The sequence below is a fragment of the Lepidochelys olivacea genome (assembly GCF_965140295.1).
Source record: "Lepidochelys olivacea isolate rLepOli2 genome assembly, chromosome: 10".
Classification (NCBI taxonomy): Eukaryota; Metazoa; Chordata; order Testudines; family Cheloniidae; genus Lepidochelys; species Lepidochelys olivacea.
Genome location: NC_140420.1, coordinates 62,130,751 through 62,191,698, shown reverse-complemented (window position 1 = coordinate 62,191,698; position 60,948 = coordinate 62,130,751). Strand labels below are relative to the sequence as shown.

At 42.6% G+C, this 60,948-nt stretch overlaps 1 long non-coding RNA gene across 3 annotated transcripts; it reads right to left on the bottom strand.

Moving 5' to 3' along the window:
- Positions 1 to 10,990: 10,990 nt before the first annotated feature.
- Positions 10,991 to 17,733, bottom strand: LOC311527463. Of its 3 annotated transcripts, XR_014713341.1 has the most exons (4): positions 17,419 to 17,733; positions 17,071 to 17,176; positions 14,997 to 15,081; positions 10,991 to 11,666 (listed from the first exon to the last, which is right to left on the bottom strand). It is a non-coding gene; the product is annotated as an uncharacterized lncRNA (long non-coding RNA). The 3 variants fall into 3 exon arrangements; XR_014713342.1 differs by lacking the exon at positions 17,071 to 17,176 and having other exon boundaries at positions 17,419 to 17,724; XR_014713343.1 differs by lacking the exons at positions 17,071 to 17,176; positions 17,419 to 17,733 and adding an exon at positions 15,564 to 15,862.
- Between the last annotated feature and the right edge of the window lie 43,215 nt (positions 17,734 to 60,948).

The following is a 60,948-nucleotide window of genomic DNA, read 5'->3' as shown; positions in this document are numbered from 1 at the left end:
TCAGTTATAAACAGCCAATCTTTGGCTACCAATATCAGTGCAATCAAATCAGTCTCACAAATTTTCTGAGGCCACGTGAAGACAAACATAGGGGTGAACCCAGAACAAAACAAGCCACCCCTCTTTTGAAGTGACCTGAAAAGTAAATGATAGGATAAGTTGGAAATGCCTCCTGCTAGAACTTTATTACAAGGGTTTCCTGGAAATTTCTCCTGCAAACATTTTGTAAACAACTGTGCAAAATGGTGTATTTAGAATTAAATGCTGCTCATATTAATCAAGATGAAAACAAACCCACTTGCTAAACAAATATTAAGCACATTTGATAAAATCTTTCATACGGTATTCCTAGAAAAGAGAACCTTCTACTACACTCATAGTGCATATTTTGTGAACAAGGAGCCACCGTAGGTGTGTTGTGTTTGATCTTTAGACCAAATTCTTGGCCAAAACAAAGGAAAATGATCTGACCTTTCATTTGCTATTCTTAAAGTACTGTCAGAAGCCAGTGGAAGAGAGGAATGCCTTGAAAAGAAAGGGGGGTGATGTTACAATAAGGTAAATCGCACGATGTCTCTGTAGGCACCTCAAAATTTTCAAGCAAGAATAAAGCACAAGATAATAAAACAAAGTAGCTAGAAACAAATATAGGACAATGTTCTGCACTTACATAGAGCTGTTCCTCTGTACAGCTCAGAGGGCTTTACAAAGGTGAGCAAGCTTTCTTATTCCCTTTTTACAAATGAGGGAATTAATGCCCAAAGCACAGGCAGAGCTGAGACTAGAAACCAGGCCTCCGGTCTCCGAGTCTGGGACTCCCACCGCAGGCCCAAGGCTGTCCCCCAAACCTGAGCCCTAATTTAACCGCAATCAAATAAAGCCAGCAATACTGAACTGAGCTAATGGACATAGGCTGCTTATGTTAAACTAATGTTGCTGGCTAAGTGGCTACCCTGCAGAAGTAGAGTGAGGGTGAAGTCTTGGCCCCGGAGGAGTTTTACCACGGACTCCCATGGGGCCAGTGTTTCACCCAAAGGCGTGGAATGGAACAGCTCCCTGCTCTGGGCTGCAGGGCGCAGAAGCTGGTGCTCAGACGTTGGCCGGCCGGTGATTTACCCTCCACACTGGCATGAAGGGGTAAAACTACCCTCCTAGCCGGGACACTACAGAGCCACCCCCAGCCTCAAAGCCCCACAGGACCGCACCTTAACACTGGGGCCCTCCAGGGCACGGGCTTTATTCTCCCGTGAGAGGGTTGCTGGGCTCAGCAGGGCAGGGCATGGGGGATGGAAACACGCTCTGGGGAAGGGAGGAGAGATGAAGGGTGTTTTCTGGCTTGCAGGCTCCTTCCTTCATCTCCCTCTTTTATTCTCTCCTTCTGTGCTAGCTGCCCGGGGTTTGCCCGATGCGGTTTATTTCCCCTCGCCCTTTCCTGGGCGCCATCTCCCCGTTTGCCGGAGTGGAAACAAACCCGTCCCATCCTCACGCTTTGCCCCGCTCCCCGTGACCCCTCGCCATTCGCCCCTGCTCCTGCGGTGCCCCTCGCTCCATTGTCTCCACACCTGGCCTCCTCTAGCTTGCCTGGTCTTGTTCTCTCTCGCTCCTTCCTGCAGCCCCCCGCGCTGCTCGGCCTGCCTCTCTCGCCCCTTGCTACTCCCCGCTCTGGTCTCCTCCCCTCTGCTTCCACAACCCAAGCCGAGTACCACCACCTCTTCTCTCTCCACCCCAGGTCACAGTCACTCCCTCCATCTCACTTGCTCCCTGTTTTACTTTCTTCCCTCCCCTCTTCGTGCTAATCTCGTCCTCACCCTCTGGTTCCCACATCTCTCCTCTCCTCCAGAGGGATTAGCCTCTATTTCTCCTTCCCCTGGACTATTTCTCGGCTCCCTAGCTCAGCACAACACGAGACGCATGCTTCTCTATTCGCCCATCACTGTAGTACCCGGGCGCTTCCTGTGGAGTGTAGGAATAGATGCGCCAGATAAATGATCCACAAGACACCCATCCCAGTGTGAAAGGTGGAGACCATGGTCTGCTGCCTGAGACCCCACGGGGTTTACCACGGTATACCGGGGGCTGGCAGCATGGATTAGGGGGAAGGGTGCAGCATGGTTGCAAACGCTGCTTTGTAACAGGTCTGTGTGTGCTAGGTAGTCATAGTCGAGGTTGAGTCTTCAGTACAAGAAAACTGATCCATCCCTTAGCCAGCTCATTGCCTAGAGGAGCCTCTCTGAACGGGATGAGCATGGGAGCGCTTCGGATAATGCAATCTACACTCCATATACGATGGTCTAAGTCATGTCAAGCACAGGAATGGCGAAGGATCCAATTGGGTGCCTAAGCACTACAATTAGGCCCATTACAGTGGAAAACGCCTCAGTCTATATCTACACAGAGACGAATGCGAGCTAAGCACTGACTATATTTGGCAGAAGTGTATGTCTGATAATACCGGCCATATCCAGATCGGCAGACAGTGATCCATGGAAATCAAAGGGTGGGGCGGGCGACACTGACCTCTGCCTTGATCAAACTCATAGATCTATCGATACATTGAGGTTCCATGCAGGGATGTTCAAAAGGGGAGACACGAGGCCCTCTGCCCTGGACCCCAAACAAACAGAGCTGTTACAACGCAGACTCCTGGAGAGAGAAGAGCATGATTCTGAATACGACTAAGGAGAGGACAAAATGCAGAGTAAGCCTAGAGGAAAACTTTTCCTAATGAAAAGGAGCTGATACACGTTTAGTAGTCATCTCTCAAAGGCAAATATTAGAGCTATTTGAAAAAGTCAACATTTCCGAAGTGATTGGGGCTGCTTTATTAATTCTCTGGAAAACTGATTACAAGATTGTATTTGTCAGAATTCAGTCCTACCTCAACAGATGGCGGAAAGCCATCAGTTACTCTGACAGTTTTATTTTCCCTTCCCGTCTGAAAATCCTTACCCTTATAAATTGTACTAGTACCTACATCTCAGTCCTGCATAATTTTAATATCTTAATCTTTAATATCTTGCTATAATCCCCCCATAAAACAGAGTCTAGGCTAAAACACTGCTAAACCTCTGGTAATACCTGTAATGTTAAGATAAAAGCCATCTCAATTTCTAATGTCGATGGCCAGAGAACAAGACCTATTGAAGCAGCAGGTTGCGCAAACAATGGATCTGAAGTCCACTTAATGATTTCAGAAAGTTTTTAGGTTTAATTAAAAATAAATAGGAAAAATTCAGAGCAGAAATAAATGAAAAATGCAGAATCAGTTTCACAGGAGCGGCACTATAATGATGTTACCAGTCTAACTGAATCCCAACGTTTCTGTTTTATAATTAAACTATAAACTCTGTCCTGCCTGCAGCCAATTCTTGAATCAAATTTGTCTTAAAAAGGAGAGAATGTTTTTATGAGAAGGTTTCAAGAACTTTTTGACATGCTAATACCTTAACATAACTGAAATTTAAGATACGAACTTTTAAATTAATTCATAGTCTATATTTATTCTTTTGCTCGTGGAAAAAAATGCAACGAAATGACCCCGATTTTTTAAAAAGCTATGAAGGGTTGATACTATACGGGTACAGTCATTATTTTTCTCTGAAGATTTCTGTGCCGGAGAAATATAGGACACAGTTTACTCCCCATGTGTCTGTGCTGTTAACATGGGAGAGTGTAAACAGCTCCCAGGATCTAGTGTGTCAATAATCCACAGATCACAGCAACCTCCTCACACGGCCACTCTGGTCTCAGTAATCCACAGGCTCAGAGTTCTCAGTAATACACAGCAGTGTATGGTGTCAACTCTCTATGGATTAGGGTCCGGGTAGCACTGGATGGGGGTCTATTGACGTCCCCTTCTTCATGGAAGAATTATAAAGCGATGTAAATGAATCTCGGAGATCGATTTCTCCACTCCCCCCCCCGCCCCGAAATGAAAAGGAAACTGAACACAAAAATCCATCGACTAGCATACAAACCAACAACAGACCGAGAGAATTTCCTGTGCCTACACCTAACGCAGCTCCTTTGACAAAGGCCTGTTTTACAGAGATCTGCAAAGCCTGGGTATGGGAGATTCTAACCTACAACTCCCTGGCTGACGGGCCGGGGTTTAGAAATTTTAGAATACATTTCCCGGCATTAGGAGGTTTAAATTAAAACCACAGAATCTGGCCCTGAGGGAGTCCTGCTCTGTGGGCTTTCACATGTGAAATGCTTAAAGTTTGTGACGTTTAAGTTTAAGTGAGCCTAAACCCAGATGGATCTTGCCGAAGAGTGAAAGAGAACCCTTGAAACAAATCATTTTGGTGCTCTAATCAATTACACCTCGTGTAGCCAAGTACCATCTATTTAACAGAATAATCGTTACCTCCCTGAAGTCTTTATTTGATCGGCGGAGAGGACTTGAAACCCAACTTTGCTTGTTTGAATTCTGGCGTGAGTTTGTGTGTGGTTTAAATCCAAGAGAACCGATGCAATGAAACATCCATCATTTCTCCCTTTGACATTAACAAATACAGCGCGGGTTGTAATAATTATTTAGCGGGCTGTAAACTGTAGCAATTAAGAAGAAAAAAAAGAGAAAAAGCAGCTAAACGGCCTCCCTGGGCGTGGGGCCGGGCCTACCCGCAGCAGAAAAGGAGGGGCTGTGTGTGCAAATATAGCGCAGCCAAAGAAGGGACAAACAACTTGCAAACAACCCGGGAAGCAGAAGCAGAGCAGAGAGGAGGGGGCGGGGGGAATGCATTAAAACATGTCGGAGCGGATTTGAGAGAGGCCTGTGTTTTGTGAAGGTTTCTGAAACGAGGCCGGCTTTTCTGCTTCTCTCCCTTGTACGCGATGTTTATTCTCTGTCGTGGTCAGACGATAAAAAGGCCCCTTTGCTCCCCTTGTGCCGGTGACAGCTTGCAGTGGTCAGTGGATGGAGATCTCGCCCCGTTCCAAAGGGGAACGTGTCAAAGGTGACGCTTGAAGACTCCAAAAGCCAACAGCTGCCAGGAGGAGATTAACTTTTCTAGACTTTCCCCTGTTGAGCTTTTTGGAAACTTGCCTGGTGAGGAAAACAGATACATCTGTCATAGGCCGCTCAGAGAAAGGGGCGCTTGAAAAGGCTGGGACAACTGATGGTACCGCCATGAACCCCCCCGATGTACCCAGAGGAGCGAGGAGACACAACTTTGTGGGGCTCGTTTGATCGACGCCGCCAAACGGGCGAAGGGGCTGTGTTAAGACGGGGAGCGTAGTTAGAGAGGCGATCATTCAAATCTCCTACCGAGAGCGTTTTCAGGAAGGGGGGGAAGGAAATGGTCAGAGGGGCAACTACAGTCCTAGGCTCAGAGCTTCCGCTCTTCGTGGACACGCACCCAGACACATTCTCTCTCACGTCTACACACCCATGCCCACCCATATACACAAATCTCCCCCCCCCACACACACACCCTGCCTGGGGTGATCAGGCATCCGGGCAGCTTTGCCTGATCAACAACTTTTTGGCGCTCCCCGGCCCTCTCCAACCCCCCACCCCTCCGTTCCCGATGCAGTTGTACATTAAACCATCCCAAACGGGGGGAGGAGGGGAAAGCCATTTTGGCCATTGGCTTTCTCCCATTAATGCACTAGGCTCCCCCCCCCCAGCCCAAACAGTGTCAATATTCTGAAGTGGCATTAATGAACATTTAAAAAGACATCCCGGGAACCCGAATGAAAGCGTGATGGGGCTGGCAGCTCACGCTGCATCTGTTCCCATTCTCAGAGTGGTCGATATTTGTCCTGCACGCTCCTGGCTGTCGGGCTTGCGGGGGAAGGGGGGGGGGAGAGGAAGGACTCTTTTTGTTGGGAGGCACTCAAGCGGCCGTGATGTGGGTTGCAAAGCTCCCCTTTGCCTGTCCGACTTCAGGAGCAAAGGGCCTTTAAGCGCAGTGCGCGTTTAGCGCAAAGAGTGCTCAGTCAAACCCGCAAGTGAAGGAGAAGCTGGGTGGAAAGACATTGTGCTAAAAGTTAATTGCTATCTCCCGCAGTATTCACACCAAGAGACCCGCAGTGCAGCCTTCACCCACCCCACCAGGTCACCGCTGTATTTCACCCAAGAGGAGATTCATTATTCCTTAGGTTATGGGCATGCTGCTCTCAAATCACTTTACCCATTTTGGGTTTAATGTAGGCTCACTCTATTTCCCCCCTCCCGCCCAACAACAGATGAAGCGAGATTTGTATCTCTAGCAATTCGCCCGTTAGGATTTTAGGGGTGTCCCGTCCCACTCCACACCCCATCCTCCCAGCTAAAAAAATATTTTTCTCCTCCATTCTTTTAATTCCAAATCGTTTTACTTAAAAGTAAGAGTTCGTTGAGTTTAGACTCTCTGGTCCAAAGCGGTGGGGAGGGGGAGGGAAGTTGTTAATTATTGTTTAGCTCTTCCCGGAGTTCAGTTTCTCATCCCTGAGCCATTCGGTATACCAAACCGATGTTTATTTTCCGGTGGAGATCACTTTGTAAATGAGTCACAGCCTTGGTAACACGACGACACATATCTTTAAAAAAGTTGTAAGACGCGCTCCTCCCCAGCTGCTCTCTTAACATTCTCTTTGGACGACTTTGCCTGCTTTATCCCCATATATAAATAAATATAATCCGACTTCCAGCTGCTACTTCGGATTTGTCTTTAGATTCGTGCTTCTCTTCCCCCCCCCCCAGCCCCCCCAATGAGCAAACCGCAGTCTTTGATAATGAAGGAACTTATGGAGGCTTGCAAAACACTGTAAATAATTTAGCATTGTATTTCAGGAAAAAAATAGCTTTCTTAAATCATCTCCTCAATATAAATTGCAGACTTACAGTATGGCCCTGGTAAGTCTAAATTTTTAAAGTAGCAATATTCAAAGAGACATAGATGTCTGTATTAATTATTTATCCGCTGGTGCCTTCCTTCGTTTCTAACTTATTATTAATTAGGCGCCTCTAGTCTTTCGCAGAGAGCTCCACAGAGCCAGTTGCAGCTTTAAATATGAATTAAAAGCAAATCTAAGCTGCTGTAATGCGAAAATTATTCCGTGTCTTCTATGGCAGAGATGAATAGCTACGCGGATCAATACTGTGAAGCTATGCTCCAAACGACAGGGTTATTGATAGCTTATATTAATGATGTTAATGATGGAAAAAGGAAAACAAAAACCCAACCAACTTATAAACTTTTTATCTGTTGAAACCCCGCAAGCAAGCGGAAAGGAGCATGAATTAAGGGGGCTGAGTGTAATAAGGCCATTATTTATGAATCCGGATAAATTACTTCTGATAGTTTGATGCATTTGAACTCTACTCCCGCCTCTTCACTGTTAGGGCTTAGATCCACTACTAAAATAATATCACAGCTTTATTGCCATTGCTGGTACTAAGAAAAAGTTTGGGGCTCCTTTGTTCTCAGCCCCACCGAGACAAGAACTAGAAAATCGAAGGTTTCAAACCAAGGGGACTCGGCAATCACTTAGAATATTCCTATCCTCCTGTGATCTGTCAATGGAAGCTAATGATACGGTAAACATCTAGGGTTATCTCTAGGAGTGGAGAATGAAAGCATTAATTCAGCTAGCAAAATCAGTTGAACTTTGTTACTATAGGCCTAAGCACAAGGTGGACGTTTTCTGAATAAAAACTGACCTTACATCTACTCTAATGTTAATTTTAAAAATGTTTTAAAGGGAAGATAGAGGGTTGGGCTGTTTGTTTAATTTCTACAATATGTTTTGATGATCCTCGGTTGCCGATTGACACAGTGAAACAGACCCTGAGTATTCAGAAGTGAAAGTACAAATTCACCGACTGTAGAAATGTCTAAACTGTCTCACACTGAGTGTAGTTTATTGGCAGATTATTCACTCAACAAAAATCGACCCGTATGCAAATCAAACGTTAATTTCATTCCAAATCCTGTCCGGTTGCATTAGGCTTTCATTCGTAAATTCCGGTGTATGCCGCCAGTTCTTTACGAATAATACTTGCGGACAACGTGTCTGATTTTTGTTTCCAAACAACCACGTGGAGTTTTGTATGTGAAAGTAGGCTTCTAAAAGTTATTTTAACCTCACAGAAGCAGCAAGGGGCACCCAATGTGTGCGCCTATGTAACAGAAGACAGAGTGCCCGGGGGTCAGCTCCAACAATTTTATTTGCAGGTTGGAAAGTTCTAAATTACTCATATGATTGGGTCGGAAGCTACTAGCGCGCACGTATTTTCCGGAAAAAAGTTAATCCTCATAGGAGTTTGATTCAGCAAGAAAGAATGTTGCCCAGCGACACAAATAAGGTTTACCTGGTAAACTAGCCTTCTTTAAACAAAGAAAAAAAAGAAAGAAAGGAAAAAAAAAAAAAAACCCCGATAAGAGAGACTGCCTCTGAAACCACAGTTCACCGTCACAAAGTTTCACCTCCATGCTTGTGTGTTCGAAACAAATGATCCCCTTGCCTCTGATCAAAGGAAAGATATCGGAACAACTGTGCGCTCAGTCCTAGGGTGGACAGAGGCATAACATCCAAATACGGTGATGAGTGCTTGTACAGTAAAACAGCAAACTACGTTTTCTATAGTGCTTTTTACATTTCTGGTTAGACTGATTTCTTACTTCTCTTGTGCAGTTTTTTTTTTTTTGGTTCGTTCTTTGTTATTTGTTATCCGTGCTATGAATACTATTAATATTACCCTCACTGTTCATGTTAGATAACAATAGTAGAGTTACTGAAATGAACTTTAATTCGTGACAGATCATTCCAAACGCCTTCACATAAAAGGAAAAGTTTTAACTTGTGGCATTCAGGCAATGAAGGGGTAAAGCCAAGGCTCAAGAACGGAGTCGTTCAAATTAGCTTCCATTAAGCTGCGGCTGTCCGGTTAGGATTCTGCGTGTGTGCTGAAATAGTCCCTTCCCTCCACGGAAGAGAACTAGGTTTGCTAATAACCGAATACCTTTCTCAGGCTACAGTATCCCTCCCACAACCGAAAGTCAGGAAAAGACTGTAAATGAAGCCCACGCAAGGGTGACTTGTGCAAAAGTGCTGCTCACTTTGTACAGATCTTTCATTTCAACTTATTAACCTGTGGGAGCTTTAAGGTCAAAAAGGCAAACATTAATTACCATATTTTTCAGTGCTGGGCCCCATCCTGCGCTCCTTACCGGCTGGTTTCATTGGGAAGTTTGCCTGTGGAGGGGCTGCAAGTTAAGGCCCATGAAATAAAAGACGTATTAGGTCTTTCTTTTGGGGAGGGCTGGTGGGTGGGGACCAAAGCAAACTGTCTGGCACCAGCCTTTTGAACTCTGTACTTGGTTTATTTGCTGTTTGATATGCCAATGACAAGAGCCAGCCGCGTGCAGCGAATAATCTCGTTGGGCAGAAAACACCGCTTGACTTTTTGTTTTGTGAGCATTGCAATGGGAAAGATGTCGGGGCTCCTTGAGCCAAAATAAATACAGACGCCAACCTATTCCCAAGTCTGAATAGGGGAGGGAAAAAACCCACAACCCACTTAGACTAAAGTTTAATTTTGCGGCTTTCGCTTTCCATTGCCAAAGCGAGTGGGTTTAATTCTTCGGAGCAGCCCTGGACCCTAGTAGCTGCGTTGCTAATTGTTTAGTGGACGTGGTCGAATCTGAAGCATTCAAAGATGAAAAGTCGGAGATATTTGGCGGGGGGGGTCAGATCGGTTCGATGAATCCGGCAGCACAATCTGGCCCAGAGTAGCATTCCCACTGAGAAAAATCATATGGGAAAATAGCCCTGAGCACATTCAGATCTTCTGTAGTTAAGCAACATTTCACTATTTTTGATACGCCTCAGACAGGAATTAGGACCAGATCCTCGCATACCTGAACACCTTTTCCCATCGATTTGAATGGCAATTGAGGGAACTCGGCAGCTGGCAGTATCACGGTTTTCTTCAATCACCATCTACAGTACCACGTCTAGGAGGGAAAGTAAATTCACCCATATCTATTTAAACTATTATAATAATGCTCAGGACTTTATTACACACAACCTAATCCGGAAATGTGAGCTAGATCTAACCCTACTTCACTGATTTCTCTCTCACACACACCCGTTTCTATCACATGACATGAAATTTATCTATATTCAATTATTACATTACAGACCATCGCTGAGTGAATATAGATGTATGCAAATATGCATACACTCAAGGACTGTCATACAATAGAGATCAATATCACTTTAGTGAGCACTGTTAATCTGTTTGATTAGTTAGGGAAGGAGGGCGTTAAAAATCCTCTGCTTGTTAAAAGGTGTTGCTCCCTCAGATCCTTAAAGAAATAACAAAACCCTGTCCCCCAAAAAGGAACGAAAGAAAGCTTGGATTGTACAAGAAAGCCAGAGAGAAACACTTGCCGTTTTAGAACCCCCATTAATCAATTCGGGCATAGGTACATTTTAATCAGTTGGAAGCTGCACAGTAGTTGCATTTGATTATAATAAGTTTCTGTGTTGATGAGATCCTTGTTAGTTACATGTATGAGCGAATGTGATCATTCACTTTTTTCCTTTTATATTAGGAGATTGACAACTTCCTAAACTGTTCTGAGAACTAATTATAGGAATAGGAATCATTCACTGAACGTGTTATAGGTTCCATGCCTTTCCTAACGAGGTTCATAAAACTCCATTATAGAGGGTATATTGATGGTATGATATATTTGCCCGGTCAAATATATATATGTATATTCTATGAAAAATAGCTGTCAGATGTAAGCAATATTAATGAAAAATCCTTTGGTAATTAGCAGTTTATAAAAACTACATAATCTAGGAGAAAGCAGGCTTGTTTCCAAAAACAAATCACAAAAGATAATACAGATATCACTTAAATTCCTACAAAAATCAATGTTGAAATTAGATTTATTGGCTACATACACTGTTAAAAATGACAAAGTGCTGCCTTTTATTTTCATAAAAACGCAGAAGATTAAAAATAATTTAATACAGAATCCAACTATTTTAATTTGACTGTCCCATGCATCAAAAAACATCAACTTTTATGAGAAAACACTACATTGTATTTTCGTAATAGGAATACAAACAATGCTTTTAAAGAAAATTAACCTATTAGGGTTTGCTTTAGGAGTCCAAAATCCTTGTTCACTAATGTATGTAAAGAAAAGAGAACCTGATTTTGACTTTTGTAAACATTTGGAAACACCGAGCATTGCACCGCCCATAACAACAACCGGGACTCCTTATATTTCTTCCCCACAGTAAAAGGCTTTTCTTTTAGTTTTAAAGAAATAGTCAAACATATTACATCAAATGAATCGACATTAGATCTTAAATTCTCTCTATTTAAGTACGATGGCAGGAAGGTCTAATATTTTAACTGAGGAGCTGGAGAGCGGTGCCTAGGAAGTGTGTACCGTGTCATTCAAACGTGTGGTTTCATTGTATTTCTTGGTATTGGGTTCAACGGTACGGAATGTATGAGAAACAAACTATTTGCCTCAGAAACGATATCCTCGAGGCCCATCTACAAACACGGTCAATTCATTAGAGTATTGGCACCGAACTTCTGGCAAGCAGGCTTGACAGGAATATTTGTGTTTTCCTAATGGACGTTCGGACGTCTCAGTAAAACAGGCGATGCGTTCCTCACTGATAGCCGCGATTGCGCCAAGGATCTGTATATGCACATGGAGAATGGCTTTAACAACAATGCGGGTAATCAACGCACACTGTTTAGGAAGGTGCGATCATTTTCAATGGAAGATTATAAGACAATATGATTTCAAACCTAGCTACATTTACACCTATACATATATATGTACCAAGACAAACCACAATCAACTCCTCACCGTGTGCAGTAAAATGTGTGTGTTCATACACACATATAGGGTATGCACGTGTGCTCATGATATAAGATGTGTGGTATGGGTAATATAGACAGGTATTTGCAAATAATATGTGTGTAGATGTGCACTGTATACATGCACACATTTACTCATATAATATTTTTATAGACACTCATTATATAATGATAAGAGAAATGTTGGTAGGTTTTGTTTTATTTGTCTCTTCTTTTCTATAAGATACGCTTGAGTTTACATTTAAAAAAAAAAACCAATAGAAACCAGGTTTACACTTTCCATATATTAGCTAATTACACTGAATAATAGTGTCTTTATCCCATTTCGAGGACAATTAAGAAAACACAAATATTGTCATTGCATTAGACATTGTAATTGTAATAAAGCCCAAAATACTATTGGACTATTTCCAATGTGTATGTGTTTTGATGCCTTGCTGTGTGTGTAATATAGCTATACAGCGTGTATGTGTAAAATAGAGCCTGTGTGTGTCTATGTAAGCATACCATTTCTCCCATCAGCTTTCCCATTACATAAAAACGATGGTTAGCAAAATCCAGGCCCCTGAAATCTTTCACTAAACAAGGCAATAACTGTTGGTGAGGTGCCTTTATTAACGAGACGGCAAATATTGGTCAATCAGCTGTCTCTGAGCACAGAGCCCTGTCCTGGGGTCGCGCGGTCTCTGCCGGTGCCCTGCAAAACGCGCTGCTGTTTTCTGGAGGGATTTATAACAAGGGAGCGGGGGTACGAAGAGAGGGGGCTTTTCCCAGCTCACGTGCTGCTCTCTCCCTAGGCAGAAGCAGCATCCGCATCCCTGCCACTCAGCGCTCTACAACTGATCGCATTCCCAGAGCTCATCCTAAATTCTCACCGTGTCCTTCCTGGGAAGCCTGAGCATTATTTGTTTGTACTTGCAAAGCCCATTGCAGGGCACATAGCCGCCCACCGAAGGCTGCTGAGACAAGTTCGTTTGCATAGAAGGCGCTGGGGCGTTATGTACACCAGGGAGCCATCCTGTGGTCTGTACTCAAGAAAGCACCCCTTGACTTTGGGGTCCAGCCTTACAGTCCTTACCCAGGAAAGATATCGTCCAACGTCCTGACTTCAACGAGAGTTTTGCCTGAGTGAGGAATGATGGAGCTGGCCTCAGGTTTAACAGCACAGGCGCAGTATCTGCTCTGCACTGGGCCAGAGCCACTGATTTGCTGGATTTGCAGGTCTTAAATTCAGATCCCTGCCTATGGACACATACACGCCTGCCCCAGACACACAGCCTGCGCACCTTAACCGACTAGCCTGCCAGACATTTCACCCCTGACTCGGCTTGTACGTTTGGGGAAATCTCTTATGAAATACTGTAGGACAAATTATTTCACACGTCATTTCCGCTCTGGGAACCCATCTAAAAGTTTAGCCAAGACGTTAAGAGCAGTTTCCAATAAAATCACCTTTTTCGATAGTGTTTAGCTAGCTCATCCCCAAGGGAAATTTTAAAAATGTGTAATATATGCATGTGTGTGTTTGATATTTTATAGTCAGTAACTTTATTTAATACCTGTATAAGTCTCTCTGTCTAAATAAAACGAGATCAGAAGTAGTAAGACTGTCAATACAATTCTCTGTATCAAATGAGCAATAATTTGTTGTGGTTACATGTTGGGTAATGAAAGATGTTAGCAGGATCAATAAAAATGAAAACACTTTTACTTACATCTTGAGTTACTGTTTTAAGAAGTCAGCTGTGGTGACTCAACAAACCAGAGAAAGATATACAACCATCAAATGTCTTCAAATAAAATCAAAATGAAAGTCTGTCATGCTGGGATCATTTCTTATCGTAACAGTACTTGCCTTTTTCATAGACTCATTTGAGGACTAATTTGATTTCACCCGAATTCTATTAATAAAATAATTCGACAGAAAAATACTGATCTCAAAGGGAATAATTCTGTCAGTTTGGTTTGGTTTTTTTTAAAAGAGGAAAACTATATGTTATTTTAGGTGATGTCTAAAGGTCAAATAGTAAGTGGTGGCCCAAGGCAAAGGAAGATTTTATAAGGACCTAAAACAGGTAAATATCTTCATACCATCTTAAATGTCTTTCCTTAACGGTGGATGAAAAATCAAATATCTACCTCTCCTGGACATTTATTTATGCATATATGTTCACAGCAAACACCTTTTTAGGATTTGCACAGCTAGTTTATATCATTTATTATCTTATTGTGAAACTATTTAAGAATCGATTTGCCTTGGTCTGTATTATTATTGTTGTTATGTTTGTCCAAATAAAATAAAGAAGTGCTCATTATTAGCAGAAAATTATCTGGATTGATTTTAAAAGGTAGCAGAGAACAAAACACAAATATGGATTCTGAACCCTCCAAAAGATTGAACAAACCCGGTGGTGTTTTGTTGTTGTTTTTTGTAAGATCAAGACCGTTTTCTTTCCTAACTGCAAAATGCTGCCTCATTAATAATACTTGACAAGAGGGAATTGTTCATACCTCAAAAAAACAAACAAAAAACACCCCCCACGACCTTTAAAATGACACATGGCTGCATCTGAAAATAGCAAATAAATCTGCCGTTCCTGATTGTCTAGTCAAATCTAACTTCTTTTCTATCTAGATAGGGCTATATAGAGATATATACGAGGACAATTTGAGAAACCCAGGTTTGTAGCCAGCGGATTCATTCGGGGATCCTGAGAAGGGATAGAACTGAACTTCAAGAAACATATGAAAGAATTTTTTCTCCAGACCGGATCTCGCACCCCGTATATATTGCGCGCGCACCCACCCAGCGTTACTGGTCTTCATAGGAGACTGATACACTACAGTATATATGATCTATTCTATATCTCTTGCTAATTTCCACCATCACAAGAGAAATGCGAGTTGCAGAGAAAGGATGCAGGCTGCCTCCGCGCTTCAGTGCGAGAGCTTGCAGGCTCCCTGAGCTCATGACGCTGCTGCTGACCTCTACAGAGCTTTAAACCTTGTTTGCATGTCCACTAAACTCAGCTGGGTGCCAAATGTCACCGGCCCCCTTTCACTAACCCTCCTGATCACCACAGGCTGCAGCTTCCCCCAAAGTCTTTTTCCTCTCCCCTTCCATGCTCTGGTTAGATATGCTTACCCCCGTGATCCGTGGCACATTAGCAGATTTCATGGCAAGTTGCCTTTTTGACATCCGAGGCAGGTTCGCATCCTAGATTTGCCCCCTAGGAGAAAAAAAAAAAAAAACTATCTGCATAATTTCAAATGAGAACGAGAAGAAAAAAAAAACAACCACTGTGGTTGCCAAACCAGTCCCGTTCAAAAACATAAAGCACAAAACCCCCGCAAGAGGTGGTTGAGACCTTTTATTGGACCAGTTTAAAAGCAAAAATTACAGCCAGAGTTACACGTTCTTCATCAGCCCAATATACATGAGAAGCAGAGACACACAGACAGCAATTTGTTTATTTCCTAGGTCTGCAGGAGCTGAGTTGCAAGCAGATTTTTGTTTGTGTATGGGGGGGACAGAGTCCCATTTCCCCCCCTCCCTCAAAATAGCCTCAGTTTGTGGTCTAGGTCAAAAATCTCTCAAGCACCCTTTGCTCCATCTTTGAGTCCAGGCAAGGATCAATTCTCTCCCTTACGTTCCCAGTCATAAACAAGCAGCTTTCAGCTAAATCTTTAAAGGTTAAAAAATAATCATCACCAAAGGCTTTTTCTTCTTCTTTGCTCGTTGGACAGCGCTTTTTGGTCAGTCTAGCCTTGCATTTAGGGAGGCTACTTGCATTTGAATAGCGGGCTGGCTTGTTATGGATCTGGGAGGCTATGAACGGGAATCAGTATGCAAATTGTTTCAGTTACAATCGAAAGGTTCGATCTGAAGTAGCTGCCTAACGGAAGTTGATGTCAGCTCTCGGTGCATTAGGCAGCAGTTGCCTCCTTCATGCGGGCCTGCCCGCTCCCTCGCTCTCTCTTTCTGCTTGTGTACTAGTTTCTCAGGCGGTAATTAAAACACACACACAAATCAGTGTCTCCTGCATATCACACCGCTGCCTTTCGCTGGCTGCGGGGAGGGGGATGCATCGCCATTCTGGTCGGGTGATTATTATGCAGCAGGTGTTCGTGGAGCAGCGAAATAAAAGATTTATGAATGGTTTAGTGCTTACCGTGTAAGGCATTGGGGGTGGGGGTTGCCTAGTGCTGATCATACAACGCAGGCTGCAAATCAAGACCCTTTTCACAGTAATCCCAGTAATTGTAGGACTCCAAGGTTTGATTTTAAAGGGGTGGGAATCTTTAACGTGGTCTGTGAAGGCGAGTTTTGCATAGAGAGCTAGATGGGTGGATGGATATAGATTGCGGATAAAGAAACATTTACTGTATCTCTAATATGCTAGTTACATATTTTTGCATATCGCTCAACTCCTGTGAACGCAACTTTCACCCCCCTTGTAACTATAGCCCACATGGCATATGCATCTTTGTCTGGACCTGAGCCCTTTCACTTCTCTCTGGTACAGCCGGGCCAAGCCTTTCCAATGGACTCTGGGGCAGGCTCTCTGCCAGCGGATGGACATTGCTACAAACTGCCCCTTTGTGAAGGCGAGAACCCTACTGCAGGTAATTGCAATTATTCAACTAAATCCCCTGCTTGCCACCTAACAGGGTTTCATTCTTCATTCCTAAAGCCCAGAGCATGGGCCTGAAATGGATTCCTAATGCTGTTTCCTGCTGCTCCGGGGGACTTGATCCCTGCCAGCTCCCTCTAGCAAAACCAGACCTCAGGTTTCAAGGTTTCAAAGTGCAGCGAGAAGACGCTCACTAGGTGCGGGTGCCAATGGGGAAGGGTGTTTATAGCACATGGATTTCCCTATTCACGAGCTATTAGAAGGTTTCTTGGTATAGAGCAATGGCGTCACCCAAAGTCCAACAAAGCCAGCTCCAAGGGGCTTTTTATGTTCCCGACTTGGCTTACCTACCAGAAACACTACAAACTAAACCCCGCAACATTCTCCCCTTATCCCCCAATGAATCGTATAGCTGATTTCCCAAGAGTCTCTGCTCGCCACCAGGGAAATAGCCGAAATGATGCAAGAGCACAGATAATAAAAAGCCAACGTGGTAGGTAGGGCAACAGCCACGCACCTACTCAATTACCGGGGTGGGGGGAAGAGAGAGAGAGGAAAAAAGCGGGATAAAAGATAACATCTCACAACATTGGCATGGCCAGGCCTTCCGCTCCCGGAGACCGCCAGGCGAGGTTGATCTGCTCTGGGACCAGTGAGTTTTTCAGTGTGGCACCCACACTGGGCTGGTGTGCTGGGAAAGTGGAGAGGGGTTAGTTTAGCAAGAATCAGCACCTCTCCGCTGTTAAACCCCCTCTCTCCCCGATCGTCCAGCTGCAGAGACAGCCTCCTCGCTGCACAGATGAGAGGTTGGCCTGTGGATTCTCCCACGACAAGTCCCCCAGCTTCAGAGGAGTGATGGAGGTTTTGGGGGGTGGGGGAACAGCGGAGGGGGGCAAGGGGATAATAATGAGGGTGGGAGGGCGGCGGGCTCACCATGGGTGCGGGAGGGTGGACAAAGGGACCGCCCGTCACTTTCCCATTTGCAGGTGCCCCCGCTTGGTCCGATTCGCCCCCCTGGGCACGGCCGCTGGGGCGCAGCACAAAGGGGTCTGGCGCAGGGAACTGCCCGAGTCAGGGGCCCCTGGGGAGACGGGCAGCGGCAGCCCCTGAGCCGGGCAGACTGAAGCCGCCGCGCAGAGGGAGGCTGGGGGCGGGAGGGGACACGCGTGGGTGTGCGGGGAGCGGGGCCCACCCCCGACTCCGGCGCTCCCCGCCCTCTCCGGCGCCGCGGCCCCAAGCTGACCATCTGTCATTCAATTAAGGCTCGCAGGCAGCTGACTGGGGCCGGGGGTCAGCGACCCCAGGACAAAAAGCCCTGCTGCCGGGGGAGGGGGAGACGTTCAGCGGGGACAAGCTGTGCGCTGGGGCGGCGCCGGGCGCGGCAGGGCGAAGGGCACCGGTCATTAGCACTCGGGTTTCAGCTCCGGGGCAGGACCCGCCTGCTGCCGGGGGGAGTCCACCCGGAGCGCCCCGGATCCCCCGGGCAGCTGCCCCCGGAGCGCTCGGGATCCCCAGGGGAGACGCCGCCGGAGCCAGCCCCCCGGCTCGCAGAGGGCACGTGGTCGGGGCCGAGCTGGCTGGGAAGCGGCGGCCCCCAGAGCCGGGCACGGAGCCTCCCTGAGAAACGAGCGGGGGATTTGCGCCCCCTGCTCTTCTCCCCACGCAGGGAGCCAGCCTGGCCGTGGAGCGGCCGCCCCGAGCCCCGGCTGAGGACAGCGCCCCTGTGACCGAGACCAGCCAGGACGCCTCAAGCTCTCTGCGCTGGGCCAGGCCAGGCTAACGCGTTGCCATGCCCCAGAGCGGCCTGGCAAATCGCCTGCAGGAGAAAGGAGGATCTTTAAAGAAGATCAAACTAAAAACTTGACCACAGGTTCCTAAGACAGGCAGTCACCCTGCTATTGACCCTGCCCTGTATTTTCTACAGGCACTTCCCGCAATTTGGTGTGTGTGTGTCAGTTACAACCAGACCAGAACAAATTGATGAATTGATTGTTCACTATGCTAATTTAGACATTATAAATATTTAACTAAGGTCCCTAATAGCCGGCCAGAGAGGGCCCCTTTTCCCCTTGGCACTTCTCTTAATCTAAAGTAAATGCTTTCCCCAGAACAGGCTAGGGTGACACTAGCATTTCCTTCCCTAACAGAGCCCTGACTGGTCCAAAGGGTGGGAGCACTGTCCTGTTTGCCAGGACTAAGAGGTCACACAAAGACTCCCCATTCCTGAGATGCTAACAGCCTACCCTAAATTGAGGGCAAAGGATAGTTTAAAGTAACTCTAAAGTCATAATGTCAACAATCAGAGAAAGGCAGGAGATGTAAAAGTTAACCTGGACTTATAAGGTACCAGTGTTGTCAGTCTCATAGACTTAGACACTCTAAGGACAGAATAAACCATCATGATAATCCATTCTGACTTCCTGCACCTGTCAGGTCACTGAACCTCACTCACCCACTCCTGTAATAGGCCTATAACCTCTGGCTCAGTTACTGACGTCCTCAAATCTTGCTTTAAAGCCTTGCACAGTTGTTCACACTCTGTATTGTGCAACCTAACCATTAACATGGTGAGATTTTAGTAAGTTGGGAGCCCAGTTCTCACCAACTTTCAATGGGAGTTAGGTGCATAATGCCCTTAGGGGCTTTTGAAAATCTCACACAGAGGGCCATAGCAGCTGCTAGAGCTTGGAAACTGCAGAAGAGACCCTGGAGCAGCTGCACAGCTGTGCTGTGCGCTGGGTGGTAGGAAAGATTTGGTTCCTCCCAACCACTTACATAAGTTCTCCAGGCAAAGCCTCTTTCCTCAGGCTTTGCAGGGTGGGTGTCTGCCATACACAGGAATTTGGCACTTATCTTTTAAGTGACAGCATGACTGTAAATTGGGAGAACAATAAAACGGCCACCATTTTAGGAGACAAGATGAATGAGGTTTATTGGACCAACTTCTGTTGGTGAGAGAGACAAGCTTTCAAGCTTACACAGAGCTCTAATATCCTGGGACCAACACAGTGACAACAACACTGCATACACTATTTTAGGAGGACAGATTATTATTATTAAGTGGCAGTCATACAAATAAAAAGTTTGGATGCATTTTATCTATTTTTATTTTGTATGGATTAGTTTTTGCCGTTAAAGCTGCAGCATATAATGAATCACATCATTCTTTGCTGTTATGTAGTTTTAGTATTTTAAAGGGCTTGATCTGTTGGCAAGCAGCGTGTTTGGCTGCTACACTCTCATAAGAGACACCTGAGAAGCCTGTTGAAGCAACCTAAAATGTTACTTGCCTTGTGAGTGAATTACCATGGTGCGTTAAGCTACTCAGCTGGTTGATGTGTGTGACCTGTGATTTTTAGAGAATTCACATGGCAGCTCTGCCACTCACACTAAGCAGCTATTCACAGAAAACCGCCATTCAGTTTACTAGCCCTGTTAATTCATTAATGTGAAGATTACAGTATCTACTATTTATTCTTACACTGCTATCTCCAACCAGCTAGGTAAACACCTGATGGTGGCTTATCTATCTCTTTTCGAATTTCCCCTCAAAACAGGATGGCTTCTGAATCTGTCATGTGGACAGGACACAGAGGCATGATATATGGTTCTCAACCAGGGGTACATGTTCCCCTGGGGGTACTCAGCGGTTTTCCATGGGGTACATCAACTCATCTAGATATTTGCCTAGTTTTACAATAGGCTACCTAAAAAGCCCTAGCCAAGTCAGTACAAACTAAAATTTCGTACAGACAATAACTTGTTTATATTGCTCTCTATATATTACACTGAAATGTAAGTCCAATATTTATATTCCAATTGATTTATTTTATAATTATAAGGTAAAAATGAGAAAGTAAGCAATTTCGCAGTCACAGTGTGCTGTGACACTTGTATTTTTATGTCTGATTTTGTAAGCAAGTAGTTTTTAAGTGAGGTGAAACTGTGGGTACACAAGATAAATCAGACACCTGAAAGGGGTACAGTAGGCTGGAAAGGTCAAGAGCCACTGCAATAAAACAGCAACACAGTATTATTTGTTTACCTGGTGCCTCTTCCAACAGCCTTATCCTAAGGGGCCCTAAGGCAAAACCACCATTCAGTTGTTCAGAAGGTCCAAGGACACAAACATATATAGAATCATACTGTGCAAAGTACGTCAGGAAAATATGGAGATAGGAGTGGCCATTATCTGAAGATGCAAACATACACAAATCAAACCCTATGTTTAAAGTAAATTAACAAATAGAATTTAAGCACTGTAATCACAGAGTGAAAATCAATGCATTTTCTCCCAGGGATTTAGAAATGGAAGATATATTACAGATTACTTACTCTTTGGGCCTGATTCTGCTCTCCTTTGCACTGCTGTAAATGAGGAGTAACTCCACTAATGTCAATGGAGTTACACTTATGTGTGTGAGAGAAGAATCAGGTCCTGTATTGCCTTAGAACTCAGAGCACAAAGAGAACAAATATGGCAAAGGAGACATAAAACATTAGCCAGTTAGCAATATGATCAGATATTGGACTATCAGCAAAAGTTAATCCCAGTCACATGATATATCTTAAATTTGTTGTCATAAAATCCATCATTATTCAATAGGCGTGGAAATCAAATTCTACCCACTTCTGTGGACTATGGAGAAGGAATCTTTTAAACAATTTCTGTTTACCACAACAGACAGGATATTGATCATTATTTTTGAGACCCTGCAGATAAATGTTTGTGAACATGAACTGGGTGCTGGCTTTCCTACATCCACCTTTCAAAAGGGAAAAACACGAACAACTTTTCAAGTAGTTTTTTGTTCTTTTTTATTTTAAAGAGTATTTATTGTTTTTCAAAGATAAACAGTGAAAGAAAATACGTGTTATATTTTGTGTATATATATTGTGAGAGAAACATACATATGTACATATATGTATGTCTGGGTATACACTCAGATGCACACATGCTTGAGCATATATATTAAACAGATGATTTGTTGTAAAATATATCAGTTTTTGACACAGCATAAGGGCCTGCTTGTGGAAATACTACTGGACTAGGTTTACCACGGAGAGCAGTTCCATTCATTTCAGTAGCACAACGGGATTGATCTAATGCCATTTTAAGTTAATGGGAGACTTGCTATTGACTTCAGTGGGCATTGACAAGTCTCTATGACTGGTAGAAAATGTTTGCAGGATCAGGTTCCTAATCCATTCCTTATTTCAGATTTTCTAATTAACTAAAAAGCAATTAAGGACTTATTTGTTCTCATTTTATTTTTCATTTGCAAATGCCAAAAATTCCCATACTAGCTTTAAAAAAATAATATTTTCACAATTATTGATAGTCCTTTATCAGTCTTTCAATTTTCATATCTGTAAAATGGGGATAAGATCTATGAATGAAAACTGCTGCATATAAAAGCTAAGCTAAATATTAATATTGACGTGATTCATAAAGTCATACTAATCTTTCTTTTGTTATGTTGACTGTAGGCTTTGATCCTGTATTCCTTGTGCCTTCCAAATTTGCACCAATGATTATTAAACTAAACTTTACCCTTGTGTAAAGGCTTAAATTGTCCATGTGAGTGAAAAGTGGCAGAAAGGTCATTTTAACCAATGAACATGTTAAACTAAACCAGAATAGGGCAACTTTAATTCTGAATAAAAGCATCCACACAGGAGCTTCAGTGGGTTTCATCTTTCTACTTTAAAATTTAATCTGCGTTATCTTTCTCAAGTGTCCACATGTAAATAAGTCTTTAGTGTGTGAGGGACCAACATAATCTATTTAAAGAGAGTTTCCAGAGGCACCTAATTCTTTCAGCTAGTAGTTTGGAGGACAAAAAATAGTTCTGGTGTGCTCCCACAGCTTTCCAGGAACCCCTGGTTTGAAAGTCGGAGCCAGTGAATTTTCCATTATTTTTCGTATTCTTCTGCTTTGCCCAATACAGTTAATCAGGCCAGGACCTTCTTTCATTTGGTTAGAGTGTCAAGGAATTTGTGTTGGGATGTATTTTGCTCGGTTTTCAGTTGCTCCGCCTCTCTGTAATCTTTTGAGGTTGGCCCTGCTCCTGCAAACTAAATATTTTTAAAAAATCACACTCTTTGTTTGTCTGTTACTCACAAAGACTGGGGATTTCAATCTCTGATCCACCATGCATCATCCAGAACTAACCTTGTGTGATGAGGGTCACAGTTCAGGGCAACTGCACCTGTACCCCTCCTCCATAGTCCAGCAAGGACACCCACTCTAGGCTCCTAGCTCTTCATCCATTATATCTGTTGGGCTGAGACCAGATCTCTCTTCCTCCTGAGCAGTGTTTTTCCAGATTGCACAGTTCCTTACCTACACTGAGTTCCTCAGCAAGCCAGACTGCATAAAACTGTGTCTGTACTTTGCTTTCTATTCTGAGGCTGTGAACAGGTTAATTGCTCACAGTGATAAAGTACCACACTGATCTTTCTAAGCAAGCAAATTTATTCTTAAGGTAAAAGCATTACAGAGAAAACATATTAAAAATGATAAGAGCTCCTATGCCATACTAAAATCTTCCCTGTGACCACCCCTCCAGCCAGGGATCTGGTAGGAGTCGGTCCTTCAAACCCCACACAGGGGTTTTTCTGTGGTTACAAGTTCATAACAGCTTTAGCTCAGAACAAGCAGCCACGAATAAGTCAGAATCTCCTTTATGTAGCCTGGGCCTTTGATCTTCATATACACGGAATAAGTAATCAGTAGACAATATTCTCTTCAGAAGACTGGGTCCTGAGGTGGGAGTTTGAATTCACCCACCTCTGGGAATTTCCTAGGAAACCCACTTAACTGTGTGCAAAAAGTTGCTTCTCGTCTGGCACATCATTTAAAATAGTCCTTTGAAGATCATAACACTTCCCCCAAGGCTTACATTGGTCATGTATCGGTCTCTCCCCCCTAGAGAAGTTGCATCCAATACCACAGTAATACTTTGCAGTCAATAAATGGACTTCAACGTTACCTAAATTTAATTCAATAAGGTTTTTTCAGGGCTATTGCAGGAAATTGCCCAATCTGTCACAATAAGATGGCTGGACTCAATGATGTGATGTCCTTCCTCTAAGTTTGTGCTAACTTATTGACACCCCATGTCTAGTCATACTTGACCTGTTTAGCCTTAAGTACCTAAACCTGCATACTTGGAGGGTGGAAGCAATGAGGAAATGGAGATGATGGGCATCATGTGTAATACGAAATTGCCATCTGCAGATGTTTGTGTGAAGGAAAGCCTGTGTGAGACAATGGCACCAAGGGATAAACTCCACAAATGAGTGAATTCATCTACCTGTAGGACACATTGTGCATTTCCCGAAAGATGCAGCTGAACAGCTGCAGGGACACACATCAGTTTTATGAACATGGTTTTTGAGTGTTGCCAATGCCTTCTCAGTAGGACAAAGGAAAGCAAACAAAGGAACAAAACATCTGGGAAAAAATGGGCCCAAATCCTGGAGTCCTTAGGCAAGCAAAACTCCTAATGTAGCTGTTCCTGAGGACTGAGCACTAGATTGGGCCACAATCCCTTTCCAAGCTCCTCAGCAGGGCACACAGTGGTAGTGCAGGCTGGTGCAGGACAGTGGGGACCGGGCCAGCTTCCTCCCCATGCCCTTTAGGGCAAAGTTTTGCCCTGAGATACAACAGAGTAGCAGCTTATAAACGCCTCCAAGTGTAGCACTGAAATTGCTCCTGACCATTGCGCTGAATGAGCAAGGATATACAAAATCCTTGTAATCTCCCCCTGCGCACCTGGCACTGGCAAGGAGCAGGGACAATTTAGCCCTCATAAGGACTTCAGGATTTGGCCTATTATCTGTATCCCAGAAACACCCCTGATCATGTAGGAATAGCTAAAGGTAAGAGAATCCATAATAGACCATCTGTCTTCTAGCCACAGTCAGCTCATGGATGAAAATAGATTGACACAGCTGGATGCAACCATGATGATCAAGCTTGGAATACATGTTAGGAGGGCCCCGGCAGACATAAAGCAGAGGCCCGTGCATTTCCCTTTAAAGTTGATTGGCTGCAGGGGGTTGTCGGTCAGCCCCACCTCTGAATTAACATCATTGTTTCTTCTGAGAATTCTCAGATGAGTTGGTGAGATGCAAGATCAGCACTGGCCATCTATCCTATGGGCATGTGGGGGTTATGTGAACTTTTCTTGATACATTCTTTTCCAAGTGGGTTGCCAATGGCATGACTCTGCTTTCAATATTCACTGGAGCAGCCAGGATAGGAAAATTGCTGGCACTTGAGATAAGTGGGATTTGTGGAAGTCAATCAGGTGTTTTCCATTGCTTGGGCAGCTAATGCACGAAGAAGGGGTATTTTTCTGTGAGAAGCAGCTGGAAGTACACTATGATCCAAGGGTTATGCAGTAGAATAGCATGTAGGCATCTGATTATATGTTATGACCAATTTACATAGTTAGTTTTCTTACTGAAATGCATTCCACATAAGGCAGGATTTAGGAAAGTCTAATTTTCCCATAGGGACAGATTCGGCATGCTCTCTCTCTGTTTTGAAGTCATTGTCTGAAACTGGTGTAAATGAGATGAAGAGTCAGGCCCATGTAGCGGTTTTGCTATGACCTGCCCTGTCTATTATTGACTTACTTTCTGTCAGTTTCATAGCTCTTGCTCAGATGGAGACTATTAACATGTTTGCATATGTAAATATGTTGAAGTGAATATTGGCTGGGGGAATACGTTAAATCCTGTGCTCCTTCCAAGCTGATTTAATTTGACAGCATCTCCATTAAAAAATAAAAAGCATCAGTTTCCCCTTTGTGATTAGATGTACAGGAATTAGCTTGTTAGAACAGGAAACATCTCCTTTCATAATTGATTTTGCACCCCTTTTACTTGTATATCTCTGACAAGCTGTTTCTAGTTCCCCAAGGAAGCCATCAGTACTTCCCCTGTGTTTGGAATTTCTTGGATGTGGCTAGTGAATATGATTTATCCACCCCTCCCCCACACATATAATATATGTAGCAGTTTTGTGAACTGGACCTCACATCAGAAATATTGGTGTCAAAGTATTAATATGCACCGTGGCCAGCTGTGCTTAGGAGTTAGCAACCTTGTATAGGCAATGCTTTTCTATGCATTAGCTAGACAAGAACATATTGCATCATGTATTTGTCCACTGGGGAGAAAAAATGGGGGAAGATTTTCTGAATGATCCTGCTTATCTGAGTTAGCATGCCAAATTGGTTGCTTATTATAGTTGGCACCATGCCTTAGTGGGCTAATGTGTTAATAATGTGTAATGTTTCTCTTAGGCAATGACACCACCCTTCATTAGCACTTCTCAAGCTTTGCTGCCGCAGCTTAGATCTACATTTTGCTTCTGAAGTTCATATGTGGGTATTTGAAATCAGGATTTCTGATCTGCTAATACATCACACACACACTCTTTAAAAATGGATTTGAAGAGGGGCTGGGTAATTTTATGGCCACTAATAGTATTTGTAGCTATGTGAGGTAAGATAATGATAAGGGTAATCAAATTCCATGTTTCACAGCATAAAATGAACAACTATAGGGGTCAGGAAGGTATTCACTCCCTGTCCTCCTCTCCTGGGAACCAGAGTCTTTTCCAGTTGGCTTAGTAGATTATTGGTGTTTTGGTTTTGAAGTAGCAAGTCATACCAGTCAAATGCCGGATATTAGACTAAATGGACCAATGATCTGAGCTGCTAAGCAGGCAAATTCTGTATTTAGTTGGTAAATAGAGTGGAGTACTCAGAAAGATGCCTTGATTTCATATTGATTACTAAAAACTCACTCCAGTGGCCACTGAAGTCAAGTGAAAGATTCTCATAATCTCTGATGGGCATTGGATCAGGCCTGAAAATGTAACAATAAAAGTATCATAGTGAAAGCACTGTAATCACAGCAATATGCCGCTCACATTTTAACTTTGTAACACATGAGGACACCGTTTTCTTTTTTTCTTTACATTTAAATATGGTCATGGATTATAATTGCAACTATGACTGCTATTTCGAGCCTCTCCTGTCAGTCAATGACTGGTAAGTATAAGAGTGTGAGACAACGCCAAATAACCTAGTCAACAGCTGCAGTTGTTCGTTAACTGCCTGGAAATGCTGGCCCTGACAGCCATTACTGCTAGACTACAAATGTGACTGAGGCAGTTGTATTCATTTCATTTTCATAAGTTAGAAATGAGCACAATTCAGCAGTGTGGAGGATGCTGTCACCCATAGGTAGCCGTAGGTTCTGTTAAATCTCTCTGGTGGCAAAAAGAAAAGGAGGACTTGTGGCACCTTAGAGACTAACCAATTTATTTGAGCATAAGCTTTCGTGAGCTACAGCTCACTTCATCGGATGCATTATCTAACATATAGATATGCTACGGTTTATTGACAGCTTATATTCTCACTGGTATAGTTTTATATACTGTAATGTTGAGAGGTACTGGTGACTGCATGGGTCACAAACCTCTATGAAATTGGGTGTGATTCAATTAACATAACTGTCAGGATAAATTAATCATAAGTCCCCCACTTCAGACAAAAGGGGCTGTGAACCTGTCCAGGAGTTTTAGACTGGGTGGGAGGAGGGGCTTTTGCTGAGCATTGTTTTGGGGTACAGTGTGTGTGAGGGAAGGGAGATCAGAGAACTCAGGGGTGTGAAAAATCCATATCCCTGAGCGACGTAATCAAACCAACCTAACCCACAGCTTGAAAGAAGAATTCTTCCGTCGACCTAGCTACAGGCTCTCAGGGAGGTGGATTACCTACGCCAATGGGAGAACCCCTCTTGTTGGCATAGGTCATGTTGACACTGACGTGCTACAGCACTGCAGACATACCGCTTGTAGCATTTCAAGTGTAGATAAGCCCTTAGGCAAAAAGCAAGAAAGTCAAGCAGCAGCCTATGAGTGCAGTGTACGATCCTGGAAAAAGCCAGAGAGAGAGAGTATTCTGGGCCTAGTGTGGGCTCAAGAGGGTTGAGGTGATAAGCCAAGAAACTCTTCTTTTGTGTCTGATTCCTCCTGTGTTCAGAAAAACAGGAACTCGTCCATTCCTTGTAAATAATCAAGATTGTATCAAAGAAAACACCAGACTCCGGTGTCAATTTCTAACCCCCACTGGAAAGTTCCCAAGGCCCTGAACTTTGACTAGCTGCTTAGGTTGAAAAGGGGCAACAATACATACACATATGCCCCTGTATTTTTATCTATTATGGAATCACTGGTTGCAAGTCTATAGTTAAAGCTGAGCTTAGTTACACTTAAGTATAACACTTACACTTAAGTTATATTGATAGAACAAGCTTTCACACAAATGGCAAAGCCAGAAGTGAGAAGGCCAAGATCTGGCAAGTGAACAGTCTCTGTTGTATATTATTTAACTGAAGTCTGTTTTATAAAGACTTTTAGTCTAGTGTTTTAGTATTTCACTGTATAATGTCGAGAGTACTTTAGCTCACATACTTTTAGCATAATGTGGTTTATAAAGCCTTTTAGTACAGCGCACCAGTGGTGTACTGAAGAATCAAAAAGCAACCACTTAACACAATGCTTAACTTTCATTAAACTAGAAAAGAGATTCATTAAGTGAAAGAGAAACAATTGTCTAATAGAGCTGGTCAAAACTTTCCTGTCAAACCTTTTTAGATGGAAAATGGCCTTTTCATTAGTCATTTTTTCAAAAAAAATTGTTTTTGTTAAAGACGGTTAGATTTTCATGAAATCAGGAGTTTTTGGGTGTGTGTGAGCATCAGCAACCAAAATCTGAAACTTGGTTTTAAACTGAAAATGTAGGTGTTCAGTTTCCAGAAACTGAGGTTTTGGGATTTTTTTTTTTGACAAAAACACACACACACAAAAATCAAGAAAAATGTTCATGAACATGAAACATTTTCATCAACATATTTCACGGGGAAAAAGAAATTCCTGACCAGCTTTCACCAACTCCAAAGTCAGCTGAATTTTCTTTTAGCACATGATCAGCACAGCTCTTCGTCAGGCATAGGTACAAGTCAGAACATTAATTGCAAAAGTATATTTTAGATATTGTCTATTCCAGACACTGTTTGCTAGTTACACAGCAGATAGTGTTCTAAGTGAACCAGATGGAAAACACAGAGACAATTAACCACTTATTAGCTAGACTACAATATTGTGCATCACATGTATTTCATAGTACCTTAATATTATATAGTTGATTATTACCGTCAGGTGTACACAAATAATTTGGTTTCAAAGGTAACAGAACCATTTTTGTGGGGAGTGTAAGTAACCTTGTAATGTTATGAACTCTTTAATTAAAATTATATGTATGCCTATGTTATACAAATATTGTAAAAAACACTTGATAATGGCATCAGGATGTTGCACAACATTTATCTGGTGGCTCTCTTTGATTCCATTTCATGATAAACAGCTCTATTTCTTTAGTGCTGAGCTCCATGATTGTTATACCCTAACTAGTTTATACACACACAGACACACCCATTGCCCACAGCTGGGTGGAATGTTTGATCTGCTTAAGTAATTATGTGTACAATCCACAAATGACAAAACCCTAACATATTACACACAAGGAAGAGGCTTCCTTAGCTTAGATGGTGGTTGCGAAGACCTGTGATTTTACAGATGAACGTCACGGGTTCTATTCCGGATGTTGCACAGGTGAAATTTAGCGCTGACTCTATTGTCTGTGGCTTTTGGCTACAGACCCTAGTTTGTTAACATTAGTAAGGAGCAGATGGAGCAAAAATAAAGAAAAGAAAAAAAGAAACGCGCATGCGGCTGGCCTTGGTAGAGAGTCGAATTCAAGCCAGAAAGTGTTCAACTGCGGCACATACCGAGACAAATCAAACATTTTCTATTTTTGGTCATTACAATTCAGTGCGAAATAACACACAGCTATATCACAAAGCACAGGGCTCTAATGCAGAACAGTAAGATTCCTAGTCAAACTCAGAATTCCCCAGAGTCTAATGGCCAGCATGATCGGTCCATACTGGATAAAGCATTCAGAGGGAGGCAGTGTGGTCTAGTGTTTACAGCACTATGCTGGAACCCCTGAGACATCAGTTTTGTTCTTCATTCTGCCACTGCCATTCTCTCTCGCTCTGCCACTGCCATTCTCTGTGACCGTGGTGAATTCACTTAACCCCTCTGAGCCAGATACTTGGCCACCTGTTAGCTTGGCCTGCATCAGCAACAAAGTGTGTGGCCCTCTAGTAATCTTTAAAATGTACAATGCTGATCTTTTTATACACAGACATATGAAGTTTGCTGTTTTTTCATCATTTCTACATGGGGTTTTCTTTGAAAGAAACCTAAAAACTGAGCAAGAAGCGATCTCAGCTGAATAGGCTCCTATTCATGTATAGCCCCCCCACCCAAGAGACAGACACACAAAAATCTCAATTTTTATATGAAAACAAGTGAACTTTTTCACATTAGTGCTTGCATCTTGAAGATGGGCCTCTGAGTCCTGTTTCTTTGCATTACACATGAGTGGATGGCCATATTATACATACATGCCTACACACCTTTTTACTTTTCCACCTGAAAGGAGATAGGAAATACTATTACTCAGCATTAATCACAGAGCCAATCAATAGAGTGCAGGTTCACAGTGTTAGCGTAATATGACTGGCTACCAGGAGACTGCAGCTCACAGGCCAACAGTGCACAGTGAAGGTGGGGTGAATGTCAATGGTAACATACCCATTACTGCTGGTGTGTTGTGTTTATCTTTACACTTTGGCAGCTAGAAGTGAAAGGAGCTAATTCCTGCAGTGGTAAAGGTAAAATGTCATTTAAAGACGTGTCGAAGCTGGTACGGTATGGAGTACAGCAGTACGGTATGGACAACAGCAGTTTTCTGACATTCAGGAATGTGCTGATGATGAGGATGGAGCTTATTGCCACATCAGAGAGACACTGGGAAAGGCCATAATGAAATGGAGTCTCCCAAGTGAAGCCTCAGAAACACAAAGTGTAACACTGCCCCTCTCTGTCTAGGGGATTTTTGTCTATTGTTATTCTCAAGGCTATGCTTGGCTGGTGGATGAACCACTTTTTGATCCAGAGCCTTGCTAGGAATGCGCTGCATGGACCTCCCAGGCTGGCATTTAGCTTGGTTCCTCATTTCTGCTTGTTCATTATACCTCTCACCCCGTGCACAGCTAGTGCGCTCTTATCTCACTGGCATATTAAAACACTTACCCCAGCTCTTGTTGTTGTTGCTTTTTTTTTAATAAGGGCTCAGAGATAAATACAGAAACTGAAAACCTCTTGCTGATAAGTAGAGAATGGGTTCATTACATGGGCAGTGCTATAATGAAATCCTTACAGAAGTCTGGAGCCAGCGTTTCTACCTGGATTTGGGCCTGAGCCTGAGAGCTGATGAGCATCCTCAACTTTCACTGAGGGCAACAGGAGTCCAGATTTTAGCCATCTCACCTTGCAAGGCATAAGTAATTCAAACTGATCTCCTTGGGAGTTATTCAAGTCCTGCAGGGGAGGGAATGAGGTCCTGGCAGCTAAGGAATCGTCAGAGCCTCAGGAGATTGATTGGGCTCTTATATGGTGAGTGAACATATTCACCTGAGCAGATCAGACATTCCATCCCGTTTTGGGCAATGGGGTTTAATTCCTCTCAGAGCTCTCCGGAGCACATGCCCATATACCCTTTCATGACAACGTATGTCCCCACTGTGCCCGTTCTGCTTCCCTGTCTGGTAGAGGAAATGGGCCATGTCCTTACCTCCTCCCCACTCCACTGGGGTGCTTTTTACTCTGAGAGGCTTATGGAGGGGACTGTCCCTGAGCTGTAGATTGCAATTGTACCTGGACCTTACAAACAACTGCACAAAATGGGAGGAGACTCCTTGTGCCCTGCCTTGGTGCACCTGATTATGGGACAGACTCAGTCTGGGTGCAGGTGGTGACAATACAACCACAAGAACCAAACGAGAAATTGTGAACAGCTACTGAATACTTGGACAGTCCACACAGTGGATCAACACAAAGTCAATGCAGTGAACAGGGCACTGGACTGGGACTCAGGAGCCATGATTTCTATTCCCAGCTCTGTCACTGGCCTGCTGATGACCTTGGACAAGTCACTTTGGGCTTGTCTACACAAGGACTCTCAAGAAACTAATCCAAACTAACGAAGGGTGTGAATAAAAAGTGGTTAAACCCCTGGGTGAACACCCTTATTTGAATTAAAGTGGCTTTAATTGAGTGTAGTTTTTAGTAACTTACTTAAAGTCAATTAAACTAACCCAAATTAAGACCACATTATTTCTGAATACAGGTATTCACCTTTAGATTCACCTTCCTGAGTGTCCCCCTATAGACAAGAGCCCTCCCCTCCCTCAAAAAAACCCTACCTATAAAATGGGGATGATGATACTGTTCTTCTGTGTAAAGCACTTAGAGATCTGCTGATGAAAAATGCTATATAAGAGATGGGTATTTTTATTAAGTGCAGCATTTAGTTTGTGTAATCATGACATGCTGTTAGGGCCCAAGCCAGAGTTTATCGAAATAATTGGCACTTTGAGTTAAATTCAGTGGGCTTTGGATCAGGCCCTAAAAGTGGTAAAATTTAATAGCTCTTGTACAGTTGATTTTACTTGTGTGGTGGTGAATCTGTTACTACCGGTGTTTGAGATGGATGCAATACAAAACATCCCTTCTGCCACAAAGTCTCTCTTGCTCACCATTGTCCTTTTCATAAAATAACTCCCCCCCTCCTTATGTGTTGAAACTAAGAATCTTGAAAAGTGTCCTCAGGGCTTTAAAATATTATGTATTAAAAAGATCAGGCCAGATATGTTATATTGCCTTCCTTGCTCTAAACTGTACTTTCTGTTTGAAATTATTATTGCAGTCACTGAAAGGCAGCTGATGAAGTCCATCTGATCATCCATCCCTCCACCCATGCTTTGGAGCATGCACAGGTTTTGTTTTCAAATGGTATAATTCAATGTCAAAGCAGCTTATGTGCTGCTTAAACTCACGTTGCTGAAGGATAGAAAACACATATTAAATAATGTCATTCCAATTAGGGCTGTATTTTTCTTACAGTTCAACTTGACAAAAATCATAACAAAAACACACGGAGACTGATTCAGTGCTGCCCTGTTCTTTAGGTAGCTCACATTCAGAGCTACAGGATTATCCAACACTCATTGGTTTAATTAAAAAAAATACCCAAAACAACCAATAGCTTTAAAAGGCCACATTATAAGCTATCAAATTATGAACAGTCAACTGACTTGGGGAAACTTACATTATTTCAACCAACCAACCAATCAATGAAACAAAAACCAGCTAAATAATCAAAAGTAGTGGACAATAATAAGAATATTAAAAGTCAAATATTAAATAAAACGAACTTTAAAAAGAAAAATGGAATCCCTAGAATCATGAATTGCATACAACACAGTCAAAGGGATCTGACTATGGAACACATTTGCAGAGGAGAGTTGGCAAATCCACTGTCTGACTGACTTTGAGAAACATTGAAAAAACTTCCTCTTCGAAAAGACCTTTCCAAAAAGAGGGCACTCATTCCAGAAACTCCATGAACTCCCTTAGTGACTTCACTATTGCTATGAATTCTGTGTGGAAGGTGCTCAGATACTACTGTGATGAGCAGCAGAATAAAACCCTAAACGAGGTTAGAAGAAAGTTGATGAAGAGTTGCAAAGATTAGGTTTTAAGGACCTGATTCTGGGAGGTGCTGAGCACCTGTAACTTCCATAAAGGCAATGAGAGTTGAAGCCACTTAGCATCTTGCAGGATCAAGCCTTTAAACGTGCAAAGGTCACGTTGTGCTGCAAAAAGCACAGGTGGGATTTGTGGCATTAGCTGTATTGCACACATAAATGGCTACTTTCAGCTTTTCTCTTTTAGGGCCTTTTGGTTGAATAAGCGACTGGTTTTGAGACAACCGTTGAGGAATTCTTTAAGAGAGACTCTCGATTTTATTTTAAGGTAAAATCCTCCTGAGTATGAGGGAATAGTCTAAGGAGGGATGTGAATCTGAACTTGACTGATGTGGACTGGAATTATATTTGGTCTCATTCCTCAAGATGTTCAGTTTCAGCATCAGTTAAGGGAACCCAAATGAAAATTGTGCATAGATATTCTATGGCTCCTGTCAAACTGCATTATATGGGCTTGAATTCTTCCCCTCTTTCCTGAAAGGGTTCTATGTGGGCTCTTGTCTCATGTGTGATGGCAACATCCTCAGATCTTGGACAATGGATAAATGTCATATTGTTAAAATATGTTACTGGAGTTGATGTTAAAGTGGAGACTCAGCAGCTCAGTTTGAGGTTACCAGGGGAAACAAGGGTCATATCCTCAAAAGTCTGTGCAACTAGCGCAGTTTTATTGCTGGGCTTGGTGTTGTGACATCTGTCCTCTAGGACTGGGACCCAAACCACTAATTCATTTCACCTTGGTCACAATCCTTGTTTCTGTCTCTCTCTCGGTATAGGTTATCAGATCCTCAGGTATATGACAGCTTGGCTTGGTGCAGCTGAGGAGAGGACGCATAGGTGACTTTCAGCCACCAGTCTCCCCCTAACCTGTGGGGATGGGTGAAGCCTGTTCAGCAAGCTTGCTCAACCCAAGTAAAAGCAGCCTAAGGGCTGATTTAATTTCAGGCAGAAGTAATGGCCCCCAAAGTAACTATTCTGCTGGCCCAGGATTGCCTAAGTGCAGTATGCTCCAGCCACCCTGCTACTGGACAGCCCACTGCAAGGGGAGGTGAAGGGTGGCACAAAGGCGGTGGAGAATGGCCACGCACAGGAATGATGTTTCAGTGGTTAAGGTGCTAACCTAGAACTTCAGTCAACCAGGTTCAGTTCCTTGCTCTGCCCTGGACTTCCTGTGTGACCTTGGTCTAGTGATTTAGCCTCTCTGTGCCTCAGTTCCCATCTGTAGCATGGGGATAATACTGCCCTGCTTCACAGGCGGGTGGGACACAAATGTATTAGAAGATTGTGACGTGCACAGATACTATGGTCATGGGAGCCATCTGAGTACTAAGGATGTATGAAGTGTCTGGCCCATAATGTGCTGGCATTGGTCCTCTGGTGATGCTGATATAACACATTGCTTTCTGGACCAAATAAGAGATGGTCATCTATTCAGGTAATTTTATTTGTCTCCCACCAAGATTACATGTGTGTGAAGGCGAATGAGGCAAAGATACTTGCAGGGAAGGAGATCAGCGAGATCAGACTGGCAAGTGCAAGCAACCTGGGAAATATATTTTGAACAACTTGAAAAGTTACTGGGGCAAGTTCTGTTTGTCGCTGTTTTTGGTGCATTCCAAGGGGAGTGGGTACAAAGAGCCATGGGCCACACTTAACATCACCTTGCTGGAGACCGACATAATTTGGATGCAGATGATGGTTAGGAAAGTGCAAGGGGAGGAGGCCAACCAGTGCTGCACCCCAGAGTGCAATGCAGGAGTTCAAGCTCTACATTTTATACAGAAATAACAGGGGTTTTTTTGCCTGTCCCCAAACAGTTGCTGAGCTGCCTGACTGCTTCTGGACACTGCTGCTGGGGAGATGGTCAATATGGGCAGGCAGTTCTTGTGGCACAGGAAGTGCAGTGATCCAACAGCCCAATACAGACTGGGGCCCAGTCTGGACCTGGAGAAGAGCAGCTTTGGGAAATGGATTCCTAAAGTGCATGAGAAGATGCTCTCTAAATTTGGACCTAAAGGCTACTTGCAGGCAAAGTCAGATAAGAAGGCTCACTCTTTACCGACTTGTTTAGTAGCTTGTCTGGAACTTGTGTTCATTAGCAGTGCGTAAAGTGACATTAGATGAGCATGCTTTTGGTAGTGCTCTGAATGGATGTCCAGTCTGATGTGAGTGTGCATTGTATGAAAGCACATGGCTGGTAACTAACTTACTGAACTGGATGTGTTGAACTCATCTGGGCGAAGAAATGCAAGTACACGTGTGTTAGGGTTCCCTCCCCACTCTGACTTCTGGGGTACAGATGTGGGGACCTGCATGAAAGCCCTGCTAAGCTTATTTCTACCAGCTTAGGTTAAAAACTTCTCGAAGGCACAAATCCTTCCTTGTCCTTGGATGGGTACTGCTGCCACCACCAAGTGAGATAGACAAAAGATTCAGGAAAAGGATCACTTGGAGTTCCGGTTTCCCTAAAATATCCCCCCAAGCCCCTTCACCCCCTTTCCTGTGGAGGCTTGAGAATAATCTACCAACCAAATAGGTTAACAAGGTGAGCACAGACCAGCCTCTTGGGTTTTTAGGACGCTAAAAACCAATCAGATTCTTAAAAAAACAGAACTTTATTATAAAGAAAAAAAAAGTAAAAGAAACATCCTCTGTAATCAGGATGGAAGGTAATTTTACAGGGTAATAAGATTTAAAACATAGAGGATTCCCTTCTAGGCAAAACTTCAAAGTTACAAAAAACAGGGATAAACCTCCCCCTTAGCACAGGGAAAATTCACAAGCTAAAACAAAAGATACTCTAACACATTTCCTTGCTATTACTTACTATTTCTGTAAGTTTATATGTATCATTCAGTAGGATCTAGATTACTTGCTTGGTCTCTCTCTTTGTCTCCGGAGAGAACACCCAAGCCCAAAACAAAAACCTTTCCCCACAGATTTGAAAGTATCTTCTCCCCTTATTGGTCCTTTTGGTCAGGTGCCAACCAGGTTATCTGAGCTTCTTAACCCTTTACAGGTAAAGGAGGGATTTTATGATACCCTTAGCTGTAGGTTTATGACAACCTGTGTACGCATCATGTGTCCTGTAGTGTGAATGCCTTTAGCAATCTGACATCCTTTGATGTCACAACATTACTGTAGGCTCTGACTGGGTTGTTTGTGGATATTTTTTAGATCAGACTTGTCGTGAGATTGTTTCAACAAACCTGTCCAGCCTTTTTCAGATCCAAAGAGGGCGAGGATGAAGAATTAGATAAAAGTATATGGATTAAGGAACGGGAATGCCCAAAGCCTGAGCCTGTCTTCCCGCTCCAATGGTTTCCTTTTATACTCTTAATTTTCTTCACTGCCAGCCAGCTCCAGGCCTTCTGTAGTTTTTATGGTGGGACAAGTTTGGCTTGGCAATCTGATTCTGTTCATATTCTGGTTTGAACATGCTCTAATTTGGGTCCACTATTCGTTTTTTTGAAAATTTGGCAAAATGTTTAGCCTGCGTTAGCCTTTGACAATTAGGAAAATAGGAGCCCAGATATCATGGTGATGGGCATAGTATTAAAAACAAAGATAGATACAAACTCTATGGCATGTATTAATTTTTTTTGGTAAGGTTTGTTTTAAGGTGGTCTAAACAGAAACATTCGTTTGGCAAAGTTTCTCTCACATATGCAGCAACCTCTCAACTATCTCTCTACAATAGTGACACATCTAGATATTATTTTCCATATACTTGGTTGCACTAAAATTAAATTCTAAACAAAATTAAAACTTGTGAGTTCATCATTCTTCAATTCCATGGACGAGGATAGCAAATGATTTAGGAACAGCTGGTCAAAAAAATGCCAGTTCTTTTTCATAGGGAGTAATTGGCCGTTTTCCATTCATTCCCTCTGAAGCAGCTGGCACTGGCCACTGTTGGAAGACAGGATACTGGGCTAGCTGCCCATTATTTTGACCCAGTATGGTCATTTATATTCTTAAAGGTAAACTTAACCTTTAATCTTAATCAAGCCTTTTAAATACAAGAGGAAGTCATTAAAACAATCACAAACAAACAAAAGAACCCCCAACAACCACCAAACATCCACAGCATTTTTTTTCTGTACAGAGATATAATCAAATACGAAACCAAAAAATTATGTACTGAAAAGTCTAGGTTATGAAGCAGAGCCCTGCAACCCGCAAAAAAGAGTTTTCTGACCTCCTGGATTTTCTCTATTAGAGGACTGCTGTGCAGAGAGGAAACCCTATTTCTTACAACAAAGAAATTTAGCAATCTGTGAGGCTATGTCACCTTGCTGGCAGAAACACTGAACAGCAAGAGTGCTGAAAGTCAACACTAATAGCTGACACCAAATTAAACTGCCAGACTTTGTGTGATGTACTTCTGTCACTCTTCGACACATTTGATGTGAATACAGGGGCTTCTGCAGTAAACTCATTGCAGCAGCTCATGACGCATCATCTTTCCATATCTGTCCATCCTCATTTGTCAGCAACAGGCAAGCCTCAAACACCTTCACTGGTTGGGCTATAGATTGCTCTACCTTCATATACAGTAAACTGAGTGTTTTAACACTTGTGACACCCTCAGTTCTACCTTTTAACTGACAAAGACTTGTTAGCTTCCCTTCAGTTTTTCTGTATCCATGTTGTATGTAGTGACTGATGAAGGTTGATTATGGCAGTATTGTGAACCTTCCCTACTTAACCTGTAACTCAAAGCATTTTCAGTTTGCCCATGTAAAAGAGCAGTATACATACTCTGAAGCTCCTCTCTGAAGTTCTTTTTCGAAAGGCTACCCATGATCAGGCTGAGGCAAAATGAACATTTGCAGGATTACTTTGATTTTTGAGTCCCCAAATTCACAATATAGTGCACAGTGAGAACACTCAATAAACACATAAATAACCATTTAAATCTGATTGCACTAATGGAGCACTGATCTTAAATTGGAGACAGAATATTTCAGCCAGTTCCTGATTTCTTTAAGGTCTGATCCCAAATTCCTTGTGCACTTAATATTCCCACTGAATTCAGGATTGGATCCTAGGTAAGTACAAGGGGCCAGATACTGACCAAAGTTAACATTGCTGTAAAATGGAGTTAACTCTATCCCAGTACAATTCTGTACATTATATAATTCTATGTAAATAACAGGACAGATAACAGGCTAGATTTTCCCTTTAGTAACACCATAATGATTTACGGTATTGATATTTTTTCAAGATTTTCAAATTTCAAACTGATCGAATGGATTTTTTTTTAAACTGGTCCCTTTCCATCATTTGTTCTTAATTCTAACTAGTTAATTTTTCGCTTAATGAACTAACACATTTGTTGCTGTCGCTTAGTGAACTAACACATTTGGCTCTCTCTAGAAGATAGTAAACGACTGGTGTGTTATTTGTATCAGTGCTGAAGTTGATGTGATACTGGGAGCAACACTGAAGAGAGAATCTCTAGATCTCAGCCTTGCTGGTATGTTTTACATGGAACAGAGAGAAAAGTACAGTTCTCACTTAGTTGTCTATGGTATTTAATATATGACCAGTTTCAACAGCAGATTGCTGACCAGATGTTGTTCCAGAATATATAATGCATTGTCTTTCTCCTCCACTGATAAGCTTGGCTGTAAGTGCAAATTACTGTGGAAAAAAGCCTATATGTAGGCACAACAGGGTGAACAAACCTGGAGCAGCAGCCTTAAGTCAGAATTTCTTTACTTTTATGGATTTAACTCAGCCCTATAAGGTTATTTTTAATATAGGCTTAAAAAAAGTAGTGTTATCAGATGACATGCATCAAATCACATTCATTCTATTATACACTCTCCGGCAGTACTTGTATTGCCCTGTGTTTCTCTTACAATGCAAAGGCTCATTGGAATCAGTGGTTCAAGTGTCATACTCCTCCCTTTATAAACGGGGTATGTGTTTATAAAAATAATTAGTGAAACTGGAACCAATCTACTTGCAATATAATGCTCCGGGCACATGACCAGACCCACTAGTATTATTGCTGTAGAGGGTATTTCAACATTTTCCCACATAGTATGATACATGCCATTTGCCAGTTATTATTACTTTGCCCAGCTGCACTGAAATCATAGATCCTGTTCATTGCAATGGCTGGGTCTAGTCCCGCAAGTTGTGAGGGTCCTCAGCCCATCTCAAGGGATGATCAGCACTTTGCAGGATAAAAAACAACTAATAATCATAGTACAGTTTTGAACAGGGGTTAGTCCAAAGTTATGTCCTGATTGGCCAGTGTTCTTCCCCTAAAAGTTATTATTTATAGATAGTGATGCATGGAATTTGTTTTAGTGTTTTTCAAAACACACTCCAGACTCTCAGCTGATGTCAGTCAGTCTGGCTCCATTGAAGTCAGTTTGGCCTACTATTGCTAATGCTTCATATTATTGTAAGTTTTTAGCATGTTTCAGTAGCAATAAGCCATGTCCAGACATATATTACTTACTTATCAGTGCATGACTTGGTTAGTCAAGTCCTTTGGCCTTCAGCCCCATTTCTTGCAGTGCATGTGGGGCATCTGATAACCAGCTAGAGAACACCCTGTTAAGGATTAAAGCTTTAGTGAACTATAAACAACATTTATAAGGCTATGAATAGATGTACTAATTAATAGTAAAAGTAATGGACCAGATCCTCAGCTGATGTAACTGGAGCTATGCCAATTTACACTACAGTAAGTCCTCACTTAACATTGTAGTTATGTTCCTGAAAAATGCAATTTTAAGTGAAACGATGTTAAATGAATCCAATTTTCCCATATGATTTAATGTAAATGCGGGGGTTAGGTTCCAAGGAAATTTTTTTGGGCAGACAAAAGGCATTATATACTGTACAGTACAGTACTGTAGTGTGGTTGGGAGGTGCCCCTGGCTTACCCCACACAGGCACAGCCCGCTGCAGGTAAGGACACTAGAAAGCACCTTGCACAGCAGCAGAGGCAGCTTCCCCACAGAAGAACAGGCACCAACTTTGCCAGGGCTGTTCCAGGCCTGCCTCTTCCCATCTCCGCTCTACTCCAGACCCACCTCTTCCCACTCCCACTCCATCTCCTCTCCGGAGCACGCCGCATCCCCGGTCCTCCCACTCCCTCCCAGAAAGTCCTAATCATCGCCAAACAGCTGTTTGGAGGCAGGGAAAGCTCTGGGAGGGAGGCGGAGGAGGCGGAGAAGAGGAACTTGTGCCATATTCCCTTGTAAAGTCATGCTCTTCCAGAGAATCTTACAAGCAGTGGACAGACCCGGCAGCCAAACCACGTTATAAGGGAACATTGCACAACTTTAAACAAGCATGATCCCTTATGGAGCAGTGACATAACTTCAAAACAATGTTAAATGGGAGGATGTTAAGTGAGGAGTTACTGTATTGTGTATCTGGCCCATTGTGTTATGACACTGCTTAAAAACAAGGCTTTTATTACTCAAGATAACCAGCAACTATATTATTCCAATACTACTAATAATTAATCATAGAACTCTAAGGGACCTCGAGAGGTCATCTAGTCCAGTCCCCTGTATTCAAGGCAGGACTAAGTATTATCTAAACAATCTCTGACAGGTGTTTGTCCAAACTTCTCTTAAAAATCCCCAATGATGGAGATTCCACAATCTCCCTAGGCAATTTATTCCAGTGCTTAACCACCCTGACAGTTAGGAAGTTTTTCCTAATGTCCAACCTAAACCTCCCTTTCTGCAATTTAAGCCCATTGCTTCTAGTCCTATCTTCAGAGGCTAAGGAGAACAATTTTTCTCCCTCCTCCTTGTAACAACATTTTATGTGCTTGAAAACTGTTATGTCCCCCTCAGTCTTCTCTTCTCCAGACTAAACAAACCCAATTTTTTCAATCTTCCCTCATAGGTCATGTTTTCTAGACCTTTAATCATTTTTGTTGCTCTTCTTTGGACTTTCTCCAATTTGTCCACATCTTTCCTGAAATGGGGCACCCAGAACTGGACACAATACTCCAGCTGAAGCCTAATCAGCGGGGAGTAGAGCAGAAGAATTAATTCTAGTGTCTTGCTTACAATACTTCTGCAAATACATCCTAGAATGATGTTTGCTTTTTTTGCAACAGCGTTACACTGTGGCTCATATTTAGCTTGTGATCCACTATGACCCCCAGATCCCTTTCCGCAGCATAAATGACATGCATTTATATAGTGCCCTTCTCTAAAGCTGTCCCAGGCCACTTTATAATATAATATCAGGTCCTGCTCCTTCTAATATCAATGGCAAAGCTCCAACTGACTTTAGTGGAACCTGGACTAAGCCCTAAAAACTGTATTAAAAACTTGAACCTCTGAAGTTCCGCTTTAAGTACAGAGACAGATTCAACATTCCAAATAGCCATAGGTAATTGATTCCACAAATGTGGTGCTTACTTCCTAAAAACCCTTTCTTCCAAAATGATTCCAAATTGTATCAAGGACAAACCAATAAGTTGTGTGATATCAATCTCATATTGTAACTAGGAAAATAAAAAGATAACTCAGAAAAGGTATCTCAGCCCTTTATTATTAATAATCTTGTAGGTCAGGAAGAGTTTTTTAAAATTATTATGGGGTTTTGCCAGCAACCAATGAAAGGATTTCAAAATATGCTCAAACAAATTCATTCTGGTGAGACATCTCTCAGATATGTTCGCAATAAGCTGCAGACCTTTAGTAGCACAAGTTGGAAGACTTGAGATAAGTGAGTTGCAGTATTCAACCATTGAGGTGATGGAAACATTTTAATATATCTACACACCTTTCTGAGGGAGAAGTTTACTCCTGTACAACAGGTCAGCACAAGGTCACATCAGCGCTTATGTAACATTTCAGTTCTATTTAATCCCTATTTGCTTCTCAAACGGGAAGTCAGATGATTATATCAGACCCAAGGTTTTAAATATGAAGTTTGCAAAAATCACTTTATTAGAAGTAATTCCCCAAAGTAAGGCTCAGGGGTAACAAACATCTTGAGCCTTGGCTTTACTGGGATTCAACTTCATGAAGCTCTGTGCCATCTACAAAGGCCCAAATATCCCAGAAATTGTCAAAGAGTTGTGTCATAATTAGACTGAAGTGCCAAATACATCTAAAGTACAGATCTCGTAGCAATAAATCTCTAAATCATACTGGTGCATAATTGGCCCCTAAAAGTCACACGATATACATGCTAAAAAACAAAGGTTCCACAATGGAACCATGCAAGATATTGGAACATAATTCAAATACGTTGGACTCAAAACCTTTTATAAACATTGGCCCAGATACTGCCAATCTTACTCATGTTAAGTAGTAACTTGGAAGCGTTGGCATGTTGTTCCTGGAGATTATACTAAGTATATTGATGGCAGACTACAAAGTTTAATGTGTGTAATCTGATGTGTGCATGCATGTGACTGTATGTGAAGATTTTGGGGGGCAGCTGGGGCATTCTTCTCGATTTTTATTTTTTTAACTCTGAACTCTGATCCCAAAGACTAAAAATCTTCTCTCCAGAAGTATTTTATGAACTGCAGGGTTAAGTCATCTTTGGAAACATATTTTAACAGTATCTACCATAAGAAGCAATCAGCTCCATCAGATTCCCATACTCAGGGAACCACTAAAATCAGCAGAGCAGGCACTGCATGAATTTTAATGAGACTTTTCTATTTAAAGACTATTGTGAAATGTAAATGTGCTGATGTTAGAGAATGCGGAGGGTTATTCACATTACACAGAGTCTAACTTGACAGTTATGTTTCACCAAAAAAAAAAAATTGACCAGTTTTGAGCCTATTTTTGACTCTTTGTCCAAAATATGACTCTTTGTCCAAAATGAAACATTCAATAGAAACGATTTGCTTTGGGTGGAATTTTCCGTTTGCTCAATCACAAAGAAAAACTGAAAAAAAAAGAGCAGGATAGTTGGGGGTGGGAGGAAGATTTTTTCCCCCCAAAATTTCCCATGAAAAACAATTGTCATGTTTTGACTGGCTGCATTTGACCACCCTTGATATACACTACTATTACATCTCCATAGAGGGAGCAGAGACAGCCTGTGGCCCTAGCACTTTCTAGAAACAAAGAAGGAACAAATTCATTGTTGCCCTCTAAATATCCAGTAATTACCTTGATACAATTATCTTTGGGGTAACAGCTCAGAGTGACACTAAAAATATAATTTTTGGAACAGATCATTGGAACAGGTCCTTCACGGTCATGCTGGAAAGGCATATCGAGTGGGGTCCCACATGGATCAGTTTTGGGTCTGGTTCTGTTCAGTATCTTCATCAATGATTTGGATAATGGCATAGAGAGTACACTTATAAACTTTACAGATAATACCAAGTTGAGAGGGGTCGCAAGTGCTTTGGAGGACAGGATTAAAATTCAAAATGATCTGGACAAACTGGAGAAATGGTCTGAAGTAAACGGGATGAAATTCAATATGGACAAATGCAAAATACACCACTTAGGAAGGAAGAATCAGCTGCATACATACAAAATGGGAAATAACTGCACAGGAGGGAGTACTGCAGAAAGGGATCTTGGGGTCATAGTGGATCACAAGCTAAATATGAATCAACAGTGTAATGCTATTGCAAAAAAAGCAAACATCATTCTGGGATGTATTAGCAGGAGTGTTATAAGCAAGACACAAGAAGTAATTCTTCTGCTCTACTCTGCGCTGATTAAGACTCAACTAGAGTACTGTGTCCAGTTCTGGGCGCCACATTTCAGGAAAGATGTGGACAAATTGGAGAAAGTCCAGAGAAGAACAACAAAAATGATTAAAGGTCTAGAAAACATGACCTATGAGGGAAGATAGAAAAAAAATGGGTTTTTTTAGTTTTGAGATGAAAAGACATGAAAACAGTTTCAAGGACGTAGAAGGTTGTTACAAGGAGGAGGGAGAAAAATTGTTCTCTTTAACCTCTGAGGACAGGACAAGGAGCAATGGGCTTAAATTGCAGCAAGGGAAGTTTAGGTTAGACATTAGGAAAAACTTCCTGATTGTCAGGGTGGTGAAGCACTGGAATAAATTGCCTAGGGAGGTTGTGGAATCTCTGTCATTGGAGGTTTTTAAGAGCATGTTAGACAAACACTCGATAATACTTAGTCCTGCCATGAGTCCAGGAAACTGGACTAGATGACCTTTTGAAGTCCCTTCCAGTCCTATGAGTCTATGATTATTTTTCCCAGTCTCTCAGCAGAACAAATACCACAGTGATAGGTGCATTAGAAATACCTCCATTCACAGAGAGAAGAGAAAATGGCTGAATCAATGAAACTAAAATGCATCCAGTTGGCAACTTGCATGTTAAGTGTCAGCTTCAATGTTACTTGAAGCATCTGCGACTCACTCCCTACACAATGGGGAGTGTAATGGAAACACTGACAGCTGTTAATAATAATTATGACACTTTTAGGCATCTCTGTAGTTACTGTGCAGAGGCTTCTGGCACGCAAACCATATTGTACTACATCTAATGTCTGATTTTCTTTGTTGCAAAGCTTTCTTGGGGACAGGGCACCACGGCTTCTACTTGTGTTTCACACTATGAGCAGTTTACTGATTATTAATAAATCATTTGAGCTAATGTATTACTTATTCAGTTTTCCAGTATCCTTTTAAATGTACTATTGAGTTAACATATATATTGCAGAGATGCACGAAGGATTAGAATCTCTCCTGAAAATTTTTTGAAGAACAGAAGAAATATGAAATTGGCAAACTTACAAACTAATTATAAATACATCTTCCTCTAGCTGCTGTATCTCACTGAGTCCTGGATCTGTCCCGTTTGCCCTCCTCACATTGCCTCTTGTTTTGGTATGGGGAAAGATTATTTCTGAGCTGTAAAGAGGATCATTCCACCCTCTTGTATTTGGCACCTTCCTAATGTAGTAATTAACAATATAAGCCTTATGAGTACATTTTATGGCACTCTTGGTCAGGTAAATTTTCAATTAGATCAGTTAAAATGGATCATAAGACACAAAGCAGCCATTACTATTATCTGCTGGACTACTGCCAATATGCCATACTATTTCTGGGACTGTACTACAAGAGGAATAATTACCCACAGATTATGCTGTATGACAAGCAACACTGAAGACACCAAATAATGACTGCCTTCCTTCCCCATATGCTTTGCCTTAAAACTCTGAAATCATGAATGAAATAAATAATGAGGTGCATATTACTAAAACACGTGTCGATTTAGAAGCTTGATGACTAAGTGAATAAGATGCTAACTTTGGGGAATGCACTTTATGTGCTCCATAATATTCTCAATTTAGTTTATGAGAGAGGGGGACTTAATAAACGTACCCATTCTTCCCCCTGGCCAGATGGTGAACTGAGCTGAAGCACTAGTATGTATCACAAACCTATAGACTGAGTATCCTCCTTGTAGTTAGATTTAGATCACTGGCTATCCAGGTGTCATTGGAGTGATGAATGGAGGGCTTTTTAGTGTTCTGTTCCTCTCTCAAACAAATATTTATTTTAAATGAAAGGCATTAAAAACACCTCCTGATAATTAAATACTGTAGCACCCTCTTCTGGCTTTTGGCATTCTCTGCATTTATGGTAGTTATTTACCCCAGTTTGTGTTATAGATTTGGCTTATTAAGGTGAGCAATTGGGAACGTGCTCTAGTTAAGGAAGCAAAGAAGTTTCAGTTGTGATCCTTTATTCCCCCTACAGGCTCATATCTCTTGTGTGCGCTCTCAAATTTTTTTTTTCAATGGTTGGTCTTTGACCCAAATTGAATTTGTTTGCCAGAAGGTTTGAGTAAAATCCCTTTTCCCATTTTTGTTTGGGGAGGCTGGAAAAATACACTTCCCATTTTATAAAAATCTAACTAGACTTCGCAAAAACAGCTGAAGACTGAGAAAGGGGCTCCAGGCAAACAAAGTGCAGATGGGTTGGGAACATGAAATTCATTGTCCGAGCTTGGGGCCAGGATGTAGGAAACCCACAACACTAAGGGTATGTCTACACTACGAAATTAGGTCGAATTTATAGAAGTCGGTTTTTTAGAAATCGGTTTTATATATTCGAGTGTGTGTGTCCCCACAGAAAATGCTCTAAGTGCATTAAGTGCATTAACTCGGCGGAGTGCTTCCACAGTACCGAGGCAAGCGTCGACTTCCGGAGCGTTACACTGTGGGTAGCTATCCCACAGTTCCCGCAGTCTCCGCTGCCCATTGGAATTCTGGGTTGAGATCCCAATGCCTGATGGGGCTAAAACATTGTCGCGGGTGGTTCTGGGTACATATCATCAGGCCCCTGTTCCCTCCCTCCCTCCATGAAAGCAAGGGCAGACAATTGGTTCGCGCCTTTTTTCCTGAGTTACCTGTGCAGATGCCATACCACGGCAAGCATGGAGCCCACTCAGCTCACTGTTACCGTATGTCTCCTGGGTGCTGGCATATGCAGTAATGCATTGCTACACAGCAGCACCAACCCATTGCCGTGTGGCAGCAGATGGTGCAATAAGACTGGTAGCCATAATCGTCATGTCCAAGGTGCTCCTGGTCGCCTGTGTGAGGTAGATCAGGAGCGCCTGGACAGACATGGGTGCAGGGACTAAAGTTGGAGTGACTTGATCAAGTCATTCCCTTTAGTCCTGCAGTCAGTCCTATTGAACCATCTTATGGTGAGCAGGCAGGTGATACGGATTGCTAGCAGTCCTATTGCATCATCTTGACGGGCAGCCATGAGGTGTGGATGGCATGCAGTCCTTCTGCACCGTCTGCTGCCAGCCAAAGATGTAAAAGATAGATGGAATGTATCAAAACAAGAAATAGACAAGATTTGTTTTGTACTCATTTGCAAACCCGCCCCCTGTCTAGGGGACTCATTCCTCTAGGTCACACTGCAGTCAGTCACAGAGAAGGTGCAGCGAGGTAAATCTAGCCATGTATCAATCAGAGGCCAGACCAACCTGCTTGTTCCAATAAGAACAATTACTTAGGTGCACCATTTCTTATTGGAACCCTCCGTGAAGTCCTGCCTGAAATACTCATTGATGTAAAGCCACCCCCTTTGTTGATTTTAATTCCCTGTAAGCCAACCCTGTAAGCCATGTCGTCAGTCACCCCTCCCTCCGTCAGAGCAATGGCAGACAATCGTTCCGCGCCTTTTTTCTGTGCAGACGCCATACCAAGGCAAGCATGGAGGTCGCTCAGCTCACTTTGGCAGTTAGGAGCACATTTAACACCACAAGCATTATCCAGCAGTATATGCAGCACCAGAACCTGGCAGAGCTATACCGGGCGAGTAGGCGACGTCAGCATGGTCACGTGAGTGATCAGGACATGGACACAGATTTCTCTGAAAGCATGGGCCCTGCCAATGCATGCATCATGGTGCTAATGGGGCAGGTTCATGTTGTGGAAAGCCGATTCTGAGCTCGGGAAACAAGCACAGACTGGTGGGACCGCATAGTGTTGCAGGTCTGGGACGATTCCCAGTGGCTGCGAAACTTTCGCATGCATAAAGGCACTTTCATGGAACTTTGTGACTTGCTTTCCCCTGCCCTGAAGCACATGAATACCAAGATGAGAGCAGCCGTCACAATTGAGAAGCGAGTGACGATAGCCATGTGGAAGCTTGCAATGCCAGACAGCTACCGGTCAGTTGGGAATCAATTTGGAGTGGGCAAATCTACTGTGGGGGCTGCTGTGATGCAAGTAGCCCACGCAATCAAAGATCTGCTGATATCAAGGGTAGTGACCCTGGGAAATGTGCAGGTCATAGTGGATGGCTTTGCTGCAATGGGATTCCCTAACTGTGGTGGGGCCACAGACGGAACCCATATCCCTATCTTGGCACCGGAGCACCAAGCCGCCGAGTACATAAACCGCAAGGGGTACTTTTCAATAGTGCTGCAAGCACTGGTGGATCACAAGGGACGTTTCACCAACATCAACGTGGGATGGCCGGGAAAGGTACATGACGCTCGCATCTTCAGGAACTCTGGTCTGTTTCAAAAGCTGCAGGAAGGGACTTTATTCCCAGACCAGAAAATAACTGTTGGGGATGTTGAAATGCCTATATGTATCCTTGGGGACCCAGCCTGCCCCTTATTGCCATGGCTCATGAAGCCGTACACAGGCAGCCTGGACAGTAGTCAGGAGCTGTTCAACTATAGGCTGAGCAAGTGCAGAATGGTGGTAGAATGTGCATTTGGACGTTTAAAGGCGCGCTGGCGCAGTTTACGGACTCGCTTAGACCTCAGCGAAACCAATATTCCCCCTGTTATTACTGCTTGCTGTGTGCTCCACAATATCTGTGAGAGTAAGGGGGAGACGTTTATGGCGGGGTGGGAGGTTGAGGCAAATCGCCTGGCTGCTGGTTACGTGCAGCCAGACACCAGAGCGGTTAGAAGAGCACAGGAGGTTGCGTTACGCATCAGAGAAGCTTTGAAAACCAGTTTCATGACTGGCCAGGCTACGGTGTGAAAGTTCTGTTTGTTTCTCCTTGAGGAAACCCCCCGCCCCTTGGTTCACTCTACTTCCCTGTAAGCTAACCACCCGCCCCTCCTCCCTTCAATCACCACTTGCAGAGGCAATAAAGTCATTGTTGCTTCACATTCATGCATTCTTTATTCATTCATCACACAAATAGGGGGATGACTACCAAGGTAGCCCAGGAGGGGTGGTGGAGGAGGGAAGGAAAATGCCACACAGCACTTTAAGCACAGCACTTTAAAAGTTTACAACTTTAAAATGTATTGAATGACAGCCTTCTTTTTTTTGGGCAATCCTCTGTGGTGGAGTGGCTGGTTGGCCGGAGGCCCCCCCACCGCATTCTTGGGCGTCTGGGTGTGGAGGCTACGGAACTTGGGGAGGAGGGCGGTTGGTTACAGAGGGGCAGCAGTGGCAGTCTGTGCTCCAGCTGCCTTTGCTGCAGCTCAACAATACACTGGAGCATACTGGTTTGGTCCTGCAGCAGCCTCAGCATTGAATCCTGCCTCCTCTCATCACGCTGCCGCCACATTTGAGCTTCAGCCCTGTCTTCAGCCCGCCACTTACTCTCTTCAGCCCGCCACCTCTCCTCCTGGTCATTTTGTGTTTTCCTGCACTCTGACATTATTTGCCTCCACGCATTCGTCTGTGCTCTGTCAATGTGGGAGGACAGCATGAGCTCGGAGAACATTTCATCACGAGTGCGGTTTTTTCTCTTTCTAATCTTCACTAGCCTCTGGGAAGGAGAAGATCCTGTGATCATTGAAACACATGCAGCTGGTGGAGAAAAAAAAAGGGACAGCGGTGTTTAAAAAGACACATTTTATAAAACAGTGGCTACACTCTTTCAGGGTAAACCTTGCTGTTAACATTACATACATAGCACATGTGCTTTCGTTACAAGGTTGCATTTTGCCTCCCCCCACCGCGTGGCTACCCCCTCAACCCTCCCCCCTCCCCGTGGCTAACAGCAGGGAACATTTCTGTTCAGCCACAGGTAAACAGCCCAGCAGGAACGGGCTCCTCTGAGTGTCCCCTGAAGAAAAGCACTCTATTTCAACCAGGTGACCATGAATTATATCTCACTCTCCTGAGGATAACACAGAGAGATAAAGAACGGATGTTGTTTGAACGCCAGCAAACATACACTGCAATGCTTTGTTGTACAATGATTCCCGAGTATGTGTTACTGGCCTGGAATGGTAAAGTGTCCTACCATGGAGGACGCAATAAGGCTGCCCTCCCCAGAAACCTTTTGCAAAGGCTTTGGGAGTACATCCAGGAGAGCTGCGAATGCCAGGGCAAATTAATCCTTTCACATGCTTGCTTTTAAACCATGTATAGTATTTTAAAAGGTACACTCACCGGAGGTCCCTTCTCCACCTGCCGGGTCCAGGAAGCAGCCTTGGGTGGGTTCGGGGGGTACTGGCTCCAGGTCCAGGGTGAGAAACAGTTCCTGGCTGTCGGGAAAACCGGTTTCTCCACTTGCTTGCTGTGAGCTATCTACAAGCTCCTCCTCCTCCTCATCTTCTTTGTCCCCAGAACCTGCTTCCGTGTTGCCTCCATCTCCATTGAAGGAGTCAAACAACACGGCTGGGGTAGTGGTGGCTGAACCCCCTAAAATGGCATGCAGCTCATCATAGAAGTGGCATGTTTGGGGCTCTGACCCAGAGCGGCCGTTCGTCTCTCTGGTTTTCTGGTAGGCTTGCCTCAGCTCCTTAAGTTTCATGCGGCACTGCTTCGGGTCCCTGTTATGGCCTCTGTCCTTCATGCCCTGGGAGATTTTGACAAAGGTTTTGGCATTTCGAAAACTGGAACGGAGTTCTGATAGCACGGATTTCTCTCCCCATACAGCGATCAGATCCCGTACCTCCCGTTCAGTCCATGCTGGAGCTCTTTTGTGATTCTGGGACTCCATCATGGTCACCTCTGCTGATGAGCTCTGCATGGTCACCTGCAGCTTGCCACGCTGGCCAAACAGGAAATGAGATTCAAAAGTTCGCGGTTCTTTTCCTGTCTACCTGGCCAGTGCATCTGAGTTGAGAGTGCTGTCCAGAGTGGTCACAATGGAGCACTCTGGGATAGCTCCCAGAGGCCAATACAGTCGAATTGCGTCCACAGTACCCCAAATTCGACCCGGCAAGGCCGATTTAAGCGCTAATCCACTTGTCAGGGTGGAGTAAGCAAATCGATTTTAAGAGCCCTTTAAGTCGAAATAAAGGGCTTCATCGTGTGGATGGGTGCAGGTTTACATCGATTTAACGCTGCTAAAATTCGACCTAAAGTCCTAGTGTAGACCAGGGCTAAGGAGATGGGGTGGAGTAGGAGCTGCAATCCCTTCATGATCATTGTATTGTGTGATGGTTCCCCTGGATCCATTTAAACATTATCATGAAGAACTCAGAAGCATAGATACATATGACTTTTAATGTACATGTGCATGAAAAATCCTCTAAGGGCTAATTGAATGTAAGGCTGAATAATTTCTGTTTTAGGGTCCACAAATGTCATTTTACCATAATAAAATAAGGCCTAGAAAAATAATTAATTTTAAAAATAATACATTGCTCTCCTTTTATTCCATAGGTTAAAGTACTTTGTTCCTTGGTACCAGCTTAACATTTTTAATGTCAGGTTGAAAAGCAAGTGTTTAATTATAAGTTTAATGCATCTGACCATATTCCATAATGATACATTTTGAACTCACTTGTAAATGTGTCAGAAGAAAATATGAGCATTCCACAGAAATATTCAAACTCTGAGAACATGGTTGGAATAACATAGTGCTTCTAAAGTGCCAGTTATTTATTTTAATTGTGATACCACATTTTTGCCATTAGAACTGTGTGAAATAGTTGATGAAAAAATGAAAAATGCTTAAAGTTTGCTTTTTTTTTTTGAGTTCACGGAGCTTCCATGAATACACAGGTCCAGATTCTGGTCCCCACAAAGTTATCTCCAGTGACCCAGATCAGCTTTAAATCTAGTTTAATTGCTTCCTGGGGCTTTTCCACCTCCCACCTAGGAGGCATGGTGCCCTGGTCACCTGCCCTAGTTCATTCCACTTCGCATGTTGGATTTTATTCCCTTCCTAGTACTAGAAGCACCTCAAACCTTATTTAAAGGGGAAAGGTGCTTATCCCTAGGGATTAACAGGGAAATTGTTGCGGGTGTTTCACAAGTAATAAGTAATGTGGCAGGCACGCACAGGTGTAGGGAAGAGATCAAAGTAGGCTGAGTGGCCAGTATCCCATGCTCAGGCACTATGGTTTGTGAGATAGCAGCTTGGTCTCTGCCTGCATTCCCAAGCCCTCTGGCAACACACCGAACTCGGCCTTTCTCGGCACCTGACTCATTTTCTCCAGTTCTCCTTGGACTATAGATAACTACTAGCAGGCAAACAGCTGTTTTGAGTATCTAAGCTGCTTGCACTGGAGTGCTTCTGGTTTGGGACCAGACTGCAGGGTCTGTTTAATTCTGCTCCCGCAGGAACCCTTTTTTTATTATACTGTACTTTTTATGGATCATCTCCATTACTGTGGTGACTGTATCTGCAAGCAGTGAACAGGTCATAAGAATCAATAATGGCTCGGGGCTTGATCTCAAGCCCATTGAAGTCAATGAGAGTCTATCCAATGACTTTATGGGGTGTCGGCTCATGCCTGGGGTACCTTTGTATGATCCTCTGAAGCAAAAAGCTTTGCCTGTGTGGAGCAAAGATTCCCTTCTGTGGAATTGTGCCTATTCTTTCTTATCCCTAAACTCTGCCTCTTCTTTCAATCCTCCTGTTTCCCTTTCTCCTGGCTGGCTTCAATTCCACTGTATATCTCCCACAACCTTCTGTCTTCATGTGAAGAAGACAAAATTATTGGCACCCAGTTTGCTGCCATTCTTCTTAGTGGGCTTGGGCAGCTGTGTTTAAAACAATTTGCATCAAAACAGACCAGCGGTCACACCACTCATTATATGTGTGAACACCCTCATTGTCCGTGTTGGAGGAGAAAATCTGACAAGGAGAGAGCAGTGTTAGCACCAGCTCCCAGAAGAGCGATACTTTTCTCTGTCTTATGTACACCCCGTATACTCACTCAATGCACAAAATAGCTGCCACAGAAATGGCTGCCTTGCCACCTGAAGCCTCACTTAAAATTTTAGGCTCACGAAATATCAAACAAATTTTTTTTTCCATTTTCCCATTTTGATATAGAAAAGTAACAAGTGTCCCAAAATTTCATTAAGAAAAATGAAATTTCAGGGGCATTAATTTGCTCAAAATCAAAATTCACATTTTCTGGTGAAATTTCATTTATTTATCACAGCTCTAGTCAATGGTGTTATGTTAGATTAATAGCAGAGGTGAGCAACATTTGTCTGGAACACTGTGAACAGGAGGGTGATACTCAGAGAAGATTCTTTGGAACCTAATATCAACACGTTTGAGAGAGGAAACTATCAGAATATTTACCCCTTCTCACAGCCTCTTGTTAGCCTTTCCTTTCGACAGGCTTTATGGTATAGATCATCATTTATACTCGTGGGTACCTAAATGTGTTACTGCCTGGCAAAAGGAATGTCTCTTTTTTGTTTGGGTTTTTCACAGGAACTCACGGTAATTCTCTTTACAGGCCAGTAATAATTTGATGTAAACATTGTCCTAATGCACCTCACATTGAAGTCCATAACAAAACTCCTATTGATTTCAATGGAGCAGGAGCAGGCCATATGGCAGTACTTTAGGGCCAGTTTTCAAAGCCCTAACCCTGTATTAGCCTTATTGAAATGATAGGTAGATGATCTTAGTGACTGTGAAACCTGCAGGATACACACATTCGGATTATATGCATACCCGATGGAGAGATTCACATATGCCCTCTAGGGAGTCAAAGCTTGAGGGCTAGTGGACGACCTGCTCTGGTCTCAAAGTAGCTAAGAACAATTTTCAACATTTACAAACCTTGGTTCAAGGTCTAAGGAGGGCAGCTGAATTACTCAAGAGCTTTTCTCACATGGCTCTCATTACAATTGCTATGGAAGCAATACCATTGGAGGTATATCTCACTTCCACAGAGAAAATAGCACCCTGAGGCCTACCTAGTTTTGTGGATCTTGACATTTTTTCTTTAGTCTCTCCTGGCAAGTGGAAACATGAGCTAAGTCTAAAGGCACAGGGTCTAGCAGTGACAATGCAGCAGACAATGAGCAGAAAAGACAGAGCTGCAATATTACCTTCAATCTTGAAGACCTCTCTGAATTTACTTGAGTGTTTGCAACAGCACCCAGGGTCACAGTTCATAAACTCAGTTACAAAACCCATTGGAGAGTTATGTCCGAGTCTGTCCCTAAGGCTTCAAAGTAGCTCACACTGTATTAGGAAGAAAGGAAGAAAAATGCAGCATAGGCTAGGAAGTCTAAACTCTGTATTATTGTCAAAGGAACAATAGCAGCATCAGCTGTTCCTATGGTCTAACTGTACAAGAAGAGCAGACATCATTAGCAGCTTAGGTCAGGGTTACCTCCCGGGATGGAGCTATGCTCCATCTCATGCACCAACTCCCTTTTTTTTTTCCATGTGACTTCAAGAACAACGAGATACAGGAGCCTTTGGAGGCAAAATCTGTAGCAGCAGCAGCATGGCTTGTGGATGGCAATAACTTTCCACTTAAAAGAAGCCAGCGTGCATGATATGCCTTTCCTTCACTGAAGGCCATGCTGCACAATTCATTCAGTTCCATGAAGGAAAACAGAGTGTACAGGGAAAATGGGAACTTTTCATGGACCATGAAGCTGTCTGAGATCTTATTTAGCTGGGGCATTTGAACATTTTTCAAACAACTTCTAACCAACCATATTTCCAGTCAGGCCCTAACTGTAGATTGCTGCTGACACACTTTAGACATGCTTGAATTTTACTAATTTGAATCAAGACTCACAGCAGATAGTATTTAAATTCCCATCCTTCTCCTTTCACAATCAACACTGTTAACAAGGATCATGTTCAGACCTGTAATACAAAATATTTACTCTTTCCCCTTGGTGTAGTCTTTCACCACATACCGCTCTCAAAACTTGAATCTCATTTACCATCCACTACGGTGACATTCATATTGCTGCGAATTTTAGCCACAACCTGGAAATGAAATTATTTGTTCAGTCTCAAAAAACACAATAATGACAATATTATGATTTTTGGGTTGTGGGAACAATGGAGATACCCATAGGTGTCAAGAGAGGTGGAAGAAACTCTCCTGAAATGGCTGGCATAGGCTCCTTTCTCTATGTTATTCCACTATCCTCTCTTCAGATAATGGATTGATTTTATGTCCTACATAAAATTCTCCTTGGGTCTGGTCCAAAGCCGATTGAAGTCAATGGAAATCTTTCCATGGGCTTTGGATCCAGCAATAGATACATAACTGCAGAAGCATTGTATTCACTGTTAGAAAGGAAATCCTTAACAAGAGGCTTTGGGGTGGTGGATCAAGCAGTGAACACGGGCAAAAAAACCCAGCAAATGCAAGTGCTAGTGCGAGAATAAGCACAGGTCAGTGTGCAAATGTGGCCCCATGAGTCTTATGAGTTCAGACGTCTTTCTCCATTCATCCTGTCTCAAAGGGCTTTGGTTTTGCTCTTAAGTTTGGATACTGAACACCCAGCATCTGTTTTTAAGGTGGGACAGGCTGGTGCAGTATTTCATGGACTTTTAATAATAGAATGGATAGTTATGTTTATGAATCTTAGGGAATTATGATAAAACCTCTTCCTATATTTTAATCCTCATTCTAAGGTTATGTCTGCACGACATCACCATCCAGGGAAGCAGCTCACCGACCGACATAGCGCGACACTGGTGCTTAGGTCAGTGTAACTTACGTCACTCAGGGGTGTGGATTATTCACATCCCAGAGCGACGTAAATTATAACCAAGTAATTCGCAGTGTAAACGTAGTCTAAATAATGGCCAAATCTTCCTAGGTATGGCTGTGCCACAGGACACCCCTAATATAGAGGAATAAGACAGTACTGCTGCAGAGGGAGGAACAGAGCACAGAGCTGCCAAGTATGGGGAGTAAGGCATAGATTTGGGCGTGCTAAATGTATGGGGCATGGCCAATTGGTCCATAATTTTGTGGTTCTACTATCCAAAATGTATGCTAGGGGTATTTAACAGGCCATGGATACTATCACAGCCCTGAGGCTGCAGCAGCAGCCCGGGAAAGGTGGAGTGGGAGTTACTTGTTTTGGAAATGGCTTGAGGAGGGAGGATTCATCCCTTTGATTCCTTGCTTCATTGCTCTGCACACAAACAGGCTGTGGGCAGGGACACTGATCTAAAACAGTCCTATAAACACAGCTACTAAGAAAAAGGTTAAAAATAAACACCAGTAAAGATTTATTTACTTCAGATCTGGGGACTCTTTTGTAATGTGCCAGCAGATTTCTCTTTTGATTGCAGCAGCTGATCTGATTCTGCTTTGCTGCACATTGCACATATCATTTAATCATATAGTTTGCAAGACTTGTGTCTTTGTACATTTATTTTTTGTCAGACTTTTAGGCTCAGACTCTCAGCTGGTGGTGCATATTGATGCAGCTCCACTGAGTTCAATGGAGCGATGCTAGTTTACACCAGCTGAGGATCTACTCTTTAATATAGTAATTGATGTAATCATATATGCAACTACTTCAATTAAACACTGGAGTCATGTATGCTGATGTAGTGCACAACTGCACCTCTGCTCTGGATGGAGGTTGATTTATACCAATAAATATTGACTTGCTGTGACAAAGCATTCATATTATTGGGCTGTATTTATATAACTACTATTTTCACCATTACGTTGTAGAGACATTTTACTCTGACATTTTAAAGTTCTGTTGACATATCACTGAAAATACCGACGTCAAAGGAGAAAGACATCTGCTTATTGAGTCATCTGTGCAGTGGACATTGAAGGTTCCGTAATATTTAGGGCTCTTTTCAATAATTTTATGCATGCAAAGCCAAAGTGAATGCAGAAAGATGTTTATGCTATTGTGGGGAGCAGTGATCCCTACTTTCCAAATTTGCTTTATAAGCCATGCTACCCACTAGTCATTAATGAGGTACTGAAGCGTAAAATTGTGATGTTCGTTTGCACAGAAAAGTTATTTTTGATGTTTTTTTTGAGGTTTTTAAAATGTATAAATTTTCTCTCCTTCCAAGGCCTGTATGATTGGATTCATGGGAATGCTGTTGCTTGGCTTTACAGACATATAGTATAAGGAAAATACTAGTGATGCAGTTTTTTTAAAGCTCCTTAACACATTCCTAAATGTTTTTTTCTGTTAAGTATGTGACATAAATATGGGAGTGACATAAAGGTTTTATTGCCCCTTGTTTGGGATGACATGCATAGCAGTGTGCCCTGCAAAAATACTGAACGGGTTTTCCTCTTAGTAAAACTAAGGAACAGATGAAGGCCTTTCAGGCGATCTTGAACTAATTTGTTTTTCTTAGTCTGGCTAGCCATGCTACCAGTTCCTTACTAAGCAGTGATACTTTCAAGGGAATTGCCTGAATTCCTAGTTATCTATGGAAACCCTATGCCCAGTGCTAGGGGAGGAGCATCCTGTTTTTAAATCATTATGATGGGCAAATCTTTGATGTTCAATGGTGAGAAGCATCAGTGTCATTTAAGCTGGATGTACTGTAGATCTAACTGTCAGTCATTACTCCAAATCTACTGAGGGACTTTGCACAGTCTGTACATATTGGCATGTGGAAATACCCAAACTCTTCTAAACTGATCTGGTATAGCTTGATTAGTAAGTTCAAGTATTCATAAAAGCTGAGATCTGCCATTAAAGATGTGATAAACAATAATTTGTAACAAAAGAGCTACCTTTTCCAATTGTCTTCAGCTGAAGTGCAGAGTCCCTGTAATGATTTATTGCCTTACTGCCAGGCTGTTGATAAGTGGACAGCAAATGGCCCCTCATTACTCAAAAGCTCCTCCGATCTCTTGAACCAAAGTCCTTTCCAAGCTCCACTTAGTCCACTTTTGTTCTGAGGAAAATGAATCAAGGACCTTCTCTTGCTAGCCTATAAACTATTTTAGCATAAAAAATATCATAAATGAGAAAGGAGAAAATCTTGTTTGCTAAAGGGCTGCTGGATGAACTGCCTCTTGGCCTTTTGATAGCATCTTTGAAATGGAAATGGCCAGCTGCCTGACCTTCTGTTCAATGACCCTTTTTGTACAAAGTCAAATTGCAGTGGCTTCACAGCAGCAATTCACCTCTGGACATAAACTAGATTTCGGGGCGGGCGGGGGGGGAGGGGAAAGAAAGTGAGGAGGGGGAGGCAGGGTGGTGATGTCTTTCTATTTGCAGTTTCTTTATGGGTATATATTTCTTTGAGAATGTTTTTAATGCACATCGAAAATGGTGTTGATGAAATAAATACAGCTAATAAAAATAGAATTTTATTTCACCTGCTCATATGTCTGTACTATATTTTCTTTGTACTATGAATGTAACAAGCCTTCTTTAAAAATTATTAATTAAAAATTTAGTGTGTGAACAGTACTACATTCAATATATTTTAAAGAAAATTCTCTAATCAGATATTGGATTGTGGCATTAATTATTTAACTCATTTTATTAGAGCTCAAGCAAAGATATATATAATTCTGAGCAGGCTGAAAAATCAGCAAAAACCAAAGGAGAAAAGAAAGATAATATTTCTAAATAGGTTAAATTCAGATTTAAGTGCCCAAATTTAGGATTCAAATACCCATCTGAGATTCCCAAGTACTGTAAAAATTCGTCTTGCTGGCAGATTTATGCCTTTTTGGCTTAGTTAATCCATTGGTACAATTGCTTGCCATTTGGTTACCTTTTGTGATCAATTCTTTGTTAAACACATCTTGCTAAACTCAGGCCAGATCCTCAAGTGGGGCAAATAATCATAGATCCATGACACCATGTGTGGATCTGGCCCAGGAGGTTTTCTATAGGTTCCCCAAACATTCACAGAAATACAAACTTGTCTCGAGGGCTACCGACTGGACCCATTAGCATGGCAGCCCATGGAGCTACGTTGATTTGCATCAGCTGAGAACTTGGCCCTGTGTCTTTCTGCACAACAACAACTTATTTTCTGGTGCCACATACGTAAGGGCATCTATCCTTCTGCCAATTGCTAAACTTTACCACATGAGCATAAAGTGATTTGTTTAAAAGCCAATGACTCCTGGATTTATAGCGTGTGATATGTGTGTCTAAAATTGTAGCTACACAACTCTGGCATGAGCAATCATAAATAATTAACCTTGAAAGAATTTCTATCCCTAAAACACCCTGCACATTTCCTGATAAAACGTGAACTGCTGTAATCGTTGTTTTACAGCTAACAGTCAGTAGTTTAAGGCTAAGATCTAAGTGTCAATTAACTTCGTATAAGATCAGTTGAGAGTCAACAGTGCAGAAGCATATGGTCAATGAAGAAATAAGTCTTCTGAAAGCTGGAGGTGTTTGTTTCAATCCTCCACTCTTCATTTATATTGTAAATGAGATGAAAATGGTTTAATTTGTGTAACTGGCAGTCGAAAGGAATGGTTAATTGAGAGAGACGGGAGGGTTGGCAGTGCAGTCAGGTCTTACAGTGGTTGTTTGATATGATGTGGATTGTGCCCAGTGGCAAGCTGCCCAGTCTTGTAGCACACACACAAACTGTTCATAATTACACCATAATTCAATCTGAAGTCTTGTTTCCAATAAATCCCACACAAAATTAGTATTACATTCAGCAGCAATACAGGAAGCTGACATTCATGAAAGCCCAGCACCAAAAGAGTGATTTAATCACACTGCCTGGGCCTAGCATTGTTTACACAAAATTATAACTTTTCAAAAGTCAAGAATTTGAAGGGTCATTAGCAGGAAATTTTTCTATGCACCGTAAGCATGCTTTATTATTTTGTTTTCTAGCTCTCCTTCATCAGAGTTTCCTTTCTGGGGATATGCTAATGGGTGGGAAATGACTCAAGTCCGTTACAATGCAGCCGTAAGGTAAAAGGCAAACATTAACAAAGCTGCAATAGTGTACTGTTTGCCAGGATGGCTCTGATTCTGCTCTCCTTTGCCCTGGTGGAAACAATGAGTAACTCCATGCTTAACTTTAAGCATATGCATAAATCCATCGCTTTTCAGCAATGCACTTAATCACTTACCTAATTTAAAACATGTGCTTAAATCCCATTCAAGTCAATGGAACTCAGTTACAGGTAAAACCTTTCAAAGGTGCCTAAGTGACTTAGGAACCTACATTCCACTTTCAAAAGAGATTTGAGCATTTATGACCAGATTTTTAAAGGTGTTCAGGTACCTAAAGATGCAGATAGGTCCCTAGTGGGATTTTCAAAGGAAGCTATGTGCATAACTCCCATTGATTTCAAATGAGCAGTTGAGCACTTTTGAATCTTTGCCTCTACATGTTAAAGTTCAGAGTGTGGTAGTGATTTGTTGAGTTAGGGCCTTAATTGTAAAAGATGGTAATTCCAGTCACATAAATGTAAAACTGCTTATTCTAGGTACCAGGGACCCAAATACCATGGTGATGGGCATGGTATAAGAACCTAAATAGAATTTATAAAAAACAGATTGTCTGACACAATTAGAATAACTCACATCAAACAATGAGCAATAAACAAACATCACCACAAGCCTAATAACACCCAGCCTAGATCTTAACCGTGTTTTAAAAGACATTTCTTTATTAAAATCTACATTATCATTCAAAGCCTTTCAAAGGTAAAAAGAAGACAAACAAGTAAAAATCATCACAACACATTTTGTATAATTATGAGAATATTTAAAAGCATCTGAAATATGGTTGACATGAGGAAAGCAGAGGGCTTCATCCCCCTCTCCCCCATATGTGGCCAAGAAGAACAATTTCACAAAGCTTAAGGAGGAGAAAAAAAATCCTCTTGAATTGAGAACAGGGATGAAACATTTCAGCCCAAAGGGCAATTTTTTCCAGAATGTTATAAACCTCTCAGATTTCAGGATCTTAGAATAAAAATGCATCTTCCACCATAGCTCTACTTCGCTGGAGTTATAAGAGCAGCTAAGAAAAGAGGACAGACTCATTGTTCTTCCGGGAATCAAAATATGGACTCCTATAGCTGAACTGTGACACACACAGCAGGGGCTCAGAGTGACAGTT